Raw genomic sequence first — 65,197 nt, 5'->3', positions numbered from 1 at the left:
TACACAGCCTGATAAACTCAGCATGGTCCATTCTACTGAATTTGCTCTTTCTCCCTCCCTGCAGTTCTCTTGTGCCTTTTTGATGTGAAAGACAGAGACTCTCTGCCAGCAAGGAAACCAATCTGAGAACTTCTGGATCAGAGGATTGCTTTTGCTTTTTCCAAAGCCACACTTAGAGACCAGTCTGATACCAAAGCTGCCATTCTTGAAGGTATGGAGGAGGAACTAGTAACATACTAAAAAGTAAATGCTGTTTCCTGTTTTGATCTGACCATTTAGCCAAAGACTCTGCATTTTGGGGTTTGTTGCAGTTTGTGAGAGGAGCAAGAGATGATACTAGATATATCTGTCATGCAGCCCTGGTCACAGTTGTGTCCCTAGAAGGGACGGAGTCCTGGAGGTCCTGTGTGTTAAGTACATGCTAAAATGTATAAGCCATCTAATTCCCTTCACCTTTGTCCATGCTCTGCAAGAAACGTGGCAGAATCTGCTCATGCCTCAGCTCTTATTTCTACTCTTTTACAGTTTCTGTCGCTTTTTTCCGACCTGTCAGTTTTCTTTTTTCCATTCCCTAGATTCCCATCTTCCTTGTGCTGTCTTTCCCTTTCCTTTCTCTCCTAAACCTTTTCACTTCCTGTCATCATTTTTCAGAAATCTTTATTTTACTTGGTTTGCACCTTTTTTTTTTTCCTTGTTTTTTGCATGGTAGATGTTCCATCAATTCTTTCTGTTCCCTGTGTCACTAACCAGCACTTTGGTGGCCTGCAGCTTCTTGGAGAAATCTTTACAGGGAAGGTCTTGCTCAGCCCCAGTGACCCCAGGGCTGATGTGCCTAATGATCCAAGAGATGGTGGGAAAAGGAGCTGTGCTGGGAGGAGCTCAGTGTCAGCACACTGGACAGTTTAGCTGTCAAACTAAGTCTCTCCTGAGCATTTATAAACTGGTTTTTCAAAGGGCTCAGAGCTGTGTCATGTTTGGGAGAACATAATGAAAACAGCCAAAGACACAATGTTGTCTCCAGGGTTACATGTGTGGCTTGATTTCAAGTTCCTGTTTCAAAGCACAGAAGTGCTAGAGCTTTTCAGCAATAGTGCATGTCTGATTGCAGTTTTTATTATTTGACATACACAAAATATTTCTTGATATTGCTCTTGGGAATGACTGATATTTTTTATTGAACCTTCCTGAAAAATTATCAGAGTCAAAGCAACGTGGTAAAGGAAATTTCAGCTTGGAAGTTCCAGTATAGCAAGACTTTATTGTGGAAAGTGTGAGGAAACCTTAGTATAGGATATTGGTGCCTCCACCTTCGGTAGTAATTTGAAAACTGAACATTAAAATACTAACAGTTTAACAGAGAGTAATGAGCCATCACTTGTCAAAAATAATGTTGTAGGAAAAGGTCAGTTGTTTGGCAAAGCAAGTGCCTGTGGATTGACAAGGTCAATCATAAAAATAAACACATTGCTGCCAAATTGTCAGTTGCTGGGTAACCCACAGCTGAAGGAAAGTGTATTTGCTTAATGGAAGGAATTTAATTATTTACTATCTGTGTGAAGTTTTCTTCAGTGGAGCGTGAAAGAGTAAAATGTGTTTTGTAGAGACAAGAAGCAACCAGCTTTGTTGGTGGAGTTTAGGTTGTGATGAAGACACAAGACTCAGTCCAGTTACCTGCACACAGGTGGGGTGGGTGTCTTGAGCCATTGAGAAGCCTTAGGGTGTCCTACTCATTCTTCTGCTCCTGGTCTAGAAGGAGCAGGTGTCCTAATTGTGTCATATTGGCCAGCCCTGTTAGGATGTCTTCCATATCACAGAGGGTTTAAAACGGTGTTAGAAGTTCATCTATGAACTGACTCAAGTCCTTAAAATGAGGTTGAGCCACAGATTAAGAGATCTGCACCACGTGTGTCTACAGATGCAGCAGAAGTCTAAGCTCCCATTGTAGACAGTAGACTCTAGGGACTAATTAATCTGATCAACCAATACAAACATGGTCCTGTTGCCTAAATATGGGTGTCTAGTACCATTTGAAGTGCCGTAGGGCATGTGAGACATCTATGTGAGCTGGCAGATATGACAGATACAGTGGGAAAATGAGACCTTCTGAGAGATCATCTGTAGACCACGCAAGATAAATCAGGGCATCTCAAATGGCTCGGCACGTTCATTTAGGCAATGCCACCCACCTGCATTTGATCAGCTCATCTCTCTCTGGACTCCATTGATAACACTGGCTGCAGGCTCAATTCAGTCATCTGAACATGAATAACAATTAAAAGTTGCTCTATTTAGTTTTGACGTATCCCTAATGGACCAAAAATAACTTTAAATAAACATGTGTGGTTCATCTGACCTTTAGACATGGATGTTGAAAGGAGATGTCTTTCATCTGGAAAGACCTGTTGTGGTGTCTAAAGGGTATCTAGAATAGCTTAGATGACTCCCACCCAAATTTATCTCTGTCATTTCCTGAGAAGCTTCTATCTGCAGATTTAGTCCACTAGTCACTAAAGCCCTCAGCAAAAAAGAGACTGAACAGGTACATGCAGAACAAGAAACTTCAGAGTTAGAACTTCTGTTCTGGGCTGCAAAAAGGATATTTCATTTGACTAAATAGAAAGATATTTTATCTGACTATAGCATATAAGTAACATTTTTTTGTCACTTGTTTCAGAAGTTGTCTTGAAAACTTCCTCCAAAACCTGGACTATATGCTGATTAGATGTGGCTTATGGAATTAAAATCAGTTCGATTACTTTTCTGCAGTTGAGAGGAGTGTGTCAATTGAAAACAAAATAGATGAATGTTTTTTCAGCTGTTTTTCAACTTTATTATGTATTCTGCTGTTGCTTCATAGTCATAGCAAAAATCAACTACATTATTCATGCTGGCAAGATTGAAAATTACAGAAAGTTATGGAAAACGTGAAGCCAAAACTTTTCATGTTTGCAACCTTTTCCCCAGCTAAACACATCAGGTCCCTCCTAGTCTATTTTTGTATTTTCCTTCCAGCTTAGATTATTCTATCTTAAAAGAGTTAAAGTTATGTTTTTAATAATGAAAAACACATCAGGGGCATTTGATGTGATACAAAAATTCTCTCCAGAACTGATTTTCCTTTGCATGTTGCAGAGCACCAAGTCTGGCTTCAAGCGAAATCCATTAATGCAAATAGAAAATACTCATTTTTTCCATAATTTTGCCTTGCATAACTGACAGTTGCACAGCGTGTTAGAAGTGATTGAGGCTTTCACCGAGTGGTATGGACTTCTCATTAGAGTAAGATGATTACTAGAGTGACTGATCAGTCAAAAGGCATTATATTTGCTATGGCTACATTGTAATTAAGCACAAATCAGACCCACAAGCAAGCATTGCTGTGAAAAATACAGTTCACATAATGCTGAATTGAAGGAGCTTTTCAAGGAAAGGGTCTAGGAAGAAACTTATTTGGCACACATGATTTCTCTGAACCATCCCAAGCTGTTCGCTTGTGGTGCTTCCCCAGAGACCAACCTGTGACATGCTCTTAGAAGATCCTTCATTCTTTCCCTGGCAGACCAAAACAGGACTTGGGTTTTTTTTCCAGAAGGTCATTTGCTGTGCTTGCATTTAACATGTATTCCAGAAGCAACAAGGTTCACACTGACAGACTTCTCCATAGCTGAAGTTATTTGCAGTAGCTGTGCTTCACCTGGAAGCAAATCAAACCGTATTTCTGTTAAACAGACTTCTCACTGAACATATTACAAATAAGATCTCATTTTAGGGATGGAAAAAGAAAACACAGAGGACCCTGTTGCCTAAACAAAAACCTGCAACACAGTCCTGGTGTCCCAGGTGCCATCTCAGTGCTGTATCAATGGGAACACAAAAGGCAGTTAATGCTGTTTATTGCACTGACAATTCTGCAGCCCATGCGATCTCCTTGCACTGGTTCCTTCGCCTGATACTGTAGTACTTCAAAACCTTATGCCATCTCTCTAGTGCAAAAAGCACAACATTTTTGAAGCTTTGTCTAATGAAGATGCGTGGAGTGAAATTCTTCTGACCGCATGTCAATGTCTGAATCTGAGAAAATTACCTCAGGCTCCCTCTATTGTTAATGGGAAGAAAGAGACGTTTAGAGTATGAGTCATCTGACCTATTTTAAATGTCCATTTTGGAGTGATGAGTTGCAGATGAAATGCTGACTTCCCTCCACTGAGTACCAGAGAAGCAAAGGGTGATTGTCTTAGATGTAGATGTCTAATGGGAGTAGGTGAACTCATCCTGTCCCCATTTCAGAGTACAATGAGGGTGTGCTTTGCTTTATCAGCAGCACTTTATGACCCAACAAACACCATGGCTGATGTGGGATCTGTCCCAAGACTAATCTGCCTGGAGATGAGAAGAGTCACTGGAATTTGAGCTCTATTTCCATTTAAAAATGATTCACAGCCCACTGAGGTCAACAGGAATCTTTCCACTGGCTTCAGTGGGCTTTGCAAACCTCGGGGTTTCAGCATACATTAATTTAGAAGCTGGATGCTGCAATTTGAGATAACATCATTCTGTTTTATATTATTAATGTTTTGCCAAAGGTTGCCACTCTTGCAGGAGAGCTGGCAGAGCAAATTGAGTCATACACTAACATGGGGGCTCACTCAGTTGTAAAGGTTGTGTGTATGCTATACTGTTAGTATACATTAGCACAACAATCCTACCCTTAGTACCTGAGTCTCCTCTGATTTGGTGGATCTGGTCCACAGTCTTCATTATCACAGTAATCAATACTTAATCCCTTTGTCCATCTAATCCAAGGCTGTCACTGGCCTGTCATTTACATAGATCAGCTTCCTCATCCAATCTGAGCGTTACCACCTTCCTCAAAGCGCCCCAGCAGTCTGATCAGCCAGTTCACCAGAAACAGGAGTAAGCTGGGGAGTCTGTTTTAAACTGATTACCTAGGTTCTCGTTGTGATCCGTGAAGGACAAGTTACCTCCAGCTGAAAGAAGATGATGTTTCATATGGAGGGTGCCTGTTGCCGGCTGTGCTCTAAGGGGTGCCTGTGGGTGACTAACGTTCACGGGACTGTAACCAGAATGTGAATCCACCATTAACTGACATGCAATCTCTACCCTCTCATCATTTGATCATCCTGAAACCTATGTCTCAGTAGCAAGACTGGTGGATTAAACAAACTACCTCTGGGGATGAGATAAGAATTTGATAGACAAAACTTTTGGGATCAAACTGCACGTTCTTCCTTTCTGCCAGCCAGGCAGAGATGCTGCTTATAAGAGGGAGAACTGATATAAGAGGAAATACATCATTGAACTGTATTACAGAAGGCTGAAATGTCATTAATCAGCAAGAAGTAATATGGAAGGACATTGTAGCTCTTGGGGCAAGTGAAGACTTTGGAGAGAAAATATGAGGGTTTAAAGATTCATCTTACTTTTGTGGCATTGTGGGTGCTTTTGCAATACATTTACTCACTCCACTGCTCTAATCTCCCTTTTCAATTTATGGGAAAGACAGCTCAGAGAACATACTGTTGCCTTACTAGCAGAGCCTTACAGGTATCAACAGTTTTCTGCAATAACAAAGTGGTGAACTCAGGTTGTCCAAGTCAGTGTGATGTGACTTTCATGGTCAAACTGGGACCATTAAAATACTAGCAACATCATTTGTCCTTATCACATTTCTACAGGAAGAAACTGGTCATTTAAAACCTTTGGGAAAATAATATTAAAGTTGAATGTTTAAAATACTTTTACATTTTTAATAGCAAGCAGTATTCATGGCCATTGCATGGTCTGAAGAATTTCAGTTTTTGGTAGTAATGGAAACAAGGAGATTATGTGCAAATTTTGAAGCCTTAACTTAAGATTTGAGACACCAAGGTTTCAGTTCATCTTTTGCTATAGGTTTCTTATGTTGCCTACAATAAGTTTCTCAGGATAGGATCCACCTCAGACTGGGTAGCTTGTTTAAGACACCTCCCTGGGTTCCCTGTAATGTCCACAGGTACTTCCAAATGGTGACTGATCCCATTAGATAAAGTGCATATTTCTGCACTGAGAGTGCCTGTCTTTCACCGTTGACCTTAGAAGATGCCTGGATGACCAGTTTAGACTAGCTCTGAAACTTTTAAATGGTCTCAGATGAAATAAATTCTGTTCTAATATTAGGATTATAAAATGCACTTAAGTATGTGACAGATGGATTTTAATATATTCAGTTACAAGCCAATAAATAAGTTTTTCTTCTAATGTTAGGGTTATAAAATCCATTTAAGTATGCATGACAGACAAATATTTTAATATGCTCAATTACATGCAAAACCAGATGAATATTATCCTGTCAACTCCACGCATTAAAGTGGTCAAAAGTCAGTATCACAGAAACGATGAGTGAAAAAAACATTGTAATTATGGTTCTTTATTTGCCTCATGGTTTTTGTGTTTGTTGTATTGATGCTGAAAGAGCTTTTCTAAATAACCATAATGGATAAAGATGGCCTAAAATTTTCCCTTCTGAATGAATACAGAGATTCCCTCATAATGAGGAAATGGAGTCTACAAACAAACAAATAAACAAGCATGTTTGCAACAGACTGAAGAGAAAATGCTCATGGGGAGGGGTTCTCTAAGTGACAAGCATCTCTACTTCCAGATAAAGGGTGAGTGCCATGAGGATGGAGCCAGGCTCTTCTCGGTGGCAAACAATGATAGGACAAGGGGTAATGGGATCAAGCTGGAACACAAGAGGTTCCACTTAAATTTGAGAAAAAACTTCTTCTCAGTAAGGGTGACAGACACTGGAACAGGCTGCCCAGGGGGGTCTCCTGGGGTCTCCAGGTGTCTCCTTCTCTGGAGACATTCAAAACCCACCTGGACATGTTCCTGTGTGACCTCACTTAGGCGTTCCTGCTCCAGCAGGGGGATTGGACTAGATGATCTTTTGAGGTCCCTTCCAATCCCAAACATACTGTGATACTGTGATACTGTGATAAGCCAACGTGTGCCATGGGGACTTTTTGCCCCACATGCTGATGTGAGTTCAATGAGCCCCCAACAACAAGCCCTTTTTGCCCCCAAGTTCTGTGCTTCTGTGAGTAAAAGAAGATGTCAGCTGTTCTCTGGACAGCAGGGCAGGTGGTGCAGCACAGCTCAGATCTACCTGCCTGTTCAGCTTGGTGAAGAGGAGACTAAGAGGAGACCTCATCGTGTGGTCTACAGCTGCCTCACAAGGGGAGAAAGAAGGGCAGGCACTGAACTCTTTAGCGACCAATGAGAGAACCCGAGGGAATGGCAGGAAGATGTGCCAGGGGAGGATCAGGTTGGACATTAGGAAAAAATTATTCATCTAGAGGGTGCTGGACACTTGAACAGGCTCCCCAGGGAGGTGTCACGGCCCCAAGCCTGACAGTGTTCAAGAAGAGACTGTACAATGTCCTCAGACACATGGTGTGAACTGTGGAGTTGTCCTGTGCAGGGACAGGAGTTGGACTCCATGATCCTTGTGGGTCCCTTCCAGCTCAGGACATTCTGTTATTCTATGAACCTTCTTCCCCCCCAGCACAGGAGGGAAACTGCCTACCAGGAATGGTCCTTGGGTACTGGTGTCCTCTGAATCGTGTCCAGACATTGCCTAAGGGAATGCTGGTTTGCTCAAGGCCAGAGCTCTGCCATGAAGTGCGCTAGCCATTTAAAGGGTATAAAGAAAAAAAGTTTACTTACATCTGTAGTTTTGTTTTTGGGCATTAAGGCACAGAAAGATTTAATCACTTGTCGAAAAGCAGACACAAAGACTGTGGCAGGGCAAGGAACTGAACCCAGCACTCCCCGGGGCTGTCACCACAAGACTGTTGTGTTTTGGTTTTTTTGTTTGTTTTCCTAGGCTAGGTTCATCTCTGTTTTTTCAGTATAACTGAGTGCAGAAAGTATTCACAGTTGCTGTTTGCCATTTTTAAACATGGTCAATTACAGAATAATCAGAACCAGTGCCTTAAAAGTGAGACAATATTTTTTCTGATGTACAGCAGATTACTTAAGCAGCAGAGAAATTAGTGCTAGAGATAGAGAGATACAGGAGGATGCAGTGATGTGTAGCATTTCTGAGGCCTTTTGTCTTCTTACTGGTTTTTCACTGTAGAGTGGCCCTTGGAAGGTAATCAGAGGGATAACTCAATGCTAGCAAAGCATAGCTGAGCACTGTTTGAAGATGGAGGAAAGAGATGAAAATATTTCTGTGCAAATACAGGGAATATCCAATAAATATTTAAATTACCCCCTGATGCCACTTCTGTTTCCTGTCAAGTATAAAAAGCAATGAGCAGAGCACCTGACTGCAAGAGAGTAACAGCTGAGGGAATTATTTTTTACAACTTAGATGATCTCTTGTAACCCTGCAAAGGGCATTTCACACCACTGCAACAAGGGAGTGAAGTACCAGGAAGTAAAACCTAAAGCACCTTCCAACACAGAGGTGTGGGATGTGCTCTCTGAAAGCAACATATAGACGCAGCTCAGTTAACTTGGACAAGTCAAGCAATTAAAATGCTAGCACCTAATATCTAATAATGTTGAGAGATTAGTACTGTAGTTTCTCTTCTTTGCATAACAATCATCTGAATTGTAGTCTCTCCCATATTTACTGTGAGCTTGAAGCGTGGTAGTTTTGGATAGTGAGGATGAAACAGTACTTGGCTTGAAAGGTTGAAAGGCCATGGAAAGGAAGTCAGACAGAATAGCTGTGACTTTCCTCACTCACATGAATATGATCTGAAGACTGAAAAAGAGACTTGAGCATTATTTTGCACATTTAATAAAGTGCCTGAAAGCGACAGATGATCTTGACATGAGGCTCCTGGTGCCATCCCTGCTGGTCAAGACCTTTGAACTCACTTAGCCAAGCAATATCTCTCACATGAGGTTAAGATCCAGGGAAATTAATTGCCTTAGCAGTGGGTTGTTGTGTCAGTGGTTGCTGTGCAGGCAGCTATGCTGAATGCCATCCTTAACAGTGTCATTTTAAAAAGTACTGCTGGTGCCACCACAGCTTAAGTTTCGTCTTCCCCATTTTACCTAATCAGAGATTTGTTCTCATCAGGTCTCATTTGCACTTTTGTTTCCTGATCTTTCTGTCTTCTTTCTGCATTAAACGCTGTGTTTCAGATTGAACAAGGAAACCTGCTCTTTTCCATCCAAGAGAAGCATCTCCATGAACTTCCACTCCTATTTTCCACTATTTTTTGTATGATTCGGTCTCTCAGCTATTTTTTCTGCCAAGTCTTTCTAAATAATAAGTTGTAATCCTGGCATTTCTGAATTCCCAATGTGAGTCCATTTAGAAATTAGTAAGAGTAAAATTAGCCAAATCCTAATATGAAAGAAAGTTGGTCTTCTTCTTAAAACTATTGTTGTATCACAATGGTACTGGGAGGCACAAGCCAATAGTGGTGCTGCATTCTTATCAGATGCTGAGCAGAAATAGTAGATCAGTCAGAACTTGAAAAATGTAAAATCTCAGTGGATAAATCAGAGGCAGAAAGCAGAAGGAAGTGACTTGATGAGTGTCACACAGTAGGCAATAGCAGGGCCAAAGAATCCCATTGAGTTAATCTCTAGTGCCATCCGATTGCACCCTTGAACCCTCCTCCACTGTCTTCCGCACTGGATGGACAGCCATGCTCGCTTTGGTATCACACGCCTACTCTGATGTATTCCCACCTTTGTGGAGGAGCTGGAAGAGGTGATACAGGCGGATGCACCAAAAAGCACCACAGAGTTTTGTCCTTCAAAGGAGCAAGGAGTGAGTCTAAATCAGCACTAAGTCATATAAAAAAGAGACAAAGAAGGAGGAGCAGAGCTGGGACTAGTCTTGAAGCTGAGGAGGCCCCTGAATAGCTGATCTGAAGAGGGCTACAAATTTGTTGAAGGTTTTAGAGGAGAAGCCATACAAAGAGCGCCTAAAGTAACTTGGTTTGTTCAGCCTGGAGAAGAGGAGACTGAGGGGAGAGCTCATGGCAGCTACAGCTTCCTCACAAGGGGAGGAGGAGGGGCAGACACCAAACTCTTCTCTCTGGCAACCAACAACGGAACCTGAGGGAATGGCAGGAAGATGTGCCAGGGGAGGTTCAGGTTGGACATTAGGAAAAGGTTCTTCACCCAGAGGGTGCTGGACACTGGAACAGGCTCCCCAGGGAGGTGTCACGGCCCCAAGCCTGACAGTGTTCAAGAAGAGACTGGACAACGTCCTCAGACACATGGTGTGAACTGTGGGGTTGTCCTGTGCAGGGACAGGAGTTGGACTCCATGATCCTTGTGGGTCCCTTCCAGCTCAAGACATTCTATCATTCTATGACTTGATGATCTTCCTGCTTCCAGTGCTGCTGCAGGGATCTGGGCAGATATGAGCCCAACCCTACACACCCTGATCCCTGACTCCCAGTGGCATAATTGCTACTTTGCTGCTTCCAGGACTCTTCCGAGCTTAGGAAAACAGACAGTGAAGTCTTTGTTGCTACCTGCTGTGGTGACAGAGAATTGGAGAGTCTAAAATGATACAATCTCTTCACGGGCTTTTTGGTTGCAGAGTGGTTGCAATGCATTACTTCCCAGTTCATCCTTCTCTTTAGCTACTCCTGCTTGCAGTCATGTAGATGTGCAGAGGATGATGATACAGAGCTACTGCAGAGAAATATCCTTGTGGTGGTTCCAGGTGGTCCATTCTACAAAATATATGACTTCTTCCCCTGGTCTGAATGGTACAAAGGAACCAGAAATAAATGGAGTGCAGGACCAAAATGCAAAGGAAAATTTATGGCACCACCTCAGAGAAGCTTACTAACAAAAACTACTTTTATTAAATGGTTTAAAGTTTATTTAAGCTGCAAGCATCTCCTCATGATTATTTGTGCAATATCCAGCATAACAGGACAAAATTTTTTCTTTGAAGCCTTAAAAATGAGAAGATTAGTGCTGTTCATACTGCTATGAAACTGAGGTCTTGCAACACTGTCACCACCTTAAATACAAGCAGGTTTGCATCATCAAAGTCCACACCATCGGCAACAGAATCACAGAATCATCAAATGGTTTGGGTTGGAATGGGCCTCAAGGATCATCTAGTTCCTACATCCCTGCCATAAGCAGGAACACCTTCCACTAGACCAGGTTGCTCAAAGCCCCGTCAAACCTGGCCTTGAACACTCCAGGGATGGGGCATCCACAACTTCTCTGGACAGCCTCCTCCAGTGTCTCACCACCCTCATGGTGAAGATTTTCTTTCTTATATCTGCCCTAAATCTCTCCTCTGTCAGTTTAAATCCATTACTCCTTGTCCTATGACTACATGCCCTTGTAAAAAGTTTCTCTCTGTCTTTCTTGTAGCCCCCGTTTAGGTACTGGAGGCTGCTGTAAGTTCTCCCCGGAGCCTTCTCTTCTCCAGGCTGAATAGCCCAGCTCTCTCAGTCTGTCCTCATAGGAGAGGTGTTCCAGCCCTCTCATCATCTTTGTGGCCTCCTATGGATGGTCTCCAACAGGTCCATGTCCTTCTTATGTTGGGCACCTCAGAACTGGACACGGTACTCCAGGTGCGGTCTTGTGAGAGAGATACATTTTATTCTCCTGTTTTCCTGACATAGTAGTGGTTTTCATTTTATGTTAGCACCTTATGGTGCCATTTCCTTCCCACTCACAGTGTATTAGTGTCTGTCTTCTCACACCTTTGAAAGAAATAGCTATAACATGTTTTGTACTTGCATGTTGAATTAACCTTTTCATATCTCATTACCATCTTGCCCTTCACACCTCATGCTATGTTTCTGCTTTGTCCTGTTTTCAGATTGCTTCTCAGAGTAATGCCTTTCATTTCAGATCTGGGAACTGTGAAAACAAAACCAAAAACAATCAACCAACCAAAAATCAAAACCAAAATCAACCAACCAACCAACAAACAAACAAAAACCCCAAACCAACCCGAACAAAAAACAATGACTAAAAATTGTCCCTGAGACAAACGTCCCTGGCCTGTTGCCCAGTTGAAAAGACCTGGCTTGTCATGTCAGGGGCATGACACATCTTGTCCTCTTCTTTTCACCAGTGCAGAATGAGTATCGATGGTTACCAGCTACAAACAAATGATAACATTGTTGTTTAATAAATGTGAGCTGCTGGTTTTAATTCCATTATATACTTACTAGTGCTAGTGTGGAAGTTGTACAAGTTTTTGCTTCCTCATATTTCACTCACTGGTCATTCATTTATTGTTAAACTGCTATTTACTCTCACCTCAAATTGTCAGTAGCAATGAACAAATCTTAAAAGTAAAGAATAAATGAGATGTTAAGAAATCTTAGAATCAGTCGTGTGTACAAATTGGTCTTGGGTTTGGAGTCCATTTTCTGCTCTGGGGTCAAACCCAGAATAACAGCTGCAAGTTGGGTCTTCCTGGTGATTCTCCAACTGTGATGGTGGAGAACTGTACTCACTTTGGGTTAACCAACAGCCAAGTAATAAATGTAAGAATTATTTTAGTGAAAGAGCAAAATTTATTAATACAAACTGGGTTCTTTAAGGATGAAGTTTCCTTCAGTTACTTTGAGGGAAACTAGGGAGGTTAGTGTCCCTAGACCAAATATAGATTTTGTAAATAACCCCTCAGATAATAACATGCAAGTCAGTGTAGACATCCAGAAGAAAACAATTTCCAAATTGCTATGCTTGAGGTTGCAAATACCAGCTTAAGCAAGATCTGGTTGTTGAAAACATACAATTTCATGAGCAGACTCTGAGACTTCAACTTAAATGCTGATTTTGGTTTCTAGAAATGGAGGTGAAAGGTAGAAGCTCAGCTAGAGGTCTCAGCTCAAAGGTGAGCTTCTAAAATTAAGACTGCAAAAATAGACTAATAGTTAAATGGAAGGAAGTTGTCGGATTCCTGAAGAATATGGTGAAGTTATCTCCTCCAACTAGTTTGAAAAAGGTGGGATTTATTAATGAAAAAGCTTGAATGTGCGTCATGGCAGACTTGTTTTGAAGCAAGAAGAAAGCACCCAAAAGGGACTGTCCAAATAGAGGGTTCTGCAGTACACTGCTCAGCTTGAAATCTCGGAGAAGAGTTGGACAGAACAAACAGAAATAGCAAAGCCATGCTCTTCTTCTAAACGGTACATTACTATTTTTGATAGACATTAATTCTGTGCAGATATGGACATAGATGGGTATTTCTCTCCAGATATCAGGAGAGATCAATGATATTGATATACAGTACCGATATATAGTATCAAACCAAACAGGTACTCTTGACCCAAACATCTCCATACATTGAGACATTTGATTTTATTTTAAACAACCACATACTGGCAAACTGATAATTCAGAGCAATTCACTTGTGGGTGAGTTCTTATTTTTGTTCAAAGCTTCACATAACCTTTCAGAAATGAGTAGGTAGCAACTGTATTCTTCTGTCTGTCTAATTTAAAGAGTACCTTCTTAAATTGAAGGGAAATTTCACAAAACAATTCTAAAATATGATCCCCCAAAACTGGGTCTGTCAAGATGTATAAACTTCAACTGTGCTTTGGTTGTAAACAGATAATCTAGATTGATCTGATGTGCGGAAAGATAATGCTGGGTACAACGTGTTATTGTTAAATGACATATGAATAATGCACTGGATTTGGGATCAGTCAGCTCTTCTGGTTTTAATCATTTATTTTCTTTTCTTACATTTCGTAACTGAACTGTTGATGTAATCCTACCCCATGTGAATGCCAAGCTCAGGGTTTCACAATAAATAAAGTGCCATCTAAACCAGCATGAAATATCCACACATTCTAATCTAAGGTGCCCACAAAAGCTGGAAGAGGACTAGGCTCCTCGTGTAGCCAACGGGGTCTCCAGGGAGTAATTAAATTCTCAGCAAAATGTTTTAATTCTGCCTCTGGTTTCTCTTTGCTTGCTTGAAGAAATTTAATATCTTCTTTCAGTAGTGAGAGGATGGACCATGCAACAAGTGGGCAAGCAGGAGATCTGGCTTGGATTGAGTGACATCAAGCTCCCTAACCTGAGCCCTCAGTCATATTTTTGTCAAGAATGGCCAAAAAGAAGAATTAGGTGAGTTGACTTCATGGGATAGGACAGGAAACTTTCCTGATAATTTTTTAAATGAGAATTCTAAGCTCTATTTGAACACTAAAAATCCTTTAAAACATCCACTTTTCATCTAATGACTGCACCTTGAGGATCTTTTCTCAGCTAGATGTTTGCACCCACAGTAAGAGCAAAACCCACAGGCAATGTCTGTACAGTGTCACTTTGTCTTCGAAACTGATGACCTTACTGCCTGCTAGGAATGGTTGTGGGCCCATTTTAGCTGACCTGTGCCTGGAATGACTTAGGACAATGCTGGGTGGCCCAGCCCAAAACAGTGCCACAAACTCTTCTGTGAGTTTAACAAGGTGACCAGTCAAATTCCAGCCTCTTTGTGGTGATCTGGTGTTGCTTCATTTACCAATATTATGATGTTACGTGCACTATATTGCATTGATTGACAGAATGCAGGAATTGTTTACTTCCTGTCACAGGATTTGCTGTGTCTTTTGCAGACTCTAGCAGGCATTTCTCCCCCACATTGGGATCAAATGGTAACGTCTCTTATTTGAACCGACTACACTGATTTGATTGAGCAATTTAAGACTCTCATTACTCGGCACACTTTGGGACATCTTATCTCTTCTGATTTAGGCTTTTCTGCTAGAACTTCCTTTTATAATTCATATTATATATATCCTGCCTTCCTAGACTAAACTGATACTCGCTTATATACCCAAGGCTTGAGAGGCTGTGCAGCAACCAACCACATTCAGCTGACTATCTGCTGCTGAGGAATGTTCGGTGAAGGACATCTGCACTGAACAGCTAATGAGTAGGTGCTTGATCTCTTGAGTTAGGTGGTGTCATTATTCAAAAACCATATCAGACTTTGAATGAGACCACAGAGAGGCACTGGAATGAGTTGCCCACAGAGGAACTCTACGTGTTGTAGAGTCTCCATCCTTAGAGATACACAAAACCCAACGGGACACAGCCTTGAGCAACCTGCTGTAGCTGATCCTGTTCTGAGCAGCAGGCTTGGACTAGATGATCTTCAGAGGCCTTCCAGCCTCAGTGATTCTGTGATTCTATGTGTTCTTTTCATTCACTCAAGGTTTGGAACATCAGTCTCCCCTCACCCAGATAAGAGTCAAAGTTCCTCCTGCTCATTTTGTTTTCCTCTACCCATAACTCATGCCCTCCTAGCTGTCCAGTTTAAACAAGAACCTCACAACCTTTTTGTCTTACCTGCTCAGATTTTTCAAGCCAGCAATTTCTGTCATGAACTAGAATTTTATAAGCTCTGGAGAAGAACCGGTGAGCTATGCCATGTCCTAGTACTTACCTATGCCATGAATATGTGGAGACTCTGTTGTGCTTCTACTGACTTTGGAGCAACATGGGATGGGTTGGGGGAATTTTTCAGAAGCATTTTTGCTGACTACATATAAGCCAGTCTCAGTCAAGAAATAGCTTAGGAAAATTATTTCCAAGGTTGTAAAATCTCTTGAAACCCCCACTCTGATAAGACTAGGAGGTACAGTATCTCTACTCTGATAGAAAAATAGGCATTTCCCCTCTGCTCTCCTCTGCTAGGTCTTCCCTATGTGCAGCTCCTAGAAGCAGGATTTGGGAACTAGAGCTTTGCTGTGGGCTAATGAAGCCACCTAACTCTTAGCAGTGCTCAGTCTCCGTTAAAAATAGTTTGTGTCTGTGACAGCAGAATTCGTGCCGAATTTGGTATGCAAGTTCTCTGCTGGAGACAGATTTAGTAGGAACAAAACTCGTAACACCCTGCTGACGGTGGGGAGTCCCGATGTGGGGTCACGAATACAGGGATTTTGTTTCTCTCAAGTGATAACTATACCCTGAGCAGCACCTCTGCATATTTCTTGATCCCCTAGCTGTTCATTCTAAAACATACTAACAACTTCTGGAGCAAGAGTTCAATTCAGGACCATACTACAGAGTTAGATACCATTTGTTTTCTCTCCCTCTAATTTTGTGAGGTAGATGTGGAGCGATCCAGCTTTAAGTGGAGAGGAATCTACCTTTGTGTTATGGCATTTTCCTCATCCCAAGACATCCATAATCTTCAAAATTAAATACTCTTACAGGAAAGAGTCTCTGAAACCAGTTGAGAGAACCAGTTTCTCCATTTCAGAGAAGATGGCTAAGCTTTTAGGACAAACATTGCCTGAGAAGGCTGTGAGTGCTACTGAGCTTTCTGCTATACGTGTTGTGTTGCATGTATTTGGTTGCTGAATTAAACTCCTCAAAGTCTTAAGTGCCCGGATCCCTGGTGTGGAAATCCCAGGCAGCTTCAGCAGAGAACAAGCCCAGAGACATTCAGCAAGGCTGAGGTGGCAGCAAATCTGTGCATGGCCAGTTTAGCTTTCTGGTGAAACTCAAAGCTTTTAAAGTCTCTCATATTCCTAAGGATTTCAGAATTTAGTCTGGTACTGCTATACTTGCATGCCTAAATTCCATCTAAATGGCACACAAGGTGCCTAGGGGACCCTTAAGATCCTTAGGGATCTTAAAATTCCCTATGTCTGAACAGAGTAAAATAGGCCAAGCAGAGAATAATGCTAATGCAGTTTAGCATATGCAGGTGCTGGAATTAAATAATTTAGAATAGATCAGCTCTTCAATGTGCTGGCTGGGTACTGCTGTGGCTAAAAGTCAACTTGATGGCATTGCAACTACAGGGCTATAAACTGTGTGCACCAAAATCAAAACTTGCATATGTAAATTGATAGATGAGCTTGTAACACATATTTGGAGCCTGGAGCAAAACTTCTCATTGTTTATAAAGACTGAGCGGACATTATGATGATTTTAGGCTTGGATATTACAAGGAGAAGGTAAACTTGAATGCGAGATGTTGCTCCCATAGCTTGCTGAGCACCAGCAGTGGAGTGTCAGTGGAGTGAACTCAGAGCTTGGTTCTGCCATGGAGCTCTGCAGCTGTGAGTACCAGACTGAGCATCCTCCAGCTCTGCCCTGAAGCAGCTCTGGAACTCCTGCCTTTGGCAATATGACTTTGACCCTTCTGAACCCTTGCAGCAAACAGCTTTCCTCTACTACTTTGACACAGAAATCCCCCCATCCCAACCTCATATTTCCCATACGCAGCCATAAAGCTGGAAAAGAAAACTCCCAACATTCCTTCCCCTGCCTGATCCCTCAGCTTGGATTTATTTCCCGAGGCTGCTGATGGTTGAACGACAATTGTTTTTTGCTCAGCAATGGCAGTCTGAGGGGATTTGCAGTGCGAAGTTGCTTTGACAAGCCAAGGAGCAGAGCAGTGCGAGAGGAGGGGGTGGGTGGAGAGATGCTCTGCCAGGCAGGCGGGATTGCTCCGGCAGAGGCTCTGCCTGGTTTTCACTCTGTCTCCCCAGGGAGGGAGCCTTGCTCTTCCTCCGGGCTTCTCCCCTGCCACACAGAGGGAGAGAGAGAGAAAGCAGAAGGGTCTTTAGACACAGCACCCAACTGCCCGGCTCACATCTGCAGCCGGCAAACCATGAGGAAGAGCCCCTTTGCTCCTACTATCACTGCACCTTTGATTTAAAACCTTCGCCCACTTCCACAAGGAACAATGGATGAGCAATACATTTCCAAACTCCACCCGGTTGTGGATTACGGAGCTGGGGTCTTTCTTCTCATCATAGGTGAGTTCTGCCTCCACAGCCTGCTTGTTTGCTTGAAGCCTAGGAGAGGACATACTGGGGCTCCTCCATCCATGCTGCGGTCAGCCAGAGGAAGCTGCAGGGAAATGACAGAACATCTATTTCCACACAGGTTCCCCTGCTTAGTGCCTTCGAGTCGGTTGGATGTGAGGATTAATCTTTGTGTTCAAATTTGCAATCTTTTGTTTCATTGCTGAAGACTTGGCCAGCACAAGTTTGCCTCTCTGGTGTCACAAGTATTCAAAATAAGTTGTCTTATATTTTATCCTGACATCTCAGCCCTGTGAATTGAGAGATGGGGCAGCCAGTTTCGTGGGATTGATAAGGGGAGAGCAACTTTGGTCTAATCTTTGGGGGGAGGGAGGTATCACTATGCATGAAAAGCAGCTGTGTCTTAGTAGGATAAACTGGTATTAAATAGCAAAGCATTTCCAAATTGCAGTTCTGTTGTTTATTTAATGGCCTGTTTGACCTGCTGAAGGCAGGTTTACAATGAAATACAAGTGAGGGTATGTACAGTCTGCTCCTGCATGGCTTCAGAAAAGCATTTTCTCCCTTGTCTGTTTGCTGCATGTACCCAGGTGATTTGTTTACTCTTCTTGCAGATTTGGAGAGGAGCTGAATTGGGTTAGGCATGCAGTCCAACTGAATTTTGTTGAGGTACCTTCCTCCCTTCAGCTCATTTAAAAACCCCAGTTGAGACACATTTAAGAAAGACAAACATATATTTCTATGTGCTTTAATAGAGAAGCTTTGGGCAGCAATGCTGGACTTGAACATTTCACATCTTACCCATGTTTCTCCACACACTGTACTGTCCCCTTAGTTGTGCTGACAGCAGAGAGTACAACTCAGGGTGAGAAAAATCTCTAAAACAATGAAATTTTTTCTTTTAATTCAAGTCAGGATGCCAGCTGTTTTCTCACACAAGAGGAAGCACATAGATACAGACCAGAGTTTTCTCCTGTGCTATCCAGCAGCCTCACAGGCAGCAGGATGGAGGGGAATAGCATCTGTCGAAGTAAAATAAAGGCTGGGCTGGGATGCCCACCCCTGATGACTGAGTTCTACTCCCTACCTCTTGCACAGTGATTAGAGCTCTCACAGAAGAAAGTGAACTGGGTTGATTTTGCTCCTGAAGCCTGAGGATGTCCCAGCCTGCCGCTGTCTTTTGGCAGGAGAGTGATCTTCCCACCCAGCCACAGGTTGCTGTCTGTCAGCAAGAGGCCCTGTGTCAAGCAACCATGTGCATCTCTGTGTGTGCAGACATACAGCTCTTGAGAGCTCAGGGGACCCTTCAAGCATATCCAGAGGTACCAAGTGAATGTGTGTGGTTAGAAAGTGAAGGAATGAGGGATGCGGGGTCTCAGATTTGTACATCTCTTCGGTTCAAGGCTTTGTCTTGGCATCTCTGTCCATCCTTGGGTTTATGGCAATGTATTTATTCTGTTTTGCTGCATGTGCCTTTATTAATTAATCTGTGGGCACTTTATTATGGGGCATCAGTGGGCAAATGCAGCCTTTCTGCTTTCACAGCACCAAGGGAACATGACAGAAAATTTTGCTGTTTCCCTACTTCTGACTTCAGAGGACAGATTCTTAGGAAAACCCTTGATCAAAAGGTAGCTTCAGCATTATGTTTACTTGGAAGAAAAAATGAGTTGTTTGCTACATGTACTTTTGACACTGTTGTCATGAACGCTTTGGAGCCCTTTGGCATATCTGAGTAACGTATGTCTGGCAGGTCCTTTTGCAAAGCAATCTCTGATCTGGCTAAACAATTTCTATGGTCTGGTCTCACTGACTCAGAGACCACCAGAACAGTGTGGGTGTCAGAACTGCAGCACATTGATTCTCAGCTGCTTGACCAGCCACCACATGTTGACTGTCAAGGCAGCTCAGAGCCAAGGAGGCTTGTGCTGGGGCTCCACTGGAAGATCCACTGCAAAGAGAATCACAGAATAGTTTGGGTTGGAAGGGACCTTCACCCAGATCAGGTTGCTCAGAGCCCCGTCCAGCCTGGCCTGGGATGTCTCCAGGGATGGGGTATTCACCACTTCTCTGGGCAACCTGGGCCAGTGTTTCACCACCATCAGTGTAAACAATTTCTTCCTCATGTCTGGCCTGTATCTCCCCTCCTTTTGTTTAAAACCATCACCCCTTGTCTTATCGCAACAGGCCCTGCTAACAGGTCTGTCCCCATCTTTCTTATTGGCCCCTTTTAAGTACTGAAAGGCTGAAATAATGTTTCCCCTGAGCTTTCTCTTCTCCAGGCTGAACACCCCAACTCTCTCAGCCTGTCCTACCAGCAAAGCTGTTCCAGCCTCAGATCATTTCTGTGGCGCCTCTGGCCCCTCTCCAACAGCTCAAGGTCTGTCCTGCACTGAGGACCCCAGAGCTGGACACAGAACTGCAGGCGGGGTCTCACTAGAGCAGAGCAGAGGAGCAGAATCACCTCTCTCCACCTGCTGACCAGGCAGGAAGGCTTTGGGAAGTGGAGGGCACCAGGTGGAAGGAGGAGACAAATGAGTAGGATAGATGGAGTTCTTCAGTAGAGCAGAGATGTATATGGGGATATTACCAGGGAAAAATGGAGCTGGATAGTTCCATTTTGCTTGATAGCATGATGTGCAAGATACTGTAAGAGTAGAGTGAATGAGTACAGAGTGTTCACATGATAGGAGCCTCAGGGAAATAGGTGGGATATAGTGCATGGAGAGGGTGGTGTGAGATGGAAGTAAAGAGCTATAATGTGACAAGGGATAAGATATGGTCTACTATTTATATGACAAAATTTCCCCCAGTTGGTAGGGCTGGCCAGCCCTACAGGAGGCTGTGAACAGAAATCTGAAGTGTTCTGTGCTATAGTAGGTCCATAGTGGGAACACAGCCTGACAGGGAATTCCCTGCCTCGCAAGAAAGCAGGAATTGAAACCCTAGAGCCAGCTGAAGCAAAACCACAGATGCCATGATGAAGATGCCGAGCTGTGCAGCAGCTCTCAGAAATGCCATCTAGGTGACATTTGCTATCTGCTATGTAAGAGAACATGTTTCCTTGCCATGAGCTAAAGTACAAGGTTTCACAGCAGGGCATAGCAGATACACACTAGTGTGTTTGCAGAGCATCAGCACAACATAGCTGGGGAGACCTTATTGTGGCCTCTTAGTGCTTAAAAAGGGCTGATAAGAAAAACGGGGACAGACTTTTGAGCAGGCCCTATTGCGATAGGACAAGGGGTGATGGTTTTAAACTAAAGGAAGGGAGATTTAGCCCAGACATGAGGAAGAAATTGTTTACAGTAATGGTGGTGAAACCCTGGATCAGGTAGCCCAGAGAGGTGGTGGATGCCCCATCCCTGGAGACATCCCAGGCCAGGCTGGATGGGGATCTGAGCAACCTGATCTGGGTGAAGATGTCCCTGCTCATGGCAGGGGTGGCACTGGATGAGCTTTGAAGGTCCCTTCCAGCCTACACTATTCTATGATTCTGTGATAGTGATGACCTGGCAGGTGCTGAATTCAGGCTAGTCTCCCAGTCTGTCCTGTCTTGTAGACTTTAGACCCAGGCTAGTGACTGGCATTTTCCACACCCTATGTATAGATAAGCATTTCACAGCTGTGTTAACTATGTGATATTATTGTCTGTGTTGATTCTTCTCTTTCAGCCATCCTCACAGTCCTCGGAAATTCAGTTGTCCTTGCTACAGCTGTGAAACGCTCTTCCCTCCTGAAGTCACCAGAGCTGCTTACTGTCAACCTGGCAGTAGCGGATATTGGAATGGCCATCAGCATGTATCCGCTGGCCATTGCATCCGCATGGAACCACGCTTGGCTGGGAGGAGATGCATCCTGCATCTATTATGCCCTGATGGGATTCCTTTTTGGTGTCTGCAGTATGATGACCCTGTGTGCCATGGCTGTGATTCGATTCCTTGTCACCAATTCATCCAAATCTAACAGTAAGTAATTATGTCTCTGGTAACTTCAGAATGGTGCATTTGGGCTATTAAGTTCAGAAAGGTTCTTTGCTGAATATGACCTGGAGTATCAGTTCAATAACTGGAGGAATAAGCCTCAACTTTTAGTCCAATATCAACCCTCTAATGCTCCTAGAAGGTTCTGATTAAATTCCTTCTTAAACAATGAGGCTTCTCACTTCTTGCTAATACCAAGTGAAACTACCTGAAGGAGCACAGCTCAAATGTTTTGCTGGACGAGACTGTCCCATCTTGCTGTTTGTGTGCAAGAAGACATACTGAAATTTGAGGGGAAAGAGTGTTCTCCTGGCATTCCTGGGCTGGGAACATTATACATTATGGGTCAATTTGATCTTGTAAAGCTCCCTGACTTACTAAACTGTAGATCAGCACCAAGGGCTGCACTCAGGTCTCACCCAATCCATGGGCAATCTCTGTTATGTTTCTCGAGAAGACCAAATGTTAGGGAACTGCAACAGCATCCCAGGCATATTCTGTTGGAGAATGAGTTATGGCAAAAAACATGTGGCTGAGATGCCATCCATATATGCTTGCTCTTCCTCTTTCTTGCAGGTAGCAAAATCACCAAGAACGCTGTTCGCTTCTTGATTACTTCCATCTGGCTCTACTCCTTGCTCTGGGCCATTCTGCCCTTGGTAGGCTGGGGCTACTATGGCCCTGAGCCATTTGGCATCTCCTGTACAATAGCCTGGAGCAAGTTCCACAACTCCTCCAATGGCTTTTCCTTCATCCTGAGCATGTTCCTCCTGTGCACCGTCCTGCCTGCACTGACCATTGTTGCCTGTTACTTGGGAATTGCCTGGAAGGTTCATAAAGCATACCAGGAGATCCAGAATATCGACAGGATCCCTCACGCAGCTAAACTGGAGAAGAAGCTGACACTGGTGAGTTATCTTGGTGAGAAGAGCCTGAAGTAATCAGGAGCTTGCAGAGAACCGGCTCTGCTCATGCATGGCACATGATGACCCTTCATTGCTTTTGGCTAATGTTGACCAAAGAGATGTGGGATCTCACCCATGCTCTGCACTCCTCAGAGGAGCAGGGGGCTCCTGGGATCTGTGTCATTCCAGGAGGATGATCAGGATAATGTATTGTAGGTACAATGCAGCTTGTTAAACCTTCTTTAGGGCAGTTGAACTGATAATTTTCACAGACATACAGATTTCCAGTCATGCTGGAACAGCTGTTAAATCCACTCACATTGTAGTTGGGGTGAAGGTCTTGTTCTGTCATCCTAGATATTTTTGATTGACTGAGGTGGCATTCAGAGTGAGAGTTACATAGAATTTCTTGTGGAAAAGCTGAATTTACCCAGCTTTCTAGATGCCAGTGTGTTGATAGGCTGTACTGTCTGGTTGGGTTGTGTCTCCCATGACAGAGTCAGGGAAGGAAATGAAAACAACAACTGCCTCATTAAAAAAAAATAATCAAAATGTAGATCTGCTAAGTGGGAATAAAAGCACCAAAAAAAAAGCCCCTCAGTTCAAGAAGTACAGGAAGCTGCTTGAGAGAGTCCAGTGCAGAGTAACAAAGATGCTGAAGGGAGTGGAGCATCTCCCGTATGAGAAAAGGTTGAGGGAGCTGGGGCTCTTTAGCTTGGAGGAGACTGAGGGGTGGCCTCATTAATATTTATAAATATGTAAAGGGTGAGTGTCATGAAGATGGAGCCAGGCTCTTCTCGGTGACAACTAATGGTAGGACAAGGGGCAATGGGTGCAAACTGGAACACAGGAGGTTCCACTTAAATATGAGAAGAAACTTCTCAGTGAGGGTAACAGAGCCTGGCCCAGGCTGCCCAGGGGGGTTGTGGAGTCTCCTACTCTGCAGACATTCAAAACCCACCTGGACACCTTCCTGTGCAACCTCATCTAGATGTTCCTGCTCTGGCAGGGGGATTGGACTCAATGATCTTTTGAGGTCCCTTCCAGTCTGTAACATTCTGTGTGATTCTGTGTGTATGCACTGTCCAGTGTCACTTGTGCTCATGTCACACGCAGCAAGCATATAGTTTTTGGGTGTTTCAGCTGGTTCAGGTGTGGTTTCATCCACACACCACATGCCTGAGCATCAGGCCCTATCAGTGCAAGCTGGCAACTGAAGCCCTGCTTCCCTTGCAGATGGCCGTGCTCATCTCGGTTGGCTTCCTGAGCTCGTGGACACCGTATGCAGCAGCCAGCTTTTGGTCCATATTTAACTCCAGCGACTCCCTACAGCCCATTGTTACGCTGCTGCCCTGTCTGTTTGCCAAATCTTCCACGGCGTACAACCCTTTCATTTATTACATCTTCAGCAAAACTTTCCGTCGTGAAATTAAGCAGTTGCAGTGTTGCTGGGGCTGGCGGGTTCCTTTCTTCAGCACTGACAACTCGGCTGAAAACCCGGTGTCGATGATGTGGAGCGGGAGAGACAACGTGCGTCTCTCCTCAGCTGCGAAGGTGGAGAACCGGGGAGCTGCAACTCGCTGAAACGCAGCGATGGTTTCACAACACAGGTCAACACTTGGGCTCACTCATGGGTCCAAACGAGTAGGAATTCACCGAGTGGGGTTGCCAAATAGAGAGGTTTAATTATATATTTTTAAGCAATTCTTGAATATTATCTTTAAGCTATATAACAAAATAAACCACTATTTTTTTCAAGAATTTCCACTTAAGAGGAAATAGATTTCCTCCATATATTATGACAAGTACAGAGGTTTAAGTATATATTTTTAAGCAACTCTCAAACATTGTCTTTAAGCTACACCAAAAAAATTATCTACAATTACCACTTTAGAGGAAATAGGTTTATGTACTAAACATCGAACACATATAAACTAAACTTATTTTCAGGGAAACAGCTATAATTAAAAGAGGATTATTATTATTATTATTATTATTATTATTATTATTATTATTATTATTATTATGACTTTTTAATGCCATCTATCCGCAAACTTGTGGCTCTGTCATTAAAACAGCAATCAGATAAAACCATAGGTTGAACGCGAAGTGTTACCCAGTAAACACAGCTGAGAGTGTAGCTTTCCAGTAACACAGGCAGAAGACGATATGGGTAGCAAGAAATAATCACTACCAGGAGAAGATGATGAAGTGGCTGGTAGCAAATTATAGAGATCAACAGTTCCTTGCTTCATATAATGTAATTTCAGCTCCTCAAGACATGAGCTCAAACAGGAGCTGAGCAGCCTTGGTCTAAAGAGGTTCAGTGGGAAGGTGGCAGTCAGTGAAGGATGTCGTCTGCATGTCACAAATAGCACAAGAAGTGAAGGAATCTCTTAGCGAAAAGAACTGTACACTTAGGCTGTTGCTTGCTGAGATCAGAGAGCTTATTTACACTTATAAACATCTCAAGGTGGGTGTCAGGAGGATGGACCAGACCCTGTTCAGAAGTGCCCAATGACAGGATGAGGGGCAACGGGCACAGAGTGAAGCACGGGAGGTTCCATCTGAACATGAGGAGAAACTTCTTTACTCTGAGGTGCCAGAGCCCTGTTACAGGCTGCCCAGAGAGGTTGTGGAGTCTCCTTCTCTGGAGACATTCAAACCCACCTGGACACATTCCTGTGTGATCTGCTCTGGTGAACCTGCTTTAGCAGGTGGGTTGGACTGGATGATCTCCAGAGGTCCCTTCTAACCCCAACCATCCTGTGATTCTGTGCTATAACAGCTCTGCTACCATTACAGCTGTCAGAGCATTTGTTTTCTGGAGGAGAATTCTGTATAACACACCAAAAGACATCTTCAGGACAACCTGCCCGGCAGATCCTGCCGATGCTGTCCCAGCGCTGATCGCTTTGAGCTCCTGAGACACCAAGTTCCGCACCGGCTGGAGCACCAACACAATTACGACAGAGAAGGGAATTTGTTGATCAGCTTTAAAGAATATGTACATCTGTAATGTCATCCTGCTGGCCGGTTTTTAACCAAAGAGATTATGAGGTGGAAAAGACAAGCTCCTACACTTTAAATCGCTTGCTCTCTGACTCTCTGTGATTTTAAGGGACATAAACGTCTCTCTAGGGTATGAAATGTACAAAATATGGCTTGAGCTGCAGCAGTTCTTGCTTCCCCTGCTTACTTAGCTGATCACATCTATTTTTGTATTAGTTTCAGTTAAGACAAGAAGAGTTAATTCATGGGCAGATTTGGCACAGGTTTTAAACAACAATCTGAAATGATAGTGAAAGGACTTTGAGTTCTTGAAAACTTCTAGCACACTCAAACCCTAATAATTACTTCTGAAATCTTAATAATTAGTTTCATTTTCTGAACTACAGCTAAGGCAAAAAACAGGATTAAAAGATAGGCTTGAGCACATCTGTATCTATGAGAAGTTATTTCTCTGTGGAGTCTGGATTAGCAAAGAACAAACAAAATGAGAGCTAAGACCTACACTAAGGTGCACAAATTTATTACCAAGTCAGGCTTTAGGAAACTTTAAGGAACAGTAATGTCACCAGTAAGTGAAGGGGGAGCTTATGAAAGATGAAGGAAGGTATTTGGGAAGAGGAGAAGAGGCAGGAGAGTGTTAGGAAAGTGTGTTCCTAGGGAGGGAGAGGAGATGGCAGAGGGAAATGTGAAAGGGATGATAGAGTAAAGGAAAGAAGGGGCAGAGGAGCGTGGAGAAAATGTTAACATGCTGCAAAGGGATTTGTTATGGTAAATGTCAATTATCAGCATTTTTTCAGCTTTAAAAAATAACCCGAGAGGAAAATTAAACCTCTTCCACCTCAAGGGGTTTGCTTTCACTTAGGCAGTTGTTTGCTGTTTAAAATAGCAAAATATAAATTCCCATCTGCTAATTGCAGGTTTGTGAATGGAACAATGACATGCACATTCATAACGCAAGGTAACATGAAAAATTTAGGAGTAGAACAGGTCCACATCCACTTGTAAATGCTTTTAAAATTTATGTAATATGAAAAACATGCCACTCTACAATACAGACAAAATCTCTGTAAAACCAAAAGACCTGTATATTTATTGTTAGAGTATAATACTTTAGTATTCTGATTTATTACCTGTTTATGTTTTTCATTTTCAAAAATCAAAGTCCAGGTGTTTGTGTAACAAATATGGCTCAAACCTTTTTCATTTTACAGACTCAGTGAGAAGCAAATCCAAACTTCCCCAGCAGAGACTCTGAATTTTGGATGGTTTTATACAGAAAACTGAAAAGGCAGGGCTGCCCTTGGACCAGAGAACTAGGAAAGCACATACAGCATTAACATCAGGGGGCTAGTTGTTTTTTCTTACATTTCATGAAGTTAATTTATGGTCAAATTATAAGTAATTTCATGGTATTTCCTGCCCAGCCCTGGCCTGTGTTGTCAACTAAGTGATCTTCTAAGGCACTGAAGCAGAATGCACTTATCTCAGGAGTGAATTTGGGCATCCGAATTTTTACAGTCACCAGTGCACTCATCCCAACACAAATATTTGAGGTAAAAACTCCAAGAACATCTAACTAACCCACTCACATACTGGCAGTTATCTCAGCAGGCTGTGGAAGTTTATAGTGTGGAAATCTGCATCTGAGCGAACCACCTTTGGCTCCTTCCTTTCCATTGAGGATAAATGCAGCTCCCTACTCAGGCGATGACATATAACGTTAAATAACACAACAGGCTGCCCAGGAAAGTGGTGGAGTCACCGTCCCTGGAGGGGTTTAAAAAGCGTTTAGACGAGGTTCTTAGGGACGTGGTTTAATGCTAGATTTAGGTTATGGTTGGACTCGATGATCTTGAAGGTCTCTTCCAACCAAAATGATTCTATGGTTCTAACTACCACTCTGATTTGCCTTAAAATAAATTGGAATTTAGTGCCTTACGTTGAAAAACCTTGTAGACAGTCTGTCCATCTAGGCCATGGAATAACAGAATTTGATCACTTCTGTTAAGGGTCAATTTTCTGTCTGTAAAATTAAATAAGACTAATTTCAGAACAAAGATCAATTACTTCAGGGAGGTTGTTATTCCAGCAGTTAGAGCACGAGGCTCACATTGCGGAGACCTGGTTCCACTTGGACTTTTCCAGTAATAGTGTGTGACTAGTGGGGAAAAAACTTAAACTTCGTCTTAATTGAGCTGGACTAGATGATCTTCAGAGGTCCATTCTAACCCCAACCATTCTGTGATTCTGTGTTATATCTTCTGTTACCCACACAATAGAGACAGTCGTGCTGCTGACCATTGTAAAGCACCGACTGATGAATGGCTTAACAGAAGTTCAGAAGCACCAATCCTGAGGGCTGTGAAACACTAAGAATGAAAAATGGATTCCATTCCCTCATTGAAATTTGTCCTCTGTAGGATCCATCTGCCGCACTGGGAAGGTTACTTTCCAATTGAGAATTGAGCGGAAAGTTTGTTTCATGATACAGGCACTGTCCTGGGGCTTGGTGCTACAGTCAGGTTCTTGTTTTGTCTTAGTGACTATCAGGAAGGACAATGCATTGCAAAGTCAATTCCTATGCATAAATTAGGATCTCAGAATCTCCAGCCCTTTGTCCTGTCTTAGAACAGACTAGGCTAGTTCAGTCAGGAAGGACCTACAACCATCATCTCAGTTCAACTGCCTGACCACTTCAGGACTGACCAAAGCAGAGAATCATAGAACCATTTTGGTTAGAAAAGACCTTCAAAATCATCAAGTCATAGAATCATAGATTGTCCTGGGTTGGAAGGACCCACAAGGATCATCGAGTCCAACTCCTGTCCCTGCACAGGACAACCCCACAGTTCACACCATGTGTCTGAGGACGTTGTCCAGTCTCCTCTTGAACACTGTCAGGCGTGGGGCCGTGACACCTCCCTGGGGAGCCTGTTCAGTGTCCAGCACCCTCTGGGTGAAAAATCTTTTCCTGATGTCCAACCTGAACCTCCCCTGGCACATCTTCCTGCCATTCCCTTGGGTTCTGTTGTCCAGCCATTAACCTCACACTGCCATGTCCTCCTCTAAACCACATCCCCAAGTCCAAATGCCGTCTCACAAGCCCTGACAGGCTTGTGGTGTTGACCACATCTCTAGGAAGCCTGTTCCAGCACCCTCTTGGTCCCATCTGAACATCCCCTGGCGCAGCACTCTGTATTCCTTGCATCTTTGCAAAACAGAACCTGCCTTACAGATGAAAAAATACCTATGTTAGAACTTCCTAAAGGAAATTAGCCACGCAGTAACCTGCTCAGTCCTATTAAAAATATCCGAGTGTCTAGTCCCATGGTTTATAGTTACTATTTTGTCCTGGAATATGCCAAAACCACTCATATTGAAACAAAACATTTCAGTATATTTGCAGAATACCTACTTGATTTTGCACTAACCCAAATTCTCCCCAGCCTGCCCGGTGCAGCAGTTTTAAAGCAGCCAGGCTGATGAAGAGCGTGCGCAGCGTCTGAGATTTTAGTTCATGCCCGTTCAGCGTTACCAACGAGGGCTGACAGCCCGACATCAACTTGTCAGGAAGGACGACGCTCATCGCTGAGCTGCTCCAGCAGCACAGAACATATGGGAAATGCATGTTCCAGCTTAGCTCGTCGTCCCGTAAGGAGTCTCTACTTTGGCAGCGAACTGACGGCTCGCTTGAAGGGAAGTCTGTTCACTTGGATATTTTCTTTCCTTAAAGGGCCTCACACAAACACTGTGTGCTGGGGGAGAAAACCAATATCTCCCTATACCCACCATTTTATTTTCAAATCTTGATATGACAGGAGAGAATCAATGCACGTTAGTCCTAGTCTAGAGCTTTAAGAGGCTCCTCCTTCAAGCAATAAAGGTCTGGAGCAATTCCAGCTGAATTTGGTGGGGTTTTTTTTAATTATTGAATTCAAAAGGAACAAGATGCAGATTTTAAAGATCATGAGAGTGAAAAATACCCAAAACTGTAAAGCAAACAGGTAGATGACATAGATTTCCAAAGAGCAGAGAAACCAAAACAGGAAGAAATGAATGAAACCAATGCCATTTGTAAGTCTAGAGGTCACTGACACTGTATTTTTCCAGCTGGCAGGCAAAGTGGCTTGTGAAAAGGCATAAGTGGGTATTTTTATTGTTGTCACGTTCTGTATATCCTGGTTTGAACCATACCGATCCTCTTGGAGGGAATCAGATACTTATAAATAGTTGAGGATAAAACCCCCCGGGGAGTTTTAAAGGCAATGGTCTGCTTTGGGATCAATACTTTAAACCTTAATTAGAAAGACAGAGAGAAGAAAACAGTAAGTCAATTAACCTCCTCGTTTCTGAGCAGTGTGAGACTATGGGCACGTGCCCCAGTAAACAAGCTTATTTTAATTAAAGAGCTTATAAATTGCAAGCTTTGAAGTGAAGATACAATGCTGCTAATTGGATCTATAATTTCCAGACAACTGCAGAAAAATCTCATTTTGAATGACACCGAACATCTTTGAGGCGTATTACAGCCTCTGCCACCACAAGGCAGAGACAAGTGTTATCCCAGGGAGGCTGCAGTCTCGTTTGATGATGGGATGCAATTAGCAGCATGGCAAAACGAAGTGGGGCAGGGCCCTAATGCCAGCGACCGCCCCTCAAAAGACCCTCACATCCCATTTGCCTTGTATGGATTCCACAAAGGATGCTTCACATGTATTAATCCAATTCCTTCTGAAAAGGAGGCAAAACCAGTGAGAATTTAGGATCAGAGTGCATGAAGGAAGTCCCAACTGCTAAAGAGGCAGGGTCAGCAAGAACAATACTGGACAACACTACAGAACTAAGCAAGGGAACAGGAACAATGAAATTAACTTCACTTCAGAAATAACCAAGTACCAGGGAAGGGCAGCGATGCAGACAGAGTGGAGGCTGCTCCCACACACGTTACTGCGAGATATAGGATTTGTATCTTATTAAACAAACCATGAACTCTGAAAAATGATGGTTTATCTATTTATGTGTTCCTAAAGAGACTTAAGTCAGATTAACGTTGACATCAAAATGCTGCTGGATTCAATCGTGTCTCTGCTGAACTTGAATGATTTTGCCTGAAGACTTCTAGGTCTACAATGCCTGCCAAAAAATGCAGAAGAAGTTCACTGCATGCAAAAGAGATGAACCAAAGAGCTGGAAGAGATGTTTTGTTTATCACTATATGTGGAGAAAAAAAACCAAACCCACCTACTGAATTCCCTTCATTCCCTGAAGTCATAGTTCTAGAGATAAAATTTTCTTGTGAGTACATATATAAATAAATCCTCAAATAGAACAAGCAGAGAATTTATAACTTTCTTAGAAAGCACAAAACACCAGGGCAGTGGAACCAAAGGTCCACGGCTGGCTGTCCCTTGCTGATGAGGACATTCCCGAAGCGATTAGTATAAGGCTGGTCGCATTTTGTGACATTTCAGCATCACAGAGATTGTTGCCTCTTCTCCAGGCACTTCTCGATGTCATCCAACACCTGGACAGCTGCTTTTGGAATCCGAGTCCCTGGACCAAACACGTTGGCAACACCGGCTTCATACAGGAAGACGTAATCCTGTGCAGAGAGAAATTTAAGATTCGTAGTTACTCGTGCAACAGGAAATTAATAATTGATTAATAATTGGTGTATGCTCTATCCTGTACGCTGAGAAACGCAGCAAGTCCCGACGAGAGGCAGCATTAGAATCAGACTAACTGTTTAGAATCAGACTAACGTCAGATCCTTGGAAAATATTCAAAAGCCAACTGGGCGTAAGCCTGACTAACCTAATTTAAATTCAATCTAACTTCTGTTTTTTAAAAACCTGCTTAAATTAAGGCTTGGACCAGATGACTGCCAGTGGCCTCTTGCAATCTAAGTTACTCTAATTTTATGATTGCCCTGAAATTTTAAAAAGACCTAGGAAGCAGTTATGTAGTCTCTCTTCTATATAGCATATATTATACCTTTTCTAACCATAGGCTAGTAGCATCCCATTGAGAGATTAGACAGAACACAATTTGTCTTTTGGAAAAATACAACCAGTTTTGTTTGTTTAATTTAAAAGTCCGTCATTCTTGAACACTTATCTAATTGGCTAGAAAAGGAAGTAACAGGAGATTTATAAGGAAAATCAATTTGAATCTCTAGACAGAAGGTGACCCTAAAGGTGATACAGCCAGGCACACCATGGATGGGCTAAGGAAGATTTTAGGACAAAGGCAGAGATCTGGCTGCAAAGGAATCCAACCAACTGCTCCACAGTTTAGTCAGGCAGAGGGAATGAGAAGCAACATTGAGGCCTGACAATGTGGAACGTGAGGAGAGGCTGAACAGTGAATGAGATGTGTAGTCTAGAGGTGCCGGGACCCCCCATATGTCTTACTAGTTGTGTCTCTCCCAAAATATTACCGCAAGTCATAAAGTCTCTTAAGACAGGAGCTCACCTTTATCAGTGATTTGCAAGGTACTTGTAATTGGAAACAACAGAGCAGAAAAAACATCTCCCTGAGGCGAGTCTTTTTCATAACATAACTTAATATTCCACCCGAAAAACACGGAAAGTTAAGCCAGGACACGGTGAACAAAAAACCAGATCAATGAGACCTGACAGCACTCTGCGACCGTCCTGCAGATCTGTGCTGACCCTGGTGATTGTCCACAGTGGCCTTCAGCGCTGTAAATCGCCTCTGACATGTAAAATCGCTACAACCAGCACAAACAGAAATAAAACAGTCTCTTGGTCTTGATAGAAATGGGGCTGACCCGTACCTGGGGTGGGATGACACCTCCACATATGACAAGAATGTCCGGCCGGCCAAGGGCGGTGAGTTCTTTGATGAGTTCAGGCACAAGAGTTTTATGACCTGCTGCGAGCGTGCTGACGCCAACACAGTGCACGTCTGCATCCACCGCCTGCTGGGCCACCTCTCGCGGTGTCTGCATGGAAAGAGGATTAACTGACCAGTAACAGCCCCAGCGTGGCTGCTGAACGAGCATTAGAGGGAAAATTGCTGCATTTTAATTGCCTTTGTCACTGCTCAGTCATACCTGGAAGAGGGGACCTATGTCCACGTCGAAGCCAATGTCTGCAAATCCTGTAGCAATAACTTTAGCTCCTCTGTCATGGCCATCTTGACCCATCTTGGCGACGAGTATACGAGGCCTGCGCCCCTCACGATCCGTGAACTTGTTAACTCTGATTGCAAACATATTATATCATTATAAGGCACCAGGATTCTTTACAAGTATTTCCACAAAAAGCACTGGCTACAAATGTAGCATAATTTCTGCACATGGCATCAAAAGACCTTCTAAGTCATAGTGTGTCTATGCAGTTTGCATATTATGTTAACGTTCAATTGTTTAGTTTCTTGTATTTACTAGCCTCAATAATAAAACATTCTTTTATAAAGAAAACCACTTCACTACTTTTCTGCTTTCTAACAGAAAAAATACTGAATTCTCTGAGGGTTTAATGAGGTGAATTACAACTAAAACACAAATTTTAGATTTTAAGAATAATTATGACCAATTATTTCAAAAGTATTTGCATGACACACAGGCTACAAGGGTGTATCCTGGACATCATGCTGGGCATCATCATTCAATTGGGCACAAATCTGTGCAGGAAAGCATCCCTGCATCCCCCATTCTGTGTGCTCATTCCGGTGCTTCCCCTCTGGTTAGTGGCAGATTTCTGTTTTATTAAAAAGTGACTTTGTAACCACAGCCTCAGAGATTAACCTTTTCTTTTACTGCTCATTATCCATGTGCCGCTAGTATCTGTCTTTTGAGTGGGACAGTAAGACTGTCAGTTCTCAGAAATATAAGTTGTGTCTTTTTTTAATCTATTTTTTTTTAATATTTTACTGTTCTGAGCATTCTGTTAATGATGGACTAGTATGGATTTGGTGCACCTTGAAATGATATGCTGACCTGGCTGAGATGATCACTGTATGAGTGGCTTAGTCTGGGGAGAAGAATGACTCTAGATAAAGCAGTTATCAGCACAGGTGATTCTGGGACAGGAATATGCATCGTCTAAGAGGGTAAAAAACAAGAACTTGGGGAGTTTACATAGAAATTATATCAAGAGCACTGGAAGAATCAGACTGACAAAGCTGCTGCTTGAGGATGGAGAGGAGCTGGGCCTGACTTCTCTGTTCCCAAGGACTGCTGAGCGTATCAATGAAGAAGGTATCTAAATTGATTTGTGATATATTTAAATCCTTTTCTCTGTATTGTTTTCTATTTCCATATTCTTGTTTTCTACTTCCCTACCCACAGGCTCCCTCCCAACAAAGAGCAGCTTTGGGTGCTCCGAGCCTGCCAGGATAAAACCACCTGAGTCACTGCAACCCCAGGCTTGGTTTAAGTGTGTGAAATCACACTTTTGAAAGCCTGTGCAAAGGTGACATGTAGTAAATCCAGTTTTGTTACCATGGTTACTAACTGCTACATATGACCTTGGACATAAAGGCAGATATGTAAAAAAAGGAGCTACATCTAGATTTTCAAGGAATCAATTTCATGTAAATGCAAAATTACAAATACTTAAAATTAATATACTGGCCCAGGTTGGCCAGAGAGGTGGTGGATGCCCCATCCCTGGAGACATCCCAGGCCAGGCTGGACGGGGCTCTGAGCAACCTGATCTGGTGAAGATGTCCCTGCTCATGGCAGGGGTGGCACTGGATGAGCTTTGAAGGTCCTTCCAACCCAAACCATTCTATGATACTAAAATAAATATTTAAAATAAAAAATGATGGTGACATTCCCCCAGCACATCTACTTTCAAGTCAGGCTAAACATCACCATCGTGAAGCCATCAAGTTATTCCCTTTTAAGAGATCCTGTAACTCTTTAATGTGTAACCCCCAACACAGCAGGGACTTACGAGCATCGATCCATTTTACGTCACCACCCACTACAGCAATTCAGTCCCTTGGCCCGGGAGGACAGCACAGAGGCAGAAGCTGACAAAAGGCACAAATGGGCACTGTTTTCACACATACTACCAGCTTCTGAGGTTTTCTCCCTCGTGGTATGAGTAAGTAACACCCACAGACTGGAAGTTGTGTGTGGATTTTAGTCTCACTATTTTAGGAGCAGTAAGAATTAAATTGCGGGGCCATCTTACTGGCAGAGCAAACCAGGCTTTGCAAATACAAACTACTGGAAATATTTGTAGAGTATTACAGAGTATTCAAAAGAAGCAATGCAATGTATGGGGACTGCAGGCAATGTTTCTAAGCTTCTTAATCCTACAGCTGCCTCGTCTATTTGAACAAAAATCCTCAGATCATAACATCACCTCAGTGGATTTTGTTTGCAAGCAAATACAAGTTCAATTAAATTTTGACTATTTCCTTATTGCACTTATTTCTCCTCATTCTGGTTACTTGCTTCCAGGCATGTAAATGACTGTGTAGGTTTGGGTTTTTTTTCATTCTGGGGATTGTCATTGGGGTTTGGGGAATGCTTTTTTAGGGCACAGCATGTCTAATGGATTCAATGTGAGGCTGCTATTCTCACCTATTGATGGCATGAAGAATTTCATCACTCTCTCCAAACTCCTGGCGATAAGCTCCGCTCACCATTCGGTCACTGGCCTTATGCTCCCCAAACACCTTCTTCATGGCATCTGTTATTTCTCCAACGGTGCACCTAAGGTACAGAAACCAAACAGTAATGCTATCAGGAGGCTTATTTGAAAACAGAAATCACTGTCACTAGCCCAATTATTTGTCTTGCCGCACGACAAATTCAATTACACTCGTTTCCCCTTTGGTGCTACGACTCTGAACGTCTGACTCACCCCAGTGTCATCCGCTAGTAGAACACGCCAGAGTATTTTTAAGAAAATCCTGTTTTGCTGATGTGAGAAGAGATTTTACAAGCAAGGAAGCAATAGGAACCACTGCATGGCAAAATATTTAAAGAAATTAAATCAGGTTTTCTCAGCTGGGAATGTTTTTGGGCTCAGACTGCAAGACCTTGCATTTGTACTCATACTAAAACTCAAAATATAAATCAGGAGAAAAAGAATGGAAGAACATAAAGAAAGGACTGAAGCTCAACTTTTTAATTGGAATTTGTTTGCCTTTCCTTTGATGCTTATATTTTAGTATTTATTCTTCTTCTTCTCCACTCCTGATATAGCTCCTTATACACTGAGATGCAGAAGAATCTGGGAATTCCATTGACATGCAAATCACCAGCTTTGTTTGCTGCTGGAGACACTGTGCAAGTTAGAAATAATACACATTTTACTGCTGTAGCACAAGAGCTAGAAGCAAACTAGGCTGTGCTGTCTTCTTGTGCAAACATCAGAAGTAACAGCTTCTGTCCCAAAGCATCTGAAATTCTCATGCTTAATGGATCCCACCTTTCTGCATAAAATCTATAATGCAGACTGTACCAAGAAAGACAAGAGCAGTTCAGCTGGAAGCTCCATCACAGCAACCTTCCTATTTCTGGTGTAAAATTAACATGGTGTCAGTGCTGTGCAACAATTTTGAAGTTCATCTACTCAGCTCCTGATGAAATAATTCATAAAAAATATTTTGATGAATATATTTGAGTTTATACTTAAATAAGACTAAAGAATTTGTGTATACTAAGAAATGAAAACAACTTGCTGCAAACTTTGCCAAAGTGAAAGAAAGAAAAATATTACTCTTATTAAACACTTTAAAATTATGCTTATAAATAGAGACCAAACCCCATCCATTCAGGCACATTTCAAACCCCTGGAATTCACATTTTCGCCTGTCATATTGCATTTAACTATGAACTACTCTGAGGCAAAATTAGGTTAAGTGTCCTCTAAAGCTTTTATATATAGAATGCTCAAAGGATGTTTGGACAAGATGCAACGTCTTGTCCATGTGCTTTTAGAAGGCGATGGCCAAATGAACTGTACTCAGTTTTCCTTCTGTGTTTCAGTACTATTATGATTCCCACTGTGTGCAACCTGCCACGCATCCAATGGAGCAGAAGATGGATTTCGGCTGGATTAACTGAAACCTTCAGTAAATTTCAGAGAGGTATTTTACTTCTGGAGATCCCCCCAGCTGTTTTGCTCCTTTACTAGCTCATGTCTTTTTATTCTCAGCAAACTTAACCATACGGAAACTGGAACTACGCTGACATAACGTGGCAGAAATCCCATCCTGAACATATAGCCACGATCTGTCTAATGCACGTGTCTCTTATCTCTGGGTATCACTCTTCTACAGTATCATGCCAGAACACACATTTTTAACTCATGTTATTGGCACAGTCTTGGCTACTTTTTGGTCATCTCCCCTCCCCCTGTTTTTAAAGTTCTCTGCTTTTATTCATTTTCTTCCTCAGGGCTCTAAGAAGTTCATATCTGGATTCATGAGGGTCATGGTCTAGAAAAACAGCTAACGCAAAGTAATATGAAATGTATAGTATCTGTATGGCTATGTGTGATGTGGCTTAGTCAGATACTTTCTTTGTATCAGTCTATGAAGATGCTGAGGGGTCCGGAGCATCTTTCTGAGGAGGAGAGATTGAGAGAGCTGGGTCTGTTCAGCCTGGAGAAGAGAAGCTGAGAGGGGATCTCATCAATGTTTATAAATATCTCAAGGTGGGTGTCAGGAGGATGGACCAGACTCTGTTCAGTGGTGCCCAATGACAGGATGAGGGGCAACGGGCACAGACTGAAGCACAGGAGGTTCCATCTGAATATGAGGAGAAACTTCTTTCCTTTGAGGTGCCAGGGCCCTGGAACAGGCTGCCCAGAGAGGTTGTGGAGTCTCCTTCTCTGGAGACATTCAAACCCACCTGGACACATTCCTGTGTGATCTGCTCTGGTGACCCTGCTGTAGCAGGTGGGTTGGACTGGATGATCTCCAGAGGTCCCTTCCAACCCCAACCACTCTGTGATTCTGTATTGATTAGTAATAATTTAGAAAGCATTAGTTATAAAAGAAACTGTCTAGGATTGCATCAGAAGCCATTGACAGCACTATGCAATACGCTTCATTTTTACAGCGCCTGTAGGATTTCAGAAAGCTTAGCAAGCACTACCTGAGTTACAACAGTTCTCAGACATTATTCACTGTTATAATCAGTTTTTGTTTCTCTACATCATCTTATTAATATCACTGCTGAGACTACTAACAAAAAATTGAAAAGTAAACTATATAAGCCCTAAACTAAGTGACTTTCCCAAGGTTACAAAGCAAGTTTGCAGCAAACATAAAAATAGTATCTATGAATACTGACTCCCCCTCAGAGTGCCAGACATCACAGATTGCAGCCTGATGTAGATACGTCCCACACGTAACATTGACAACTTACTCCTGTGTAAACACCGGCAGTCTGGTGAAGGTTCACAGTGGCATAACACTCGTCTTTTCTTCTACAGAAAATGGTAAATTTAGATACATCTCCCCTTTCTCTTTTGCAAAAGCAGCATCTGAGTATAACCAGTTTTAAATCAAAGTGCACACTATATGTCAATTTTGCTTGCCTGTTCTTATTATGCAGAAGAGTAAATGAAAGCTGTGTATAACAAGAGAAAAATAAATGGTTTGGACTATCCATTTTATTGAATTATAATCTGGTGGCTGGGATTAAGGTTTTTTGTGTACTGAACAAAAAACACAATACGTTTATTTCTTCTGTAAATACTTCAATACTGCTTCTGAAATCCCCGTAAAATATTCTGAAAATTCTGCCCCAAGTCTCTGCAACCCTTTAAAGTTCCTACGTAATAATAGGAGTTTTGCTTTTAAACTATTCATGAATGTTTTCATACTATTTATCAATAAAACCTTTTTTTTTTAAGAAAAATCTCTGCTTAGTTCTTAGTCCCACTGCATCGGTTGGTACCTTCTATGCATCCACAGTGGAACAGCTCTGGCTGGAGCCAGGAATACGGGCTCTTTTCTTAACAGGAGAGGAAAAGGATATTGTTAATAACAATTACACTTTTCTCTTATCACTTAGTCGTAACATCAGACAAGTTCTTAACAATCTGGATGCACAGAAATTCTCCCATTTCTGTTTATCTTTACAGCAAATTTTGGTTTTGAGACAACCATTTTCATTTGACTATTATAAAACTTAAGTAGCATAAGCAGCAATTCTTATTATTCATTTACAGTTTTTTCAATGCATGCTGATAAAAACCTACCAGGCAATTATGTAAATTGACAGAAGCAACTTTGTCTTTAGTGTATAAATTAGTGTTTCCTTCATATGACTTATTAACATTTGCCTTGTGTGGAACTGTGTGTTATCATATCACCCTTTGTTTCCTTTGTTTACCTGTTAACAGGTAATTTACAACCTAATCCGTGATTTTCAGTAAACTTAAAATTTTGAAGTGGGGCCCAAAAGATCACCATATTCTCTGTTTTGTGTCCTATCTGTCCATAGCACTCACAAAATATCTGGCGGTAAAGGCAGTATGTTTGTATGTAAACTCTAGTCTGCATCTTAGGAACTTCTGCAATGCTCAGAATTACTGTTGACCAACTGTGCTACACCAGAGCCATCAAGGGCTCAGAGATTCCCTCGGCTTCCTCAGAAACAGGTGATTTTCAAACAAGAGGAGCCTGGCTCTTGGCTGAGCTTTTGGGCAATCCAGCAAGGTCAGTGGGATAAAAAACAACCACAACTGCGATGGCCAGAGAGAATCTTGTTCAATTCAGCATGTCCTATTGGGCACAGGATCTATCTCCTGTAGTGATTTGTGATTTGTGCTGTGACTCTCTCCCAGGGGGTCACAACCAGCTGTAGAGGTGACGCTGCACAAATATGAATCTGAAGAAAGAAAGTCAGTGACCATGTGCCTGTCAGGACTGTCACCTTCTGTCTGTTCAGTCTTATATGACTGCCGCTGCTCCTGTGCGTCTCACCAGTAATAAGAGGCAGTGCTGTGTCATCAGGTGACAAAGTACCATGAGGACACAGGCTGGGCAGGCAAGGAAGCAGCACTGTGTGCTACATTGCACTTCATGCCTTCCTTTTCCATCAGTGATAGCTGGCATAGCAAGAACAGCAAGTCTGGAGAGGGACAGAAAAACAGCACTGCGGATGGGGGAGATGAGACAGAATTTAGCCTAACAGCACTAGGAAAGTGATTGTCCCCCTGGACTGGGCACTGGTGAGGCCAAACCTCAAATCCTGGGGTCATTTTTGGGCCCCTCAGACAAGAAAGACCTTGAGGTGCTGGAGCGAGTTCAGAGAAGGGAAAAGAGCTGGGGAACAGGCTGGAGCACAAGTGTGATGGGAGCGGCTGAGGGACCTGGGGGGGTTCAGCTGGAGAACAGGAGCTGAGGGGAGACCTTCTGATCTCTGAACTGCCTGAAAGGAGGGTGGTGCATGGAATGAGTTGGTCTCTTTTCCCAAGTTACAAGTGACAGGACGAGAGGAAAGCTGTGCCTCAAGTTGCACCAGGGGAAGTGTAGATTGGACATTAGGAAAAATTTCTTCAAACAAAGGGTTGTGAAGCAGTGGAACAGGCTGCCCAGGGCAGTGGTGGAGTCACCATCCCTGGAGGTGTTTAAAAGACATGTAGATAAGACACGGTTTAGTGCCAGTGTTAGGTTATGGTTGGACTTGATGATCTTGAGGGTCTCTTCCAACCTAAATCATTTTATGATTCTATAATCTGCCTAAGTACACCCATTTTCCTGTAACGTGGCTTCTCAGAAGACATGAGGCACAGAAGGGAAGCAGTGCTGCTCCCATTCCCTGTCACCCCTGGCCTGCCTTATTACTTCACTTACAAGAACACAATTTCATTTCTACTTGTGTTTGTCAGCACTGAAATCTCCATATTAGCCCATGGAGTCTTTTCCATAGTTTAATCCTGAAAACTCTGTGCTACTCCTTCTATTTCAGTTGAATCATGTTACTTGTCTTAATCATCAAAACCCATCATTTTCCATTCAGTAGGAGGCAGGGATCTGCGAGTAACATGCTGGTGATAGTGGCCTTGTCTACTACTTGTCAAGGATGAACGTGCTCACTTGAAAATCTTTAAAATCTTTCCCCATGTTGCTCCCCGTAAATGTTCACAGAGTTCACAGCCCTTCTTCAAACACTCTTTATCAGATGCCATGGCAACTTCTTTCTGTGGTCACGTTTGCAGCTTACCAAGTGGATCTGCAGTTTATTAATGCTTTTACAAATAATGAAAACAAGGTCGCCAAGGAGAGAAACTAGCAGCTAACTGGTCAGTTTTGGTACAGAAGATGTGAATCCCTGTAAATCCAGCGCTACCCACCTGTGACCTTTTACAAGCTGTAGACATGCTGCTGGAGAATGGTGACAAGCTCTCCATGAAATAAAATGTATCCAAAATACATGTTAAGTGTTCAAGGAAAGGGAATGAAGGAAGTTGAGACATCATAGTAAAAACGGGACAGTGTCCCAATAAAAAGTGGATTTAGTTTGCTCATTTCTGGGACATTTAATTAATTAAGAAACAGGCAGATATGATCTATTCTGGAGACCGACGCTTACTTTAAAGCAGGAAATGAAAGCCATCATAAAAGCACCTTAGGTGAACAAAGTAAATGTTCCCCTGGACTCTAAAGGATTCCTCATTGTTCTACTCAAGAGCATCTTGTACATCTTAGCCTGGCTAAGTAAACTTACTTCTCCTTCAATCAAAAACTGTTTTCACACCAATCCATGGTGCAAGGAAGGCTGAAGCAACAGACCGTGATAAGACTGTGAATATCCATTTTCACATCTCAGATACTTCTTAAGCTCCCTGACCTATGAAGCTGCAGGGTGGCTGAGAAACCTACTTACGTCTTGAAAATGGTAAAAGTCTGAGTTGTAAACAACACAATGTGTGTGAAAAACATTATTTCAGATGAGATTCCTTGTATCTGTATTGTTCTTTATAAGAAATTAAAGCACGGCCTTAAGAGACTATAAAATGTAAGTCTATTTTACAATGCCAAACTGCAGCCATCTTTTAATACCACCTCTGAAGAAAAACCCAAAACATCTTGAGAGACACCAACCTCACTGACACCATAGCCAAGAACATCTGAAAGGTGAAAATGAACTGATTTTTAAACAGCAGTTGGATATTCACTCCCACCCCCAATACCTTGAACGTGCTGCTTCCACTGCAAGTGCGAGTAAGTTGCCTTCCCCGGTAGCAGCACATTGTGTTAGAGCTGCGAGACATCGCTGGGCTGCTGCTTGATCCCGAGTGGCCTTCACCTGAAGTGGAGGAGAAAAGCAACAAATTAAAACAAACTACAAGGTGAACTGGGAAGCCAAGTGTGTAAAACTTTCTGATTTCAAATATTAATTCTGTAGGCACTGAATTGTCACTTGTGAATATATGCCATACGTTTCAAAAGGATTAGAAGTAAAAAGGTGTGTCAGACCTTCAAATGTGTACAAGTTCATAAAATAACTCTAAAACCATTTAATGTACATTTCTACTAATTGTGAAAATGGGTGTTGGTTTCTGGTTCCATAACCCTGTCCCTTGACAGCACTTGACAAGCTGCAGCAAATATTCTGAGTGATTAAGTAATGTTACATGCTTATAGAGCAAAACATTACATAGCTATTCTCTATCTTATTTTCAGAAAATGTAAAGTTCTCAGTTTTGAAAGGTCAGGCATATTCACAAGACTATCTGAAAAACAATTATTAAAACCAAACGAATGTAACAAAAGCATTTTTGTTTGTATTCTAATACTGTGTTTCTTGGGATTTGCCATCAGCTGAAGCTGAACAGAAATCTGGCTTCTCCACTAAAGGCTACAGCAGATTCTCACAAATTCGAGGGTCAAGCTTCTGGCACGCCACCTTTACTCAAGTTCTATCTGCAAATACAAGAACTTTCATTTTTAAGAAGTTAGTTCCCACCTTATTAATCTTCTCGATCTGCTTGCTACGGACTGAAGTATTATCAATAGCCAGAACTTCGACTGTCTCCTCTTTTTCTAGTTGATGCTTGTTTACTCCAACAATTACTTCTGACCCTATTTCCAGTGGAAACACCAGAAACTCAGAATACATTTGCAAACTACTGTGAAAAGACACAATATTAACAGGACAAGAAATTTTTGAGCGTTATAATGCAGTGCTTTGCTTTGTAACTGTACAAATTTCAAATACTTGAATATTGTGTTTATAGGAAAGACTTAAGTCTGTATTTTCCATATTTTATGATGAGAGATGATTAGAATCATGAACATTCAACTCAGTGAATACTGGGCCAGAAAAAAAGATTTGAAATAGGACAATATTTATCTTACAAACTGATTAAGCGATGACTCACTAATATACATCAGCTATCTTTCTCTTTTTAAGTTTGCATAACTTAATCTTATGGAATTAAGCAGAAGTGCTGGTCTTCTGCACTGCTCTGCATTTCCTTTTTTTATTTACCAGATAAATAAGGAAGTGAAGTTCCTACCTAAAACTAGTCCATGTGAATAAAGACTAATTCATTGTGTTGGAAAACTTCACTTTAGCTTTCAACCAGTATGGACTTAACAACCCTTTTTATTTGCAGTGCCTGATAACATTGCTGTGAAGCAATGTGAAGTAATTTACTTTAGGAGAGAAAACACACAACTTTATTGATTATTCTTTATTCGTCTTAATTAAAGACCTGCTTTGAATTTTATCCTCCAAAAAGAGTTCATATCATTTCTTTGATGTTTGAATCATCCTTAGTTTCTGTTATTGGAATGCACAAAACAAACATTGGAACAGAGATACAAGCAGACATAAACACATCTCTACATATACTTACTATATGTGTTCGTATGTACACATATATGTGACAAAGAGCTGTATCATCCTCTAATCTGAGAGGACTGCTTTTTTTTTCTGGTCTTCAGGAAAAATGGGCAGTTCTGAAGCAAAACGAGGAATTTGGCCAGATCACTCAGTATTGCTGCCTGCAGGCAGTCATTTCAAATTCGGGAGCCACAGTTTAAAGATATTGCTCAGAACTCAAGCAACTAACTATTGTAGACACAAAATACTCCTTTAAAATAGTGTTTCTAGTGGCTTTGTCTAATCTAGTCTTAAATATGTCAAGGAAGACTGTTTTCATACTGGTACTGTACTTCACACATCCTGCGAAGCTTTCACTGACATTCAACTAAAATATTACCGTTTTATCACTATCTGCCTCTCCTAAAGTAAGAAGAAAAAATAAACAAAGAAAAAGTCTGTAAAAAACCTTTATAAAAAGGTACTGCATCTTCTATTTTCCCTTCTTTCGTCTCCCTGCTCCCTACCAGAGTCAATCCTGGCTTGTCTTCGGGCTGCGCACTCTTCAATACGAAGTTTGGGAATTCCCTCAGCAACAGCTTTGGCCATTCCACCCATTTCTTCTATCTCCTCAACCAGCTGAGAAATGAAGAGGATTGAGAAAATGAGTAGTAGCAACGTTCACAGAATGAATTTCGCACTTGTACTGCCATCCAAATTTTTATTATACCTTTATATACAATCCTGTGCCCTAGAAGTTTGTTTCCTACCTCCCTGTGTTTCTGAGTACAAGAGACATCTCAAACCAAAGACCATTTTTATTACCAAAACTCCATGAATTCATGTTCAAACAGTAACACCCATGGATGAAAAAGCTTAACATTTGAAACCTTGACTCTACACTGACTTCTGCCTGCCAATCAGCCCTTATGGTTGCATGTATACAAATAAATTGAAGAAAGTCAGGGTTGGTTCTCTGATCATGAAGACAAGTGGCGTGGAATGGGTCAGTTCTCACAGTGAATCACTGGGTTTAGCTGCAGGCTGGATGTGTAGATATATATCTTTATACAGGATCGCCACCGGTCAGACTACGGCTGCACAGTATTTTTCACATGCACGTAAAGACAGGCAGCTAAAAACATAATATAAAAAGGAAAATCTAATCCAATAGAAAATTTCTCCTAAATTCTGCTTAATACTAAAGTATAGCCAGACAATTGTCTGACTCCATGCTTGGTTTTTTATAACCCCCAGTTTTAAAGTCTCAAGCAGATCATCACAGACATGAGTAGGGATGTAACTAAGTAGGTTGGTTTGACTCTTCTGTTGAACTCTTCTTTTCTTACACATAAAACACAGATCCCAGCAACCTGGGAGCATTCAGAATCCAAGGGACTCTGCAGGGCCTGATTATTTGTTCCACACTGGGAAATTTCCCTTTTGAATGTAGTCTACTAGAAGGCTGAAGTCTCTCTAAATACACACTGTATTTTTGTAAAGTTCACTGACCAAGAAATCATAAATGTAATGTAATTCCCTCTTCAGCAGTTACCAACGTATCACACAGTCCTTTAAAGGACATTTCTCAAAACTCCTGTACCCAAAATTTTCCCACGAAACATAAAAGGTTATGCAAACTGACCTTTAAAGCGGCTTCATAGACATCATTGGTGAGGGACTCCATGAGGTAGGACCCCCCCCAGGGGTCTGCCACTTTAGGAATACCCGACTCCTCCTGAATTATGATCTGCGTGTTCCGAGCGATGCGAGCGCTCTTCACCGTAGGCAAACCCAAGGCTTCATCAAATGAATTTGTATGCAGAGATTGTGTACCGCCAAACACCGCCGCCATTGCTTCAATCGTAGTGCGGATGATGTTGTTAAAGGGATCCTGGAAGGAAAAAGAGAGATCTGAGGTTCTGTCATGGGGCTGACACAGGTCAGTCACACACATACTGTTGCAAGGAAATGAATGCAAGTTTCCCCATGGAAATACTGGAATCATAACAAAAGCTGAAAAAGAAAACAATCAATAATAAACATCCAATCAAACTGATACATCACTTATCAGTATCTCGGACAGATATCAATCCATAAAGGAAGTCAAAATTATCCGTGTATGAGTAAACTGGTCATGTTAACAAAGCAAAGTGGTGTTTCAAAGAAGTTAAGGAATCCAAGTTGGAGAGGATGGAACAGGAAGCCCTCATGTCCTCCATCCAGGGATTGCAGAAGTCTCGGAGCAGTGAAGAGCACATCTGGCACACATATTACTAGCCAAGATGTCTTTTGGAACTATTTTCATTAACGACAGCATTACACAAAGGCAGGAGTTACTGTTGAGATTTGCTGGTGGCATAAAACTGAAAGATCTCTGTGGGAGAACTGGGATATTAACCAAAACAAATGGGTAATCTGGAGTACTAGGTATAGAAATAGAGTCAATATTACACAACAGCCTTTACATCAACATTTTTACCTGCTCTTCTTGGACAGTTGAGTTGTACATACGTGCCTTTACATCCAAAGAAGACTTATGATCTCCAGGGGCTGACTTATGTTTTGAGACAAAGTGAAGATTCACTCATTGCATTTACTCATACAATTTGATTATTGAGGGGACTTAACAGTAGCTCAGATTGTATAGCTAATTCTTGATGTCCTTAGTCGGGATGAAATATATCCCAAGTAATTAAGAGCTACCAATGTAATATGATCTTCAAGAAGGGAAAAAGAATCATGAGAGCTGTGAATTAAATTATATTCCATGAAGAAATTGAATTAATATCACTGTCTTACAAGAACACAGTACTTCTACCCACACTGGAGTCCATTTCTGGTTCAAGTAATTAATTTAAAGAATTACAGAAAAATGTCATTTGGATGAGCAAGAATGCAAAACCTAATGGCAGGCCAAAGGAAAATATATTTGCCCTCTCAAACTTATAAGGAGTAAATACTGGGCACTGAGGGGCTATGTTAAGAAAAACGATGTTTAGACAGGAAAAAAGGGTTATGATCTGGCCAGAAATGTTTCTACACTGGACACTGGAAGATGACTGCTAATATTTTTGGTAATATTTTGCACTCATACAATACTTTTAATTGGAGGACCTGCAAAGGCTACTGTTAAAAAAATTCCTTTGTTTCAGTTTTACTGCATTCCTGTAATGTAAGTAAACATTACAACTGCTCTGAACAAAAGAATAAAACCAAGGCACAGAGTCAAATAACAATGGTTGCAATCACAACCTAAAAATAACTCATATTGCATGAAACTGATTGAGAGCAGGCCTTGGAATAAGAGCTAGAACCCAGCTCTGACCTCACTTGGGAAACTACACATGGAGTCCAGTGATTTATTTTCTTGCTGTGAAGTGATGTGTCTCAATAGAAAAAGCAGAAAAGTGCACCCAATTTCAAAAGAGCAGATGAGTTGTAACCTTTACTCTTTACTCTTCAGCAGTGAGAGTCTTTAATTACTTCCTTGGATGCTCAAATGAATCCTCAAGCCAGTGATCTTGAGAATAAGGTGCCTCTACCTCCTTATGCAGCTGCATTCTGAAAGGATAACTTACAGGACAAAACCAAGAGAGAGCTTCATCCTCTGAGTCCTGAATTAATATAGAATCATAAAATCATTTAGGTTGGAAAAAACCTCTGAGATCATCAAGTCTAATCATTAACCTCATACTGTCCAGTCCACCTCTAGATCATGTCCCTAAGAGCCTCATCTACACATCTTTTAAACACCTCCAGGGATGGTGACTCCACCACTTCCCTGGGCAGCCTGTTCCAATACCTGACAACTCTTTCCGGGAAGAAATTTTTCCTGATATCCAATCTGAACCTCCTCTGGCACAACTTATAAGCATCTCTCTGCAATTCTCTCTCTACTTAGCAGGTTTGGATCTTATTCTCAATTCAGTAACCACTAGACTGGGAGAGCACATGCTTAAGACTGATTTCAGAAAGAAAATGAAGCCAGACAATCAAAAGTTAGGCACTGAGATTCTGCCTGTCACCATACTGGAATCGCTCGTGAATACACTCTCAAGTCTAGAGTTTCTGCACTTTTACCCAAATGCTACATGTTAGTCCAGAATACTGAAGTATTTTGGGAAAGCAATGCTGCTGGCACTCAACAAGACTTCTTGTGCTACATAAGCAAAAGGATGTATCCCATGCTTGGGCATCCATTTGTCAGACTGAGGGCAAGACAGGTTGTTTCCTTCAGAAAGCTGCATCTTTACAAGGAAAAACAGCAGCCTCCTTTAAGATAAATACCATAAGAACATATTTAAATGAGGAAGTTCACGAGAGACCAATTTCTAACCTGCTCAGTGAGTGACCAGCCTGAAGTCTGACAATGAGCTCTCAGCAGAAGAGATTTGGGATCCTTGGGTTGAAACATTTTCTCGATCAGGTGAGCCCACAACCGCCTCCCAGCTCTCAGCTTAGCTATTTCCATGTAGAAGTTCATGCCAATTCCCCAGAAGAAGGAAAGCCTGCAATAAGAGTACATGAACAGGGTAAAACATTAAAGCATTCTACTAACTTTGTTTTATAGAATCATGGAAAATCATTTTGGTTGGAGGAGACCCTCAAGATCATCAAATCCAACCATAACCTAAGTCTGGCACTAAACCATGTCCCTAAGAACCTCATCTACATTTCTTTTAAACCCCTCCAGGGATGGTTTCAGTTAAGGAGAAGTCCTACAGCAATGTCTCTGATTAATTTACTTATACAGATATAACCCATATATAAGATGATGGGAACGTTCCTGGATACTGATGCCCGTTGCTACAGAATGATACACATCTATGCCAAAAAATTGACTTATCATCTAAACAAGGCGACTGTGGGCAAACTGCCAGCGACAATGGTCCCTGGAAGTGCTGAACTGTCCCCAGGGACTGTTTTGGGGAAGCCATAGGTCAAGCAGTGCTGCAGCAAGTCACTAATACAGACAATGTCACTCTTGTGCCAGGGAATGCTCCTGGACACAATCTTCTGGTATAGTGATGCTCACAAACTACTTATAATGAGAAGACACAACATATTATAAGCACGCTTTCATCCGTCTTCTGATAATTTTAATCAACATCCAAATCAAACATCAGTTCAAGACTGGATTGCACATTGGGGAACAGACCAATTGATCTACTTTTTCTTTTTATTGCTTCTATGATTTATAAATGTAAACACGGATAGTTGAAGTCAGTAAAACTCATTACACTAAAAATACATGTTTTTAACAGTGAATTAGTTACTGAAACAATTTGCCACAGGCTCTTACAGATTCTCTATCATCAGAGAGTCTGAAAATATGGCTGTATCTTATTCCCACATGATTTACTTTGGTTTTGTGACAGATCTTGGGAAAAGATGTTAATTCAGCTGATTCCTATAGTTTAACTATGCAACAGGCTACATGAAGCATGTCTTTGTTTTTTCAGACTCATTGTACAGTTAGGGAATCTGTAAACCAACTAGACCACTGAAATTGTGATTCTGCTCAGTTTATATACAAAAATACACTATTCAAAATGAACTGATATTCTTAGAAAATTTGCAATTGTATATTGAACTACTTAAACTTCCCCTTGTTAAGCATTTTTTCCCAAATATTTCAAAATAATACTAATGAAAAAAAATTTAAAAACTACAGCATAAAAGGACTACAAGAGCTCTTGCTGCATTCTGCAGTCCTGAAGCTACAACTGTATCAGATATAACAGCTTAAGGACCCTCTTTCTGACCCAGAGACCAACTGTCACACCAGAGCTTGGCAATGCTTGGCCTTGCCCATAAGCGTTATTCAGTTTATTAGCCCAGATGTGGTCTAAGCTTCTGTTAGAACAGGTATTTGCCTGCTGCTGAAGCTGTGTAACAAAAACAAAACCTACCTGCAATGTGAGCACTGCCAATATTGCTTGTATGTGTAAAAATACTGAATTGGATACTAAACTCCAGAGGTTTTACCAAAAGCGAGTTTTATACTTGCAAATTTCTTTAGCTCACCGTGGTGCAAATTCATCAATGGTAAGGCCGGCTTTAAGTCCAGTTCTGCAGTACTCCAAGCCATCTGCTATAGTATAAGCTAATTCCAGAATGGCATCAGCTCCTGCCTCTTGCATATGGTACCCGCTGATCGAAATGGAATTAAATTTTGGCATATACTGTGAGAATAAAGACAACAGTGTACAAGAGCAGATAGGGCTGGAGATCAGATCATTATTCTGTCAACATTCACAAATAATCCATTCTCTGTGACTGTGAACACAACCCATCTCTATCAAATGGTGTTTGCCGATATTTACTTCACATGCTTTTTACCTTTTGCTTAAACTATCACCCACCGTAAGTCTCTTCCTCAATTACCGGCTGTGCTCCACCTCTCCAATGAAAATATAATAAAGAAAACAACTGGAAGTACTGAACTTCCAGTCACCAGTTCAGGACTTCACTCCTTTCATTATCTGTGTCTCATACTTAATTTCGCAGCAGAAGTCCTTCAATACTTCTTACCCCTTCGCTCCTGCTTACAACTGTATATTGCTTCTTAACTATGCAGCTTCTTACTTTCTATGCAAAGAACAGCCTCTCTGTTCCTTATCTCCAAGCTTCCTGATGTCTTTCCAGGCTCAGGCTCATAATCTGACTTTAATTGGGACAGACTTAAAAATAATAAATTTATCACAGTATCACAGTATGTTTGGGATTGGAAGGGACCTCAAAAGATCATCTAGTATGCCATAAATGACTCAGGATCATAACTTCTCCTCCTGGCCCTTTCCGCAACCACATCACTCTTCACTACAACAGATCTTTCCATCTTCTACTTTGTTCTCTAAAGTGCCTCATAAATAGTTAACTACATATAATAACAGAAGTAAATAGATTTAAACAATGAATACCTTTGAGGTGTACTGGAAGATGTCAGCAATAATCCGCATGGATGGTTCTGGGGGGAAAATGTACGTATTTCGGACCATGAACTCCTTCAGGATGTCATTTTGGATTGTCCCTGTCAGCTTGGCCTGAGGCACTCCCTGTTCTTCTCCGGTTACAATGAATGTGGCCAACACGGGAATAACTGCCCCGTTCATCGTCATCGAAACGGACATTTTCTCTAAAGGAATTCCATCAAAAAGGATTTTCGTGTCTTCCACTGTATCAATGGCAACTCCAGCCATTCCAACGTCTCCTCGAACTCGCGGATTGTCTGAATCATAACCACGATGGGTGGCTAAATCAAAAGCAACAGACAATCCCTGCTGGCCAGCTAAATGGAAAACAAAGAACCCAAAACACAACCAAAAAACAAACAAAAACAAAAAACAAGAAGAGAGAGGCAGAAGTGTTAAACAGACTTGCATCAAACTGGATCTAAATTTATTGATTTTATTTTACATCACCCAGGCTTGGATGACAAATGAATTTTTTACGTTAGATTGTTCGCTCGCTAAACTTTTCCATGGTTTTCTGGTCTTAAAGTTTATATGAAAAATCCTTTAATTGAGAAAAAAATATTGTAGTCCTTCAAGCTCAGCCACATAATCATCTTACAATGTGTTCCAAATTAATGAATAACAGTTTAGCCACAAATGTGCATAGACAGACAGTATCAGGGCTTATATACAGAAATTCTACTTAGCTCAGCTGGAAACAGAAGTACGATAAACTACGTCACATTACCTTCTCTTTATCACAGATTAAACACATGCACACACTTCTAAAGTGAAATGATGTATTACTGTTACAAATCTGCAACAACAGAACATTATTCATATTAATCAGGGAATAGAACAGTGAGAGCTCTTGACAGACCTGTTGCTCCAACTCAAAAGCAGTAGCTGAAACTCTGCTAAGCCCAACATTCACCCTCTGACCAGTACGGCTGTTTATGAAGCAACTGTTATCTACTGCATTTGAAAATCTGCTTCTCGACATCAGCAGAGCTCTAAATTGTCAGATATGAGCTGTCGCCTTTGATCTAAAAAGTTAGGTGTTAGCTCTGAAGCACTATGATAAAAATCTAAGTTTCTGCCTACATTCAAATAACAGAAATTTAAACAACTGAGAACTGAAAATTAATTCCTTTTCCGCACTCCTCTAATTACAGAGAGATTTTAATTGAATTATTAAAAATGCTCTACAAATAACTAGGTCGGATTCAGAACTTATGCTAAATAATCCAATATTAATACAACTATTAACACAAGACAGAAAAAAATACAATATCACAATGTGAAAACTTGAAAGATGAAAAAGTCCTGGCAGCAAATATTCTCAAGTACCTGAGCAGCACTACCAGCTGCCCCAAGTGTTAACACTTCTGTTTCAGTAGCAACACCCACCAGTAAGACAAGATATTCAGAACAATCTTTCCATTGAAATGTCTGTTTGCAAACCTCCAATACCCTGTATTTATAATTTCTTAATTTACTGAACGTTTTATACATGGAAATAATCAAGAATACTAATATTGCTTCATATTAGTGAACTATGATAGGGTTAAGAGGTAAAAATCCTCAAACAACTCTCTACTGCCCTAAACAGTGATGTTTTGAGTAGGAGTGACTGCAAAATGATCCGTTGTTTTGACTGGTAAGGTTATAATTAGCTTCAAACAATTGCTAAGAGGTAACGCTGGTGTAAAACTAACGTTTCAGTCTATCAGTAACAACTTCTTAATAATGGCTTTACAATGCCTAACTCAATAATACATTATGATGACACACTAGCTATTAGCTAAACAAACTGCTGAAAAGCACAATACTCCACAGAAATATTGGGAAAACCGCTCTCAAAAAAGGAAAATACTGATACTTCAAGGAACGTGGCTTTCCTGATACACCATGAATGACATTACTCATATGTACTTACATTATTTCATTTAAAATTTACAATATGAGATGGAAACATAAAATGTGAGAATGCACTAATACCAGAGGTTTAGCTAAGTGACAAAGTTCAACAGGTTTTCACTACAATCTTCTCTTGTGGTCACAAAATGATGGTTGGATCCTGGGATGCAGCCAAATTTTGTCTAAGTGTCAAGGCAGAATAAGTAAAAATAGCATTTAATGTATTCATTTTTCCATCTCACTAGCAAAATGAAGCAAAGGCAGTTTCAGGAATGATCCAGTTTTCCAGTAGTAAAGAAAGAGAGGGCCAATGGGAAGAGCCTATTAGAAATCAAAACTCAGAAGGCAGAATTTGCCATGGAATTCACCATAGGAATGTTCCCCATTGTTTTGCACCGGAATGTCATTCCCCAAATCAGCTGTCTTACCTTTAATGTTGTCTTTGTAGAACTTGTTGCTCTCCTCCACCGTACTGAAGCCAGCATACTGGCGGATAGTCCACGGCCTGTATGTGTACATGGTTGGGTAGGGTCCTCGAGTGAAAGGTTTCACCCCCGGCAGCTCCTCAGGAAGGTCTTCTGTGTCCCTTTTGGAGTACAAGGGCTTGACGTCGATCCCCTCTGGGGTGTGCCAGACTAAATCCTTTGGATTCTTGCCTTTCAGCTGCTTTTCCGCAAGTGCAGCCCACTCGGGGTGCAGAGGTTGCCTGTGCAGCAGACGTCTCATGAGCTGGCAAGCTGGATTTTGAGCCAGGCACGTGCAGCGGTGGGGCCGCAGGCGCAGGAGAGCGTCCTTGGCTCTCAGCATTTTTGTTCCACTGGTTGGTGTGTATAGGGTAAGCTGAAGAAAATAAAAACACATATTTTGTATCATCATATTAATGCAAGATGGGAGAAGTGAGCACGGAGAGGTTACGCAATTTGCTAAAGCCAAAATGATTACTCTTGGGAAAAACAGAAGTTTATTTACTAACTTACTAACTTACTCACTTGACAGACACCCCTTCACCTTGCCTTTCAACTGGACAATGTATAAGCTTTCCTTTAGCTAAGGAAAACATTCCTGCAGCTTATCTGCATCCACATATGAAATGTGTAACCTATATCAGTCCCTAAGCAGCACCATCATTTATCCATCACTGAAAAGCCAGTGTCATGCATGAAGATGGCATGTCTGGCTACCTTCTCACCTTCCCATCTCTCTCTCATCTACTAATTCTTTAATATCAAAGAGGGACCTTCAACATCAAAGAGACATGCTGAGGAAGTGGACTGTCAGAAAAACACTGGCATTGTAGACTGCGGAGAAGGTGGCTTGGGCTGGATGAAAATCAGAGCTACAGCTGGATGAAAATCAAAGCTACACGAAGAAAGAAAGAAGGAAAAAAATGCAGTATGCAAGAACACAAAGGTAATACAAGTTGCAAAGCTCATCTCACAATGCATGAGATTGAGATGGTGGATAAGTTCTGTAACTCCTGAAAGCTGTAAGCTCTTCTGCGCCTGTTCTCTGTACCTTAACCTTACATTTCCTCCCCAAGCAAAAACATTTACAGCTTGGGCTCAAAGGCAAATCACCTCTTCTCTGCCTCATCTCCTTCTCATCTTCCTGGAAACACATGCTTCCCTGATGCCTTTATGAGGAAGTCTGCATAAAACTGGAAAGCATCTCTATCAGTGTCACGGTGCTGAAGCAACACACACCACACAAGTGCTTAGTAATATATATGCTACATGTGGTATACATATAATTTCATGAGAGCAAAAGCACATCAGAGGAGCACTCAGTTCCTGCAGAATCACAGAATGTCCTGACTTGGAAGGACCCACAAGGATCATCGAGTCCAACTCCTGTCCCTGCACAGGACAACCCCACAGTTCACACCATGTGTCTGAGGACACTGTCCAGTCTCTTCTTGAACACTGTCAGGCTTGGGGCCGTGACACCTCCCTGGGGAGCCTGTTCCAGTGTCCAGCACCCTCTGGGTGAAGAACCTTTTCCTCATGCCCAACCTGAACCTCCCCTGGCACATCTTCCTGCCATTCCCTCGGGTTCTGTCAGTGTCCACCAGAGAGAAGAGCTCAGCCCTGTCCCTCCTCCTCCCCTTGTGAGGAAGCTGTAGCCACCATGAGCTCTCCCCTCAGTCTTCTCCAGGCTGAACAAACCAAGTGACTTCAGCCGCTTCTCATGCGGCTTCCCCTCCAAACCCTTCACCAACTTCATGTCCATATTTTGGACACTCTCCAGCAGCTTTATCTCCTTTTTATCCCCCCCTTCTGCACCTCTCCCACCCCTCAACCCACAGCACCCACCGCCGGAGAGGCGCAGGGACCAGAAGGCACCGCTCACCCTGTCGGATCCAGCACGTCCCGCCCCCAACACACCCCCTCAGCGGCCAATAGGGACGGGGAGTCACTACTATAAGGTCTGTTCCGGACGGTCGCGGCCCTGTCCGCCCGAGGGCCGAGAGTGCTGGGCGGGCTACAGGCTCAGAACGGACCCCGAGCCCACCGCCCTCCTGTACCTGCTGTCGGACCCTCCGCCGTCGCCCGCACGCCAGCGCGCATGCGCACAGAGCCGCCCCGGAACCGGCAGTGCGCATGTGCACGGGAGCGCGGTTAAAACGGCTTGTTAACGGCTCTGCGATCCGACGGGGAATCGGTGGGAGCGTTGAGAAGGCGCCGGGACGGTGAGTCTCGGGGCGAGATGAGCTGCTGGGAGGCTTTGTGGAGGTTCCCGCTGTGTTATCCGGCAGCAGCGGGGAGCGGGAGTTTGGGGGTTTCGGGGAGGTGGGCTCTGAAGACTACAACTCCCAGCATGCCTTTCGCTCGGTGGGCCCGTGTGGCAGCGGTGTCGGGCAGCGTTGCATGCCGGGAGTTGTAGTCCGCACCTCCAGTCCGAGTACGCTGCAAATTCTGTCCTACAAAATTAGTAGTTTTTGGGGAGCGGCAGGGCTTATTTACGTGGTTACGGTCGTAAATGTCGTCTGGCAAGCCATGATGGGGTCTCTGCTGTAGCATAGAGGGGCTTGGTCTCTTCTCCGAAGTAACAAGCGAGAGGAGGAGAGGAAATGGGCTCAAGTTGCACCAGGAGAGGTTGAGAATCACACAGAATCACAAAATGTTAGGGTTTGGAAGGGACCTCGAAAGATCATCTAGTCCAATCCCCCTGCTGGAGCAGGCTGGATATTAGGAAACATTTATTCATGCAAAGCATTGTCAGGCATTGGAACAGGCTGCCCGGGCAAGTGATGGAGTCACCATCCCTGGAGGGGTTTAAAAGATACATAGATGAAGTTCTTAGGAATGTGGTTTAGTGCCAGAATTAGGCTAATGGTTTGACTCGATGATCTTAAAGATGATCTTTTCCAACCAAAATGATTCCACGATTCGAAGATGTGGCCAGAGGGGATGAAAGAAAAACTGAATACATCTGAGTTGTTGTGCTTAGAAAAATGGTGGCTAGTGGGCTATAATAGTTCCTCTCTTCTGTGTGACTTCTTTTTCCTCCGTCTCTTTAGTGAGCAGGAAAAGAAACTACAGGTAAAGACTTCAGCAAGGAACATTGTGTTTAGGTACGAGGGTAGAAAGTTCTGGTAATAGCATAATTGTATTAGAAAGAAAGAACTTCTACCGTTGGAGGCTTTTAAGAACAAATTAGACTGTTCTCATTTCCTTTACTCTTGCATTTTCATTGCTGCTCTTTCGCATGCAGACATGCCAGCTTTTAAATTTAGAAAGAAATGTTGAACACGCTAAGACATCTCTACAAGGTAAGTGGTGATGCTTTTTTAGTGGTCCTGCACTTAGATAAATACAAAAGATTTAGGCTTTGGGTTAGAAAATATGCAGATATTGGGCTCATTTAGCACGTTTTGCCATTGTTTTGCTTGTTAGTGTGTGTTTTGTACTGTATGAATTCTAATTGGATATTAATTTTGCTTTCGTTTCTGCCTGTTCTGTCTGGTTTACAGATAATGAAACACCGCCACACACCTTCCAGTAAAATGGGGAAGACCACTGGTGGGAAATCAGCAAAAAAAGCTTTGAAATCACAAAATCAACCAGGGCCTTCCAGCAAAAAAAAGGGAAGAGATGGAGAAGGAAGAAAACAAGTTCAAAAAATAAAGGTAATTGTTATTTTGGATCAAACAAGTTAGAGAAATAGCTAAAAGGAAAAAAAGGCATTTTTGCCTGGTTTCTTTGTGGAATTTATAGAAAATAGTCTTCTCAAGGAAATGTCCAGTGCAAACAGATATTTTTAGAGCTGTTTTGAACCTTATCTGCTCCCTGGTTTCCAGGATTCCTCGTTGCATGCTGCTATGCCTGTGACAAGTAGAGGAAAGCGTTGCTTGCTGATTAATAAAAAGGCAAGCTGGCTGTGCAGTTTTGAGGACTGCACAGCATCTGTTTGAACAGTGATAAAATCAGAGTTCATGCAGCTCTGGTGACATTTATTCAGTCCTGGAAAATATAATCAAATCATCTCAGGATTGACCATGGCAGCTTTCTGTTGGAGGGAGCTTGCTTACCCACTTAACTCATGAGCAACATGATCTCAAGATGCAGCTGGAGAGCCAAACATTTCTTATTTCATGACCTCATTCTTTGAATGGGAGGAACTAAGAAGGGTGAATTGCTTTCCTTAACTTGCTTGAGATGATTCACTGTTTCACAGTTCAAAAAGCCTTTTTTCATGGTCAAAGGATGTCAAGCACTGAAGTGCATTCACAGTGTTGTTGTAGCAGGTTGCTAGTAGTAAATGAACGGTTGCACAGCAGAAGATGTTTCAGAATTACTGTACTTGCTGTAAATTTTTCTTTTCGGCAGGTCGCTCAAACAGTCAAAAGGAAAGCAACGGAAGATGAGGACTATTCTGCTGCAGGTGGGATTCCATTATTTCCTTGTTTGTCTTGTGCAAATAAAAAAATAAGGTAAAAAAACCTGCTGCTTTGAAATCATTGATGGCTGAGATGTCACAGACATCAGGCTGAATGGGGCTCTGAGCAACCTGATTTGGGTGAAGATGTCCCTGCTCATAGCAGGGGCTGGACTGGATGACCTTCAAAGGTCCCTTCCAATGGAAACTATTCTATGATTCCATGTTACTGAAATAAGTTTCAAAGTTTCTTTCTGAACAATAACAGTGACTATTTGCAGCACAGTCTTAGCCAGTGTGCATTCAAGTTGTATGTGCTGCGTATGCGTGTGTTAATCACATGCTTTTGTTTGCAAGTAGTGTTCTTCTCTTGTAAAATTCCACCACAAGCACCAAGAACGCTTCAACTTTCACTTTACAGGTTGTTGTCTTTTCTGTTAACCTTCTATCGTAAGATTGGCACGTGTTATATTGAACATACAAATGAGATGAAGCCCCTGCTGCATTGAGTTTCTCACATATATTCCCACTCTTTCTAAATTTAATTCTGGGTTTTTTCACTTGTATCACCAATGATTTTGGGAAAGTATCTACTTAGAGTGAAACTGCTATAAGAAAAAAACCTTTTCTAGTTGGTGCTTTTTGAACAACTTAGGACTTGCAAATAATAACTACCACCTAATGTGGACAGATATATTGTAATAGTTTTGTGACATGGAAAACCTTAATTGTTACACCTTTGACTACAATGTGACTAAATTGAGTCATAAAGCTGTTTATCCAGGTTTGACAAATTACTTACTTTCATTCTTTTTCCTTAGTGTTAACAGGAGAAAAAGGTCTTTCGAAAAAGATTGCACTAACCAGCACTAAAATAGAATCTTGGCAGAGTCTCTCAGAGAGCAGCAGGCGGTTTCTGGAAACTGTAATGGATTCAGTAATACTGTAAGTGCCAAATATCCTGGTGGCTCTTCTCTCTCTTTCCACAAGGAATAAAGTAAAAATCATAACATTGCTTGAACTGGAAAAGCTTTGGTGCTTTTTTGAGCAGTATGGCTGGCTGTGTATATTTTGCCCAGTATAATAAAACACTTTCTATCTGAAGTTGGAGATTTTTCAGCTAGAGAAGTTCTGGCTATGTTTACTTGGCTTGATGTGTTCTCTGTGCTTGCAGGCTTTGTGATGAAAATTCTGCCTTTGTTTTCTCTCCAGATCTATTTTGTGCCAACAAAGTGGGAGAAACTATGATGTTCAGAAACACCTTAATTTGCTGAAAGAAAGGTAAGAAATTATAATTAAAAAAAAAAAAAGAGGGAGAGAAGGGAATTTAATTCACCGAGTTGTTTTCTACCATACTTACAGAATTGCTTCTGGGAGGAATCACATTTAGAACACCTTGAAAGGGAGAGTTGATGCAAAATCAAGGAGGGAAATATCTTGATGGAACGTTGATTGAAGTGGGCAAGCAAGAGTTGTTGAAAAACCTACTTTAGCTACTGTATGAGTAACAGAACCCAAAGGGATTCTTAGAGCTCCTGGGGTCATCTTTGTACTCTTTATACCAGGTTTACATTTGTGGGCAGCTGTTTATTTTGTTATGATTTTGTGATATTGATGGAAGCAGTTATAGCTAAATTTTCTTTAGTGCTAACTCATTTTCTAACTGTTGCAGTTACTTAAGAGAATTGAAATTTAGTGTAACTTGTAGCCTTTTAATGTCATTATGGGAGTAATTATGTATGCTTGAGTGTCTGAGAGTTCTTGTGTGATTCGGTATACTGGGCTCTTCCTAATATAGAGCCTGAGCCTGTATGTTGCTTTCTTTATTCTTACAGTACCTCAACATTCAAACATGGGGGCTGTTTTTTTAATTTATTTTTGTCTTTTTTTAATGTTTAGTTTGTGATGTGTTGGGTCTAATTTCTGAGTTGACAAGCTCCTGAAATCACATCTGTTACACATGGAAATTGTGGTAATTTGGTGCATCTAACAGACAGATCCAACTTGGAAGAATTCAAGGCTTCCTCAGAATCAGAAGGACCTTTGAGAGCAGATTAAAACTCTTCCTCTGGCCTAAAACTATATGTCATATTTCACAAAAGCATATACTAGTTTAACTAAAATGATTTAGTGTGGAAGCAGTTAAAAATGCTGCTTTTAGAACTCAGTTTTACTTTGAGGAGCAGAAAGGTCAGAACTGGGAAAATATTAATGTCAGATTATGTTCAGGAAGCATACAGGACAACAGGATAGATGCCACACAACATCAGTTTAATAGTGAATGTTAGAATGGTGGGTTTTCTTGTTCTTGGATCCTTCTTTCGATGCCTGTTCCACATGATTTCTGGATCACAATTCAATACAGCTATTTTTCCTGTCTGGATCCATTTGCAACAACTGGGCTAAAATGACTTCAGCTTTTCCCCTGAGAATTCATTAGTCAGTTTTCTTTTTTGTTTTGCAAAGAACTCCAAACAAGTCATGATTTCCTTTTTTCTGTAATAAAGGGTGCTGAGATTTTTCAAGACTTTAAAGGTGCCTCAAGGGAAGCTGAGCAACCTGAAGAACGTCCTGAGGCTTCAAATGGCAGAGAAGCAAATGCTTGAGAGAAATGAAGAGATTTTGGTACAACTGAAGGTATGAAAGGCAGGGAAGTGAAGAAGATATTAATATCATACCTGTCTGCTGCTGCTCAGTGTTCTGTCACTTTTTAGTAGATATATTGCTGGCTATGTCTGTGTTGTGGTGGAGTTGTCCATTGTTTGGCATTGTCACCCACCTTTGCTACAAAGCAGTGTCTCTTTTTTGGTTGGTTTTTCAGTGACTCAGCTGATGCCGATCATCAGTATCTTATATGCAAAAGTCTCGCCATCTCTAAAGTAAATTTTATTCTGGTTTTGTCTTAGGAAGAAATAAAGGAAGCTGAGAGATCAGCAGAACACATTGAAGAAACTACGCAGCAACTGCAGTACAAAATCCAGCAGCTCAAGAACGAGTTAGAAGAAGATGAAAAAAAGGCCAGGAAGGTATTTCCAATAGATGTTTGAGAAGTTTCGTTTCCACAAGTAGGATGATGCCAGCCAGTTGTTTTCCTACTTGCGCGCCTGATGTTTGGTTTCGGATTTTTATTGTTTTCTTTTCCACCTTGTAGATATTTCAGGTAGACGGCAGCGGAGTTCTCCACCTTCCAGAACTCCCCAAGCGCAGTTTACAGGCACCCACTTTGCAGGTGAGCATGGAATATATTTTCAGAGACACCTTGGCTATGAGGAGGACGGCAACAGAATGTTCTTTTATCACTTAATGTCTGCCAGAGAGGGCAATTTTAGAAATATCTAAAAGTTTTCTCTTTTTTGTCTTATTTTCATTGAAAACTATATGCTTGCATTTAAAAAAACAACAAAACCCTAGAAAACGTGCCATTTAAAGGATCACCTGTCTTTTCCTAGAAACTCTGTGGTCATAGGGAATGCATAATCATTTCTGAAATATATCTCTCTGTAATTAATATCAGGAAGACTGTCTCATTCTGTGCCTTTGAGTATTGTTTTACTTTTGGCTGTACTTGGGTACAGCTGAGCTGCGTGAAAGCGAAATTTCAGTTGGACTCAATGAAAGCTGGTTTTTATTTGTTGTCTGTTACTCCTTCTTTTTAGGAAGAAATTCTGAAGATAAAAAATCAGAAAGGTCTTTTAAAGGATATGAACACTATTCAGCAGTCAGCTGACTTGAAGAACATGTTAACCCTTATTGAAAAGACCTATGAGAAGGTGGACTTGCTTTGAGAAATCAAAAATATGGAGTCTCCTTTGAAGCAAGAAAACCTATTCCAGCACACTGTGTTAATGTAAAGTAGCAGGATGCTGATCATGGAAACTGTTTTCTTCCTAAATGGCTTTACTGTAGTGACTGCTGTATTCCTGTTAAAACATTTTCTGTAAATATTGCTATATAAATCTGTAGATGTATTCTGGGACTCTAGTGAGTTAAATGATCAATCAAGGTCTTTTTGGACCTGCGATTACTTATAATTATGATGTATAGCCTTAGGAGAAGGGAGGGGGATGGATTCTGGCTTTATTTATGCATTTTTATAGAATAAGGTGACCTGTTTTGTTATATTTAGACTTTCATATCACATTTGTAAATTGGTGAAGGCAGTATGTCTTACCAAACTAACTTTTGTTTTGGAGTTAAACCCTTTTTAAACCTTAAGCATATTTTTACTATGTGTTTATCTAATGCTCAGTTGCAAATCTCCTGTTCAGCTTTCTTACTGTTTTTCAATAAAAACCTCCATGGCAGGAAATTGAATAATTTTTGTCAAATGTACAGAATTTTTTGTACCTGTTCATATTCACTGCTGAAATTTTTTAAAACAGCATTCACACCTGGTTTATACAGATGGTTGGGGAAAGCAGATAAGAACATAGTAAGCAAGGCTCTAATCTCAGAGTTTATGTATTCCCTTTCTATTTCATTGACTGTCAGATATTCTTCAGCTTCAGAGGAAGAAAAGTCAAAAGTCTATTCTCCCATGCACTTTAATCTCTCCTCTTTTTTGTTTTTTCCATGATAGATCTCCCTTAAAAGATTCAGTTATTATAAAGTGCTTTCTCTAGTCAAATTATCAGCTACAACACAGCAGTGCTTGGTATATTGGCTTACCGCACAAACACTTGTTCCTTTGTTTACAAGCTGCTGGTACTGTTAATGAGACATGAGCTAATTATTCTCCTCTAAGTGATTAAAAGCCTCTTGGTAGTTGTTACATGTAGGATCAGAAAAACAGGCCAAGAACTTGCTTTGTACTGAGTCACATAAAGTATATAAATATTATGAAAATATTTCTCTAATTTTTGATCACTCCGCAAGGGGAGCACTTACTGAAATAACCACTCTCCCAAAGGAATTTAATCCAGTTTATGGGTTAATGGTTTTCCTGCATGCCAGCTGCCTTAATTATTGCTTTCACTATTGTTGATCTGCTTGTGAGCAATTTACTATGTGAGTTTTGCACTTCATGAACCACACAGATAACTTTTTTCTATTTAAAAAAAGAAAGGGTGGAGAAGGGCAGTAAGAGTCAAAGATAGGAAATAACTTCCATACAGGGAAAGCTAAATAACTGAAGAAGGAAATAATAAAGATGTAGAATATTTTATGAAAGCATTAAGTGGCGATTGGTTATTAACTGCTTTTTGCAGCATAGGAATGAGGGAGTAGCAAGCAAGAACTCTGTAACAGTACCAAAAGATTCTGTGTAAGCCAAAGTGTATAAATAGGTGCAAAAAAGAAGTAAAGAAACATAAGAAGCCTGTAACCATCAGTGACAATTAAATGGTTTGGAAAATGTACTGATACAGAAAGTCCCTACACCGTTGGTGTCCTTTTAATCAAACACACTGACAGTCTGAAAGACAGAGTACTGAAGTAAGATATATTAATATATTTTTGGGTAGGTATTTGCAGTATTTCTTGTGTTTCCCCAAGAAAGTCTATAATCACAAGAGCTTTTGTGTTTATTCCTAGGTGGTCAGCTCCTGGAATTGAGATTTCCGGGCTCTTCCCTGTTGTGCAAATCTAGTTGTTTAGGTTGCATTGTGTTATGCTCAAAATAGTGTTTCTGTATAAAGAGGAAGCACTCCTTGGGGTAAGGGTATAATGCTTTTTATGTATGTTATTAAGAAATGCTGTTTCTTTGTTACTCCTAAAACCAGTTTTATCCAGCTCCCGATACGTATTTCCTGAGCTGATGGTGTGTTCTTTGTACCTGAGGGTTCTTCCATGCCAAGTTTCATCTCTTATCATCCTCATCATTCTCCTGTGCCACACCGCTTACCAACCCGTACGTCTACTTCTCTGCACCGCATCCCATATCTCCAGGCCTCTGTTATGATGCTCCGCCTGCATTTCTCTAGACTGCATCATTATATTCGTCATAAATATCTAATTTGATGTAGAATAACTGCTTGTTACTGCTGTCTGTATAAAACTGTGGTTGTACCATAAAAAGATAACAAAAATAAAATAATTGTCCACCTGGTCAATTGGAGGAAATGCTAAATTACCCAGCTAAGTAAACCTTTCAAAGAGCACCTCATGAAGCTCAGTCCTGAGGCCTTGTATCCTCGGTGCAGGGCTGTTGCTAGCAATGACAGCGCTGCATTACAGGGCTACGTAGTCACTGAAGCAAGCCGTAATTATTTTAATTCAATTTTTTCCCTGATATTGGGTAATTTATGATAGGCTGGTTTACAAAGGCTTAATAGAGCATAGACCCTGCCATTCTGCTCTATAGAAAGGCTTCTTGTACTTACATGAAACATAAGGTCTGGGATATGGCTTTTCTAGCTTTTTAATTTCATCCATATTATATTCTGGAGGTGGTGCAAGTCAATATGTACAAAGAGGGTTAGATAAGATCAGCCCTTTTGTACAAACAGAAATTCTCTCAGGCAAACAGTGCAATCCTATAACCTCCCACGTCTTCATGCAGTGTGATCGTGCTTTCAATGTCACATTCTTTCTATGACTTCAGCGTATTGATGTATCTATATATTAAGACAAATGCAAGACTTCTTGTTACACTGGATTTCTCGTATTACTGAGATAAATACAGGGTGTTTCAAAAAGATGGACCCAATTTGAAATTGCTGTATCTTTGAAATTGGCTCCATCTTTTTGAAACACCCTGTATGTTTTATATAAAGGCTAGAAGGAGCAAGAAATACAAACATGAGATTTATATTGAGTACTTTGATGATGTGAGAAGGAATAGCTGCAGAAAATGAAATGTGATCACTGACTTCTAATATCTTTACTACAGTGGCTCCCTTTTCCAAAACTTTTCTTCAGTGGAATCCTCCCATATTTTCATAAATGTTCTTGACATTTAAAATTCAGAGTCAGAGAAAATATACACGATGAAGCTAATTAAATTGTAATTTTCACAGATATCATCTAACTAATGAAAAATATCATCATCTTCAAGTGCAAACATAGCTCAGAATACACACAGACATGAGACTGTGATGAAAATGTCCTATAAGTTACATTAGTTTTTTCTCACAAGACCCTTGGACTAAATATAAATAAAGGCGGCGAGGTTCTTTAGCACTACAACTTCCAGCTCTGATTTTTTAAAGTTGTTTGCCCCGAGATGCAAAACGATACGTAATAATGAGCCTGTATGGCTAGCACAGTTGGCTCTTAAGAGGGGATAACAACATGAGGATATACAGCTCAATGAGCACCATGAAGATACATAGGCTAGATTTCCTTTTTTACACCTTCATGAATCCAGAAACTAAAAGAAACAGATCTAAATGAGAAGTTTACTACTCTTTTATAAAAAAAACCCAATCCTTAAAATTGAAGGGAAATTGCTACATTAGAAGAGCTCATGAGGGGGGCAAATTTGCTCCTGAAAATAAAAATGATGTAACCACTCATGTAAGTTTTGGATTCTCATACTATTTTTACTTTTGAGTCTTTAATCGTTAGTCTCTTTCTAGCAGTCTACAGTTGAATGCTCTGAGATATTTGAAGTATCTACATTATCTGAAACATGTAGGAGGGGTTTATATGGCACAGGACCTGCTCCCCCAGCCTGGCAGCTGAAGGGCAAGCGAAAGATCTGAGGGTATCTAAAATGGTGCTAGAGGCTTGGGGTTAAAGCAATTGAACTGTTCTCTGTATATCAGCTTTAAAGTGGGTTTACTCCCCATGTAATGATTTAATTATTTACAGTCTAATGACCGGAATTTTGTTTGGGTGAGGAGGCAAAGTCATATGGAAGAACGTTGACATGAAACCCCTCAAAACAAGGGAATGAGATCAAATGAATGGGAATGTTCAGAGGAGTGACTACTTCGAGGAAAAGGAATAAGTGTCTTCAACACCTACTCTCCTAAGCGGGATAGTACAAGCCAGGCAGAGCTTCATGGTCCATATGTCTCTTTGGAGAAATGTGGACTTGGGAGCATTT

General features: G+C 41.6%; 4 protein-coding genes across 7 annotated transcripts in view; 2 read left to right on the top strand and 2 right to left on the bottom strand.

The window, feature by feature from the left end:
* The first annotated feature begins 17,473 nt into the window (after positions 1–17,473).
* Positions 17,474–26,177, top strand: LOC102097038 (opsin-5). The gene is made up of 4 exons (XM_021294399.2): positions 17,474–17,762; positions 21,446–21,739; positions 22,331–22,662; positions 23,896–26,177. The coding sequence occupies exons 1-4, from the start codon at positions 17,690–17,692 to the stop codon at positions 24,241–24,243; spliced, it is 1,047 nt and encodes a 348-aa protein (XP_021150074.2). The 5' UTR covers positions 17,474–17,689; the 3' UTR covers positions 24,244–26,177.
* A 4,818-nt stretch (positions 26,178–30,995) lies between these two features.
* MMUT (methylmalonyl-CoA mutase) lies at positions 30,996–55,017 on the bottom strand. Of its 3 annotated transcripts, none has more exons than XM_005507403.4 (13): positions 54,854–55,017; positions 52,758–53,169; positions 50,377–50,744; positions 49,481–49,638; positions 47,790–47,961; positions 45,096–45,344; positions 43,978–44,089; positions 42,590–42,705; positions 41,814–41,929; positions 35,237–35,368; positions 32,750–32,897; positions 32,471–32,638; positions 30,996–31,273 (listed from the first exon to the last, which is right to left on the bottom strand). In XM_005507403.4, the coding sequence occupies exons 1-13, from the start codon at positions 54,929–54,931 to the stop codon at positions 31,145–31,147; spliced, it is 2,358 nt and encodes a 785-aa protein (XP_005507460.1). In that variant the 5' UTR covers positions 54,932–55,017; the 3' UTR covers positions 30,996–31,144. The 3 variants fall into 3 exon arrangements, with proteins under 3 accessions (XP_005507460.1, XP_005507461.1, XP_005507462.1); XM_005507404.4 differs by having other exon boundaries at positions 54,679–54,870; XM_005507405.4 differs by lacking the exon at positions 54,854–55,017 and adding an exon at positions 54,642–54,751.
* CENPQ (centromere protein Q) lies at positions 54,784–61,524 on the top strand. 2 transcript variants are annotated; one of them, XM_021294403.2, is made up of 9 exons: positions 54,784–55,018; positions 56,303–56,458; positions 57,156–57,213; positions 58,029–58,152; positions 58,420–58,488; positions 59,715–59,844; positions 60,114–60,233; positions 60,359–60,436; positions 60,864–61,524. In XM_021294403.2, the coding sequence occupies exons 2-9, from the start codon at positions 56,306–56,308 to the stop codon at positions 60,990–60,992; spliced, it is 861 nt and encodes a 286-aa protein (XP_021150078.2). In that variant the 5' UTR covers positions 54,784–55,018; positions 56,303–56,305; the 3' UTR covers positions 60,993–61,524. The 2 variants fall into 2 exon arrangements, with proteins under 2 accessions (XP_021150078.2, XP_021150079.2); XM_021294404.2 differs by having other exon boundaries at positions 54,785–55,018; positions 57,159–57,213.
* Positions 61,525–64,663: 3,139 nt separating this feature from the next.
* The window catches only part of LOC102095962 (cytochrome P450 2K1), a 9,088-nt gene continuing 8,554 nt past the window's right edge, over positions 64,664–65,197 (bottom strand). The window contains exon 9 of the mRNA XM_005507400.2: positions 64,664–65,197. This exon is cut by the window's right edge and continues 507 nt beyond it. The gene's annotated coding sequence lies outside the window, so the exon portion shown is untranslated.

This window comes from Columba livia, chromosome 3, assembly GCF_036013475.1.
Source record: "Columba livia isolate bColLiv1 breed racing homer chromosome 3, bColLiv1.pat.W.v2, whole genome shotgun sequence".
Taxonomy (NCBI): domain Eukaryota; kingdom Metazoa; phylum Chordata; class Aves; order Columbiformes; family Columbidae; genus Columba; species Columba livia.
The sequence above is the reverse complement of the archived record's forward strand: the minus strand, read 5'-3'. Positions and strand labels throughout refer to the sequence as shown.

Bases quoted from the DNA above. Each gene is read 5' to 3' on its own strand.
- MMUT (XM_005507403.4), bottom strand. From the start codon at position 54,931: ATGCGCACTGCCGGTTCCGGGGCGGCTCTGTGCGCATGCGCGCTGGCG. The intron at 44,090-45,095 runs GTCAGTTTGCAT...TTCATTTCTCAG, and splicing joins TCTATGAAGCCGCTTTAAAG to CTGGTTGAGGAGATAGAAGA. The intron at 41,930-42,589 runs GTGGGAACTAAC...CCTCCACTTCAG, and splicing joins AGATCGAGAAGATTAATAAG to GTGAAGGCCACTCGGGATCA.
- LOC102097038 (XM_021294399.2), top strand. From the start codon at position 17,690: ATGGATGAGCAATACATTTCCAAACTCCACCCGGTTGTGGATTACGGA. The intron at 17,763-21,445 runs GTGAGTTCTGCC...CTTCTCTTTCAG, and splicing joins GGTCTTTCTTCTCATCATAG to CCATCCTCACAGTCCTCGGA. The intron at 22,663-23,895 runs GTGAGTTATCTT...CTTCCCTTGCAG, and splicing joins TGGAGAAGAAGCTGACACTG to ATGGCCGTGCTCATCTCGGT.
- CENPQ (XM_021294403.2), top strand. From the start codon at position 56,306: ATGAAACACCGCCACACACCTTCCAGTAAAATGGGGAAGACCACTGGT. The intron at 57,214-58,028 runs GTGGGATTCCAT...CTTTTTCCTTAG, and splicing joins TGAGGACTATTCTGCTGCAG to TGTTAACAGGAGAAAAAGGT. The intron at 59,845-60,113 runs GTATGAAAGGCA...GTTTTGTCTTAG, and splicing joins AGATTTTGGTACAACTGAAG to GAAGAAATAAAGGAAGCTGA.